At 36.8% G+C, this 52747-nt stretch overlaps 1 protein-coding gene across 2 annotated transcripts; it reads left to right on the forward strand.

Annotated features, from left to right (window-relative positions):
• Positions 1–6230: 6230 nt before the first annotated feature.
• Zc2hc1a (zinc finger C2HC-type containing 1A) lies at positions 6231–47268 on the forward strand. Of its 2 annotated transcripts, XM_057790947.1 has the most exons (10): positions 6231–6316; positions 15696–15772; positions 18026–18142; positions 24621–24762; positions 26329–26477; positions 28074–28167; positions 28591–28690; positions 37136–37252; positions 40186–40293; positions 44794–47268. In XM_057790947.1, the coding sequence occupies exons 1-10, from the start codon at positions 6301–6303 to the stop codon at positions 44957–44959; spliced, it is 1086 nt and encodes a 361-aa protein (XP_057646930.1). In that variant the 5' UTR covers positions 6231–6300; the 3' UTR covers positions 44960–47268. The 2 variants fall into 2 exon arrangements, with proteins under 2 accessions (XP_057646930.1, XP_057646929.1); XM_057790946.1 differs by lacking the exon at positions 37136–37252.
• The last annotated feature ends 5479 nt before the right edge of the window (positions 47269–52747 follow it).

A 52747-nucleotide genomic window follows, 5' to 3' on the forward strand; every position in this document is an offset into this window, starting at 1 on the left:
TGCTCAAGGATAGCATCAGCCATCGTAATTGCAGGCTAGACTGGGCTTCAACAAGACACTGTCTCAAAAGAAAATTTAAAAATAAAAAATTATAAGTGAACAGGAATCTATAGTAAATGTCACATACATCAAAATCTTAAACACATGAAAGAGCACCATTTTTTTTAAATATTTATTTATTATGTATACAATATTCTGTCTGCATGTATGCCTGCAGGCCAGAAGAGGGCATCAGATCTCATTACAGATGGTTGTGGGCCACCATATGGTTGCTGGGAATTGAACTCAGGACCTTTGGAAGAGCAGGCAGTGCTCTTAACCACTGAGCCATCTCTCCAGCCCAAGAGCACCATTTTTGATTGATGAGATCACTCATACCCACAGGTTTCTATGACTTAAGAGCAGTGGCTCTCAACTACACACATTTACTAATGGTGTGACTCTTTAAAACACTTCCTCATGTTGTGGTGACCCTCAGACATAAAATTATTTTCATTACTACTTCACAACTGTAATTTTGCTACTATTATGAACTGAAATGTAAATATTTGTGTTTTCTTTTTTTTGGATTTTTCGAGACAGGGTTTCTCCATAGCTTTTGGCTCCTGTCCTGGAACTAGCTCTTGTAGACTAAGACCAGGCTGGTCTCGAACTCACAGAGATCCGCCTGTCTCTGCCTCCCGAGTGCTGGGATTAAAGGCGTGCACCACCACCGTCCGGCAATATTTGTGTTTTCTGATGGTATTTGGCGGGGGGGGGGGGCGGGTGTCACAAGTCACTGGTTGAGAACCACTGCTTTAGAGCATTGAAGCAGTATAATTGTGTCCATAGTGGGGTAGGGCTTTACACAGAGTTAAAATGAGAATGAATGACAAAATGACAAAAGTTTTAGGAAGATAGATTAGAATGTAGAATCAATTCAACTCTTGTATCTGACATTAAAACATACAAATTCTATTACCTAACCTACTGGAAAAACATTACACAATAATAAACATGAACAAAAATCTTTGTTTCTTTACTTTACTTCTCAGAATATGTCAGGCTGACATTTTTCTAACAAGGCTTATATCATTGTATTGTTAATGGTCCCTATCTCTCCAATGATACTTTTCACAATACAATTTAACTTCTGCCTCTTTTAAATCTTCCAAATATTTCCATTCATAAAAATATCTAGAACAAATTGCTTTCAGAAGTTGTTTCATGCAATCCAAGACTTAGTTCCGCATCATGTCTTATGCAGGACTCCCTCTACTTGGTATGAACTTCCTAGAGATCAGAGACACATATTTGAAACTTCCTGCCACATAGACAGAAGTTTATGTCCCACCTAGTCACATAGCCATTTGATCACAAAGAAATACACAGAGGCTTATAACAATTATAAACTGTTTGGACTATTAGCTCAGGCTTTTTATTGACTAGTTTGACAACTTAAATTAACCCATAATTCTTGTCTATGTTAGCCATGTGGCCTGGTACCTTACTCAGTGAGGCATTCTCATCTTGCTTCCTCTGCATCTGGGTGGCTACTTCAGACTGAGCCTTTCCTCTTCCCAAAATTCTCCTAGTCTGGTTACCCTGTCTATACTTCCTGCCTGGTTACTAGCCAATCGGTGGTTTTATTAAAACAATACAAGTGACAAATCTTTATAGAGTATAAGACCATTGTCCCACAGCACTTCCCTCTTTTTTTTCTTTTTTTTTCAAAAGAAGAACTCTGATTCTAACCTCCTTTGTTTAATTTTTTCCTGACCATTATCCAAAACAACTTGTAACAAAGACTCTAAACAAAAACAAATATCCATAATACAATTTTTGGGAATGTGGGCATAATTTTCTAGGCTACTTTCTGCTGATCAGGGTGCTGATAATCTTATGGGTATCTAATGAAAATTTAGGATTATGGTCAAGTCATGGCTGGAGTATTCTGTGAGCCTAGATCATCTCAGTCAGCAGTCTTGAGCCTGTTTCTGGATGTAGAACTCAGAGGAAACTCCAACAGAGGTCCTCTGAGACGTTGGTGAGACGTTGGATCATCTGGGCCCTCTGTTCCTATTGGAGATTTGTCAGGAGGTCTTAATTGAACAAACCTGATTTTTCTTAACCAGAATGAATCAATAGCCATTCATTTCCTGTGGAAACTAAAGCAATACCTCTTCTCCAAAGTAATATATATTTTTGGCTTAAATTTCGAAGTTAAGGCATTTTCAAAATATATAGGTTGAATTATTCCTGTGACACTTATAATCAAATGTATTTTAGCAGCTGTTGTTCCTTCCTCAGCAGTCAAACAATTCAGAGACACCACAGTAACGTACAGTATCCAGACTTTCTGTATATTTTCCATCTTTATTTGGCTTTTTAAAAATTCTATTTCTTTTATTTTTAATTTTTTTTGAGACAGGGTTTCTCTGTATATCTTTGGCTATCTTGGAACTCACTCTGTAGACTAGGCTGGCCTCTAACTCACAGAGATCCACCTGCTTCTGCCTCCTAAATGCTGAGATTAAAGAAGTGTGAAAACACACCTGATTATATTTCTTTTTCAAAGGACTTTCTCTATCATCTTCCTTTTCTTTCTCAAGCTTACGCATATTTTTAAACACACTGTAAACTGTTTATAGTTTTTTTTTCCTAATCTGGATCTCTGTTTATTGCATATTTGTAGTCATTTTCTGACAAGGAGAGTTTTTAATCTGTTAAGTAATATGGATAAAATTAAAGCTGTGGCTTTGGTGACAGGCTCTACCACATTTCTTAGCTTTTTGAGAGTCTAGCTTCACCTAAGACTTAGCTCTGCATCATGTCTTATTCAGGACTCCCTTTACTTGGTATGAACTTCCTAGAGATCAGAGACAAATATTTGAAACTTTCTGCCATGCCAAGACTACTAATGTCCACACAGGGAGATCTCAGCGAACACCTAGTAGATTTGCAGTACCAAATTTAAAATCTATTTGAAGTTTCTGATGGCAAGAGATGGATAGGTGGGATCCTAACGGGAGGTTTTGTGTGTAGAAATAAATTAGACAAAAATGGACGATCCTTTCCTAACTGCCAAAGAAAGGCATGGATCTCTAGCCTACTGAAGATGATGTAGAGCATGTCAGCAGAAAGAAAGGAAGTTGGCTTTAGATTGCTCTTTATCAAAATTTCTTTCATCTTTGGTGTTTTCTTGCCTAGGACACCCTTTCCCTCAATAAATCTCCAGCTCTTACAACATACATTTTATTCCTGATTGTCCAAAGAAATATTAGCCATTCCTACTTTTTCCCTGAACATTTAATGGATTTTCCCTTTTACTTCAATCCAAAAAGAAAAAAGAAAACTTTACCTAGTTCAAAATTTGCATCTTCAGTCTACAACAGATCCTTCCCCTCACTTAAAAGTACCCAGTGTCTTTGATTTAGCACTAAAATGTATCATTTGCTTGTAATTGCCATATATATATATATATATATATATATATATATATATATAGAGAGAGAGAGAGAGAGAGAGAGAGAACCAAATGCAGATCATTCACCACGTTGCCACGGATGGGAGAGATGCCCTCCATAGTAAAGCTGATTAAATTGAGCTGTGTTTCCTCACTGAGATAAGAATCTCATTCAGCTGCCCTATGCAAGTGATCTGAATGAGAACCAAAGACTGGATTTCGAAAGCGAACTTGAACTTTGTGTGAGATCCAACAGAAACCTGGAGCTTCCAAACACAAAGCTATGTGTAGCTGATTTAGTCCCATGGAAGCTGAAGAAGGCAGTGGAGGAGCTCCAGTGAATGGTGACCAAAGGGAACAGAATACAAAGTGGACAAATTAGAGATGGAATATCTGTTTCATCTACTTTTTACAATGGGGGTCTGGATCAGTCTAGACAAACATTTTTCTAACTTAGTTTTCCCTTTTGTATGGTAAGAAAATGAGAAAAAATCTCATTATCAACTACTTGCTAATGTCATTTGGTAGTTAAATTGCACACAAATAACAGCTTGGGAACATAAGAGAAAAAAAAATAAAGCATTCACTTTTGTGTCTGGCTAATAGTAAAGTGGCCTGGGAGACTAAGAGTAATCAATAAATCTTTCTAAATGAATGCACGAGGAAAAAGCAATGGACTATAGAGATGTTACATCAGAGATACGCGCCAAGAAGAAACATACTCACAATACAGGCTCTTAGTGGGCAGGCAAAGGGATATAGGCAATCATAGAGGAATGGGTCTTCTTTATGTTGGAGCTGGTACCAGGGCCTAGCTGGAGGAGGGAAGATGGCTGGAACATAAAAGTTCTGGGATTCCAGAACCTCGGAGAAGACTAGCAAGCATGATTTTAGAGTTAAGATGCACTATAGAAATGTCTACACAAATTCATATTAAGCAACATGTCTGAATGCATGAGTTCTTATTTGTTGCAGGAAGGAGAAGAGGCAGGAGAGAGAGAGAAACATAAGAATGTCATGGTAGACTTCAGTGTTATTCTTCAGCGTTTCACACAGCAGAGCATAAATCCAAGCTCTATCATTCTGACACTCCTGATAAAACGTTAATCACTGAAGCACCCAGATGAAGATTTTAATTTTGAAAACTGGAGATTGAAAGATCTACTCTGTAGAAACTGTTCTGCAGATTGAATATAGGATATGACATATGGGGCATAAAACATATTTCACATGATATGTTTTCCCCTTTTTCTTATTAATGTGGTGTATGACGACGTGTGTAAGTACACGTGTGCATGTGCCATGGGTGTGCATGTGCCATGGGTTCAAGTGTGGAGGTCTGCGGACAATCTAGGAGTCGATTCTCTCTTTCCACTGTGGGTTCCGGAGAGCAGACTCTCCATGACAGGTTTGCACACTAAGTGCTTTTATCAAAGTCGACTGGCCTGCCTCATAACATATGCACTTCTTTTGTTGTTGTTGCTATTTTCATTATTGTTATTGATGTTACTATAGATTTTGTGGCTAATAAGGTTTGTATCCATCACCTAAATATCTGTCTTAACTAAACTTGCAATTTATAAAGTAAATGACTTCTTTATTTTTACATTTTCTTTATGCATAGTTTTCCCCTTTGGCATTCTTGTAAAAGTTACCCCAACCCGTTTTTGTTTTAGAGGGAAAAAAGCCACTCCATAGCAAGTATAGGGTAGCCAAGTTTCCTGTGACTCAGGAGACAATTCCCATATGGGCGGTTTCCTGCATAATCCTATGCAAGAGACGGACTCTACCACATTCAGATGCACCTAAAGACTCCTTGGGGTTCAGTTCTTTAAACATAACCTGAGAGTTCTTGGTTTTTTGAATGCATATAGAATTAGGATAGAATAAGTTTTGAATTAGACAGATCAATAAGATAATAAAATTTGTAATGGATAAAATAATACAGGTAACTTACCAACACATACCTTGGAATCAGCTAACAATAGGGTTTATTACTGCTAAGTCAAATTTTAAAGAGCTTTAATCTGTTATACTGTGAAGCAAAACCATTAAAATGATTGGAGTTCCTTTTGAGTGTTCTTCACTCCCACGTTTTGATTCTAACAGAAACAGGCCTCCGTGTGCCTCTCTGGTAGGCTGACTTCCCAGTTTAAAGTCTTCAGTAAAGCGTAGTTTTGATGAGAAGTCGAACTCTATTGGTTCTATGTAGGGCAGACTGAGTGCAAACATAGTGCCGGGGCAGGGGAAGATTGCATAAGTGCAAAAGTTTCACTTCTAATTTTGAGCTCAACTTTTTAGGCTGAGGAAATTGTTTACAAACGTTTAGCGCAATCTCAGTTCCACAGTCTCAGACAGAAAATATAAACCATGTAGGAAACATTGTTCTATGTCTGGAAAAAACAAGGGGAGAGACCTGTGTCTGCAGAGCATGTCTGCAGGACGTTTAACTAAACAGGCGACCCCCGCAGGATGTGGGACCTAGGCGCCTTTACATTGCCACAAGAGCCACTCCACTTCTAGGGACCTGCAAAAGGCATTCTTATCCTGACTGGAGATGAGGAGCTCCTGAGGTGCCCAGGAAAACAAGGTGGGAGGTTAAAAGCCGCTGGAGTGGAACAAAGGATCTCAGGACGCCTTCTGAAGTGGCTGCAGCTCCCAGGGAGGGGTGCTGGTAAACCCTTGGCGTAGGGAGCCTTCACCCTGGAGACCGCAGGAGGCGCGGCCCCGCCCTCCGTAGCCCCGCCCCAGCCAATGGGAGAGCAGGATGTTAGCGTGTGGGAGGTGCGGCTGGGTTGCTACAGCGGGAGCTGGGCGGCGGCGGGCGCTGCCGGAGGAGCCTCAAGCGGTTCGCCATGGACGGGCTGGAAGGTGAGACGCGGGCGTGTGGCTGCGGGCCTCGAGCGGCCGGGTCTGGGGCCCGGGCTCCCGGGGCAAGTGTGGCCGGCCGACCGGCGGCGAGGTCCCCGCCGGGCCCGGAGCTGGTCGGCCCCGCACCGGAGCGTGACCGCGGGCTGCCTGCCGCGCACGGTCCTGGGCTTTCTCGCGGGCTCGGAGCACCTCGTCCTCCCTCCTGTAAGGCCTTCCCACCATTTTCTGGTCCTTCTTGATCCAGGAGTTTCCTTTGGGTCGTCAGCGTCTCTGGTCAGGTTTTATTTTCTTTGCAAACTGTATTCTCGGTTGAGGTCCGCGAAGTCCCTTGCTGGTCCCTCAGGACTCGCCCCGCCTCCCGAGAGCCCGGGGCACACACCTTGGGCACTCCCTGGTAGCCTTCCTTCCATTCCTACCTCATCTTGGTTGGACAGATGCCAGAGCATCTCCAAGGAAGTGTCCCTGGCCAGCTCTACTCCAGGAACAATAGCTCCAGCTTGATGGTTTATTCACGAGGACTGACTAGGGAAGAGCCAGCGTTGGTTCCTATCTTCGCTTTTTTCCTGGTGCTGCTGTAACCATGGCTTCAGATTTTGCTTTGTTCCCAGTTCTTTCACTTTTTCTCCCTTTTCGTCCATTTAAATCCCGTGTAAGGACAACGTTCGTTGAAAAACAAAGGGAGGGAAAACCAAAATCATCATCATCAACAACAAAAACCCTAGCATTGGTAACAACAGCTTTAAGATTTAAAAAAAGACAGTAAACCGTTCGATAAACAAGCTTTCAGATTTTTTTCTTCGTTTCCTTATTAAAAAAAATTACACCACTTAACGTACTTGGAATGAGCAGGGACACTGAACCCTTCATTTTATGTATTATGGGTAGTTAAATATTTCAGGGTGTGTTATGAAGTGAAAAGTAGTAACTGATAACTTTTTTTCAGTGCTTTAAGTTCACCGGAAAGAAAATGCAATAATATGATTATGAATTTTATTTCATAGTTTTACAGTTAAACCCTCACCAAACACCTTGTAGGCTATTAAGAATTCCAGTTGACCATATCCGGGCAGCTACAGTTCACTATTACCTGTGAAAGTCTTGGCGTACCTACCGTTCAACTTTACAGGGAATGAGAAATTGTACTGACAGCATGCCTTCTTAATCTCTTAATTAGGGAGACTCCTGCAGGCAGCTTCTTTTAATTATTTAAAAAGCAGGGTGGAGGCGTGGGTTCCAGAGTTCTTATGCTATCATAGTGCATGAAGAGTGCTCTGGATCACTTCCCAGGTTTTTACTGATCAACATCTACAGTGATAGGAATATTCACCCAGTGTTTCCCTTCTTCATCCCGTGCATACAAAGAATAAGAGTTGTCAGAGATCTATCCATTCTAAGAATCTTTACATTTTAAGCTGTGCTCATGTTGCTGTTACAATATGAGTCAGAAATTTGGGAATATAACTGAAAACTATTATAATATTCATCCAGTGTATGTGTGTGTGTGTAAAATATACGGATCTGGGTGTAATATGGAATGAGCATGATTTATGAGTCTGGTTTTTGTTAAACAGTACCAACCCTTTAACTCTTTGATTTTTTTTTTTCTAAAAAAATAAGATACCATCATTAAATGTTAGTTATGATTAATTAGGTTGAAATATGAGAAAATAGTTTTTTGTCTGGTAGAACAGCTGAATATTGGTGATTTCAAGTAGTTCAACGTAATAAAAGCTCAGAGTGTTCTGTTGAGTAGAAAACTGGGCTTTTTTTTGGCTTCAAACCAATCCCCCACCCTCACCTTCCTTAAAACAAAAAAAGGTCAGTTCCTTTTACATCACCTTTTGCAGAGTTTTAAATTTTTGACTCATTAATTTATTCACCCATACTTTCACTTAAGTTATTTGATAGCTTTTCTCTAGAGTGAAACTTATAGGACAGTATTATTATAAAATCTTCACGTTTACTTGCTCTGTTTTTGTTATTAAGCAAAAATAATCTTTGACATTTGACTTACATTTTTAGTTGAAAGTAGTTACTGGTCTGAAAAAATTCTTTCCAAGCCATTTTTACTCTTTTAAAGTAAATTTTAGCTGCTTACATATAAATCATACCATGTATGTTGTTTTTGATTTTCTGGAACTTTTATGTCTCTGGAATTGTCACAAACTAAATTATTAAGTTGCACACTGTGTTGGAAAACAATGTTGTTATAATTTTGTATGATCCATAGCAGAACTTTTGCATGGCTTGAGTAATTAGAGCAAAACCTTTGATCTCTTTTCATGTGAAAGCTGTACCCTGGATGTATCTAAAGAGCACAGAGGTAATTTTAGAGTTGGGGAGTTCTAATCTCTTGAAAGTTTTATCAACTATAAGAGGGAGGTGATAAAATCTAAGGTTTTGGCTTCTTAATGCAGTATGGTCATTGCCTCCCTAATATCCTCAGACATGGTTGTAGCAGTTAGGGCAGGCATTAGCAGGCCATTCCTTCTCTGAACTGCTGCATTTATTACCTTAGTGTTGCCTTTGAAACGTAATTATAAGTCCCTTTGCTCCTCGCTACTCTAACACCTACTGTAATGTCTACCACTATGCTTTGTTAATGCTTCTCTTTTATTGTATCTTAGCAAGATGTTTCTGTTAATTCAGGGGTTTTGGAAGTTGCTTAAAATGCACTTCCTGTTTACTTAGGTAATATTATATCCTTCTGGGATCTTTGATGGAGTTGAAAGCTAAATAGTTATAGTTTTCCTTAGTTATGATAAAAGATAAATTATGTAAAACTTTAGACTCACAAAAAATGTCGTAGCTATAATTATTGCTTGATACCTGTTTCATTATATGTAATTTTACTCTGTTTAAGTGAAAACCTTTTTTATTTAGACATAAAGGGGGAGATGATATGGAATTCCCCTCTGAGTCTTGTGCATATGTTTTATTACCATTGGTTAATAAAGAGTCTGCTTTGGCCTATGGCAGGACAGAATATAGCCAGGATGGAAGAGATAGATAGATAGATAGATAGATAGATAGATAGATAGATAGATAGATAGATAGATAGAAAGAAGGTGGAGTCAGACACCGTGTAGCTGCTGAAGGAGAAAGATGCTGAAATCTTACTGATAGGCCAAATCCTCATGGTGATACATAGATTAATAGAAATGGGATAATTTAAGATATAAACACTAGGTAGGAATACGCCTAAGACGTTGACCAAGCAGTGTTGTAATTAATCTAGTTTCTCTGTGATTATTTGGGTCTGGTCTGTCAGGAAACCAGCACATAATCACCTTTTGCTTATGTTGTATCCTGGTTTAATGAATACTCCTCATCTTTGTGTGGCTCTTGATTGAGGCTGAGTTGGAATTCAGGTATTTTGATAGCCTGAGGGTTTAAGGAAGCTTTTATTTAAACTTTTGTTTTATCTTTCTTGTTTTTTTTTTTTTTTAAATTTCTTCTCTGTGATTTGAAAATGTGTATTTTTTGAAAATTTACTTTTGTGTATTGGTGTTTGGCTTACATGTATATATGTGCACTGTGCCTATGCCTAGTGCTGATGGAGGTCAAAAGGAAGTCTCTGATCTCCTGGGACTATAGTTACAGTTGTGCCGCTATATGGGTATTGGGACCTGAAGCCCAGGTCCTTTGCAAGAGCAGTAACTACTCTTAGCCATTTGGCCATCCCTCTAATCCAGAATTTGGGCATATTATTCAAATCAGTATCCCCGTTAGCTATATAAAACAAAACTATTAAATATTAAACCGTGTTGACTATATTAGGTATTAAACGTACACAGAAAAAAAATAGTAGGTTAGGAAGAACAGGAAATTGGGTATTAAAACTTGCCACACTCACACACACAAAAAGGAATGTGGAGAAGAAACTATTACTTATGAAGAAACAAATGAGCTTGAAGAAGCTTATATTATCTGCATGTAGGTAAGAAATCTAGTACTAACCTGCCAAATCTTGCTTAGGTGGAGAAACCTTGGAAATTCAGGATTGGGAAGAAATACAGAAGCCTAAAGAGGAAGAACACTAAAGGTCAAAAGATTTATGAATAGTACCTCGTGCTATGGAAAAGCCTAGTCAGTGAGGGTGCAGAAGAGGCAATTAAAATGACAGTTGGTAGATTGATAGAGTCGTTGCCTCCCATATCTTAGTCACCCTTATTAGCATTCCCTGATCTTGTCTGCTTCCCAAGATAGCCTTGGCTATCTTCTTTCCCATATTCTTTTTTCTTCTTTTTTATGTGGTTAATTCCTTGACATTCAAACATGAATATTTGTTTCTACTTACTTTTCTCCTATTTAGAGAAAATTTTATTTTCTACTATTTAGAGAGAAAGGTCTCTATAAGATCAGGGTTTTTGTTTTTATTTCATTTTTTCTTTTGCCTTTAGCTCCATATGTCTTAGAACATTTTATCTAATGCCAAAAAAAAAAAATCAATTAGTATTTGTTGAATTAAGTAAGAGGCTTGTAGTATATAGATAGGCTTAGAAAGTGTGTCTAATCACGTAGGGAGTGGAGGGGGCTAACTAGTCAGTATTTGAAAATATGCTATCCAGGAATCGATCTGAAGTATTCCCTGAGTGAAAAATAATTTCTGATGAAATGAGTAGTAGAAAATACCAGCTCTTTTTTTCTTAATTGAAGTAAGAAAATTCATTTAACTTTGTTTAATATAACATTTCATAAGCATTTGCCCATGTAACAAAGCATTTGACAACGATTTATGAAAGGGGAAACAACTAGGGAGGAACTCAGAGCAGTGTCTCATCCCTTTTCACCCTTATTAGCATCCCGCATCCCGGTGGATGCCTGGAACCAGCTGTCCGGCCTATAGGTGCCATGGTTTTCCATGTATGCACTTAATGGAAAAATTTAGCTTGTATATTAGAAATACTAAGAGATTGACAATAGCTGATAATACACTGAATAATTGCACTCTGACATTAATTATGAAAATATGGCCTGAGAGAGTGCATCAAGATAAACGTTAGTTTCTTAGATTGTAGTTGACTAGGTCAGTGAAACTGCAGTAAAAGAAATCCTGGATTAAAAATTCTTCTGAGATACGATATTGTGATAAAGTTGGAAATCTAGAGAAAGCTTGAATGTTTTAAGAAAATTTAAATCATTTAAGTTCTATTTGTTAATTCAAAGTCAGATAATTCAAGTGACGTGGAGGGGTATGTATAGAATATAGTAAGTGTATATGCGGAAGTCTAAAATGATTTGAACAGGGAAATTTTAGGACATTTTGGAGATGGTAGGTATGAAAGAAGAGCCATCTGTAAATGACCTTGGGAAAAAAGTGGCAAAACAAATTCCCGAGTTATATTGCATGTGAAAAGTTGAATTCAGATGAGCTGTGGTTCTTTATAATGTATAAGACTACCTGTAAGCACATTCACATACAGTAATGAATGCTGGAATTGTTCTATTATCCAAAATTTCTTTTGAAAATGTTTTCTCCTATTCTATACATCTTAGAGTATTTATAACTATTTTAGATAATAGTATATTATTTCACCTCACCAATATTATATACTAGTGTTACATAAAAGTATAATTTCAAACCTTATAGAAGTTTTGAAACCAATGAATATTAGAACTCTTAAGAGAATCAAGTTTGTATTAGGTAAGTTTTACAGGGATAAGATTTGTTTTCTGAGTTTTATAATACTAAAGTATTTTAAACAAAATATTTTTATTTTTGATACAGACACACACAATGTATCATGATCATATCCACTCCAACTCATTTTTCCTACTTCCCAGAGACACTTGCCAATACATCCCCATGTCCTCATATTTTTTCTTACTATTTTTATAACCATTGAGTCCAGGCTCAGTCTCATGCCTGTAACATGCCTTCAGGGAGTTCTCAGTGCAGTGGCCTGTCCTGTCCAGACAGAAGCATTCCCCTTGTCACATTCTTTGAGGGCCCTCCTCTGAAATGTTTTCTGAGTCCTGGCTGAGCCCTCAGCAGTCACTTAACCTCAGCACTTTGTTTTTGAGTCTCTACATTAACTGCTGCCCACATCAGAAGAAGCTTCTCTAGCCAAGCTAGGCAGCACTAATTATATGAGTCTAAATGTAAATATTTGGAACACTGTTTGACAATATGTCTGTTAGTAAAACAACAGTTACAGGCTCCTCCTAGAGCTCATGGCCCCTTGAAAACCATGGCCCCTTGAGCCAGGGACTTTTTTTTTAATTGATGTTTTTATTGAGCTCTATATTTTTCTCTGCTCCCCTCCCTGACTCTCCCCTCCCTCCTTCAACCCTCCCCCAAGGTCCCTGTGCTCCCAATTTACTCAGGAGATCTTGTCTTTTTCTACTTTCTACTTCCCATATAGATTCGATCTATATAAGTCTGTCTTAGTGTCTTCATTGTTGTCTAAATTCTCTGGGATTGTGGTTTGTAGGCTGGTTATATTTGCTTTATGTTTAAAAACCACCTATGAGTGAGTACATGTGATAATTGTCTTTCTGTGTCTGGGTTACCTCACTCAAAATAATGTTTTCTAGGTCCATATATGTAGAAGAATGAAAATAGATCCATATCTATAAACCATGCACAAAACTCAAGTCCAAATGGATCAAAGACCTCAACATAAAGCCAGCCACACTGAACATTATAGAAGAGAAGTGGGAAGTATAACCCCAGCAGCGCAGACACAGAGAAACAATTAATAAATGGGACCTCCTGAAACTGAAAAGCTTCTGTAAAGCAAAGGACACAGTCAACAAGAAAAAAACAGCAGCCTACAGAATGGGAAAAGATCTTCACTAACCCCACATCAGACAGAGGTCTGATCTCCAAAATATCTTAAGAGCGAGGGACTTTATACCAGAGTTGCAGTACCAGTCATAAATTCCATCCTGTGGATGAGGCCTCAACCCAGTTAAAAAGTAGTTGGTTTCTATATATCCTTCATGCAGCTATTACCAGGCAGTTGTTAATATAACATCTAAGTCCAGCACTGGATAAGACTATGCATTTATTTTTTTTTGTCCCCCAGTGACCTCCTGTTTGAATGAAATTGGCCACCATAGACTCATAAGGATAGGCACGTTAGGTTATATGGCCTTGTTGAAGGGAATGTGTCACTGGGGTGGGCTTTGAGGTTTCAGAAGCTCAAGCCAGGACCAATGGCACTGTCTTTTCCTTCTGCTTGCTGACCCAGATGCAGAACTCTCAGCTCTTGTGTTCAGCACCATGTCTGCCTGTGTGCCACCATGGTTTTCACAGTGATGGTAATGGACTAAACTTCTGAACCTGCAACCCAGCCCCAGTTGAATGGTTGGTTGGCTTTGTAAGAGTAGCCATGGTCATAGTGTCTCTTCACAACAATAAAACCCTAAGATACCTACACACAGAGACACACACACACACTTTATTTAGTGGCACTGATTTTTTTTTTTTTTTTTTTTTTTTGCTTTAAAGACATTTGAACATGTTTGATGACTTGTGAGAATTAATTCCAAAAATTAGATTTTATCACATGGTAAACCTATGGCAGATATTAAGTTTTAAAGTTTTTAGTGAAAACGTGAGAGACAATTTCATTTTGCTGACTTGACTAGATAAGTAAATAAGTAGGCTATACTGGCTTTAGAGAGCAATGGTTGCGTTGCTCACCGTGTGCTCCAGTATGTGTCTGCTAACAAGTAGGTACTCAGGTCGCCATTCAGAGCTTATCAGTGAATGGAATTCTTTTTTTTTCTGGATAGTTAACTGGGAAAATGTGTCTGTGTGTGTGTGTGTGTGTGTGTGTGTGTGTGTGTATGTGTGTGTAAAATTAAACCTATGACTTTAGGCATGCTAACCACCTACCACTAATTAGAAATCAATTATCATTAGGTTTTGCTTTGTAATGGGCCTAACAAGTAGATATCTAAAGAAATATTCTTTTAAGCATGTGAACTGTATAAATTTTTTTATCATTTGTACTGTTTAATTTTTAAATTGATTTTTATTTAAGAGTTTATGTAAACATAGGAAACTTAATAGATTATTAAGCACATTCTGTTTGACTTAAAGACTTTTTTATCTTAATGAACCTAATTAGGTTCTGTATGGAAGCTACTTCAGCTTTCATAGTCCAGGTCAGGGAGGTCTCTCCATTCTTATGCCTGTATCAGAGGAGGAAAACGTCAGGTGAATCTTGATTTGCTTTTCTAATGTTCAGCTTAAGGACTGCTATCCAGACATCTCACCTCCATCTAAGTCTCAAATAGTCGCTGTTCACCAGTGAAATAGTGCAGTGGGGTACTAGGAGAGTGGGAGAACAACCCTCCTTGTGTGGCGGCACTTGAGGGCCTTCTTCCTGGTCTGTCTGGGATTGCTGTATTGTTTTTCTGTGGATTCTCACCTAGTGACCAAAGTACATATTTTATGGAGTCAAATTATGCATTTTTTTCAGGAGTTTGTTATTTTGAGCAGAAAATATTTTTCTAATTTCTTTTTATATAAAAAGAGAATTCCATAGTCAGTTTGATTTCAGTAGATGATAGGTGGGTAATTTTACAGGTTTGTAATTCACTTTTAGAAAATTATAGGTATAAGAATAAGTTTAATACTTTGATATAAAATGTTTAATTAAATCAGTTGTATAGTGTCTCAAAGAACATAGTTTTGTTTTTCTTTTGAATCATTTCAGTTATAAAGTTTGTTGTGTCATGGTAGGCTTCTTTAATGACATACAGATTGTAGCTAGCTATTTCTGAATTAATTAATTGTGCCTGTGAGTTTAGAATACTTCAGTGCAAAAGTCTAATGAGTGACTTTAATGTTAAGCATTATATGTGTAATAAATAAAATGAGTAATTTAGAGGATATGTGATGTACAACTTATTTAAATAGAGGATCTTTTTTAATTGATTGATTTATTAATTTTTTTTCCAGCCTGATCATAGTATAACTAGATGATCTCCACTTTGGATACTTAAATTTTCTATTATCTGTTGATAATAAAACAAGATTCCTTTCATTCTAGACACCCATATAAACTTAGGGTGGTTAACTATCACGAGTGATAGTGATAGCTTTTCATGCCTTAGACCTAATAAGATAGATCTGATTCTGATTTTTTGGTATTTACAGAACGTATAAATAATTAAAAGTAAATATTTCCAACAATATCAATTTGGTTTTTCTTGGATTGTCACTGTTTTATGTGTACTATTGTTTTTTATGTCACTGATAACTCAAGCCATTTACATTGATAATTTGCTCATTTTTGAATTGCAACTTTTACCTAAGAGCTCCCAACTCACCTATAAGATCTAACAGGAAACATTAAAAGCTTAAAGTTTTGAAATTTTTGTTGTGAAAACATTTTAACTGGATTGTTTTATGTTTTAGAAAATGGAAGTGTTGTCCAAGTTGGAGAATTGTTGCCCTGCAAGATTTGTGGAAGGACATTCTTTCCATTAGCGCTGGTGAGTAGGCGGACTCTAACCTGTTTGTGTTGGAAGCTGGTAGATCTGGGATTGTTTGGTACTTGAGAACAGTTGTTGTGGCTGAACGTTATGGGGGAGTTCACAGAGGATAATCTTTAAAGATTAGTTTCATCTGTAAATGACTGAACTTCTGAACTTTACTTTCATATGTTAAATATTCCAGCTTTGTAGAAGTAGTAGGAATACTACGAGATAGAAACACAGAACACAAATTTAAGAGGCATAGCACCTCATAAATGTAAATGAGAGTGTATTAACAAAATGTTATAATCTCAAGAATTTGCTTTAAAATTTCTGCAGGAACAGGATTATTTGCTAAAATATAATTGCTGAGCGATATGATGAATAAATAGGGTCACTCTTTCTATTTTCTTTCTGTGTTTGAAATCCTCCAAAGCAACGATTTTGTTGTTTTACAATATAAAAGTACAGCTAAAAATTTCTTAATTTTGTCTTCTTATCATACAGAAATTGAATAGAAGCATGTTTAATTAATCCTGATAAAGTTACCCAGGTATATATAAAATAATAATTATGCCTTTGTATCTTTTTAAATCTCAGATATAAATGTGCAGTTATTAGTAAGTTGATATTAATGTTTTAAAGTTTCAGTCTGCTAACTGAAGTTCTTGCACATTCCACTGTGCATCTTTCAGGCTATTTCTTTTAAGGAAAGTGAACAATTAATGCTTGAAAATCTTCTGATTGTAGATTCCTTCTAAATAATGATGACTTTTTTGTAATCATTTAGAAATACCATCATATATCTTCAGCAATTTCTTCTCTTAACTATTTTCAAATATACTGCTTAGCTTCTATAGAAAACAAAAAAAATATTCCTTCCTATTTAAATATTTAATTAAATGATGTCAAAGTTTAAAACAACTATACTTTATATAATAAAATTTTTGAGTAGGCACCACATACCCTTGACATATACTGCAAACTTTCCAAGGACAGACATACGTGAGAATTCTAGAAAGTTGCCTGCTGCCACTATTTTTATTAAGAAATAGAGCCATTCATTACTGGTTAATACCTATAATACTAACACATGGAAGTCCAAGAAAGGAAGACAGCTGCAAGTTTTTGAGGCCAGCCTGATCCTTAGTGTAAGATCCTGTGTCACGAGAGAAAAAGAAAAAAAATAGACATCTAAAAAGTTTATTCTAGGGAATGGAGAGATGATTAAGCAGTTAAGAGCACTTGTTGCCCTTGAAGAGGACCCAGGTCCTGCTTCCAGGACCCATGATATCGTACAACCCTCCATAGCTCTAATTCCCGGGGATCCTACAAACTCTTCTGGCCTCTGTAGGTAGCCATGCATGCATGTGGTACATATACATACTTACAAGTACATGCTCATACACATAAAAGTACATCTTCAAACCTTTTATTTCAGAGCATTTATTGTCCAATGTTCTTCGAAATAAAGCTAAAAATACGAATAGTCAGTGTGGGATAGCATCAGGACTCAGTAAGTCAGTTCTTTTTTTTTTTCAGACAGACTTCACAGTGCCAGTTTCACGAGCATATTCTCAAATATAAAAGGAACAAAGATGCTTTTAGTACACTATCATCGGTCAACAAGCTGTTTATAATGGAGGGAGAATTCTTTTTTCTAGAGAACTGGTTATTTGGAGATTAGCTAAGATAATTTTAACTCTGTGTGATAACAACTTAGATATAGACGATTGCACACCATAAGAAGGTCTTTGTGAAGAAAGCAAGTTTCAGTTCTAGATGGAGGAGAAGGTTTTGAGTTCTAGGAGAAAAGAGGACACAAATTAGAACACTTGGTTTGTTATTTTGGGTTAGTGTTGTATTAATCCATTTTTATGTTACCATATGCAATCCAACTACCAATGGTGTAACTTTTGTAACCTTAAGACTGAGTCATTCTTCCCTTGCATGATGTTTCTCATATCTGTGTTTTGTATTTACTATTTAAACTGAAGTAGTTTTGAATTGTTTCATTATTGCTTATTCTTTGCCCCAGTGAGAACTAGAATATTAAATGACTTCTGATAAAATTTTAGGATAGCATTTCTATATAATTTCCTTAAAGGTGTGTGTATGTGTGTGTGTGTGTGTGTTAAAGCTTAATTAAGGGAAGATATAACTTTGTCCCTTGATTTTTTAATATAGTGTGTAAAATAAACTCAGTTTAGTTTGGTGGTCTTCTCTTCTGTAGAAAATAAAGTATTATGCTGCATATCTTTATTTTAACAGAAAAAACATGGACCCATTTGCCAGAAAACTGCCACTAAAAAGAGGAAGACTTTTGATTCAAGCAGGCAAAGAGCTGAAGGCACTGATATTCCCACAGTCAAACCTCTTAAACCCAGGGTAACTATAAACTTTGGAACAGTATAAATCTTATTACACTTCTTGAAAAAAATCATAGTGAGTGTTATTCTAGGTAGAATAAACAAAATTCAATGCTATGTATTCAGAATAAATATCAGAAACCTAAATCTTATTTTAACTAATGAGAGAATAAAAATGTCACTGATAATGGTTAAAAAACTATATGGGAAACTGTGGTTTCAGGTGGCCATTCTAGTTGTGTAGAACTTCACTGTGAGCTAGTTTGAAAATGGACAAGTATTTGAGTGACTTCCTCAAACTAGCTATGTGATGCTTTTTATTGTGTGTTGATTTGAATAACAGACAAAACAAACTTAATAATGTGATTTTCTTAAAGTTACATTAGGATTAAAAAAATAACTTAGCAGTTAAGAGTACTTGGTACTCTCCCTGAGGAACCACGGTCAGTTCCCAGCTGCTGTGTCCAGTAGCACATTTTTTTAGAAAATGTTACTTGAAGTTAAGCTAATGAAACATTTATCTTTGCTTTGCTGTCTCTGAATATTTCCAGGGAAGATGTAAGACTTGATTAAGAAGTATAAACCAGCCGGGCGGTGGTGGCGCACGCCTTTAATCCCAGCACTTGGGAGGCAGAGGCAGGCGGATCTCTATGAGTTCGAGACCAGCCTGGTCTACAGGAGCTAGTTCTGGGACAGGCTCCAAAACCACAGAGAAACCCTGTCTTGAAAAACCAAAAAAAAAAAAAAAAAAAAAAAAGTATAAACCAATATTTGAAGTTTTTCATACAAGGTGCTGTTTACATGATTACATTAGCTACCATAGGTGAATTAGCCATATATTTGAGACAGCGTATCTCATAGATACAGAGGCTGGGGAAAAGAGTGAGAATCTCTGTCAATGTCTGGTGTGTTGGGGTCCCTGGGTAAAGGTCTCATGTAAATCAGGTCACGGGATTCAGAGTATGAACAACTGCATAACAAGCTTTATTTTGTATGGCTTTTTATACAGACTAAAAAGCATTAATCTCAGCTCTGGAAATCCCCCTTTACCCATGAACATGATCATGAGAGACTCTTACCTCACCTTGCAAGAAACAATATCTCAATAAATAACGGTAATAAAAATGAAAAGAAGTACATTGAAACAAAGCAAAAATTTTACAGAAGCAAGGCACTTCCTTAATCTATATCTGGTGGAGCTTGAAGAACTGAGCTCTAAGGCCACTTCCCTATCCAGGGTACAGATTCTGACAGAACATTGAGAAATGGGCAGAGAAAGTTTGCTTTCATCTATGCTTGGTTTGCCAAGCAAGCATTTCCCAACTTCATTTCATCTATCCCAGGAGGAGCCTGCACTCTGAGCAGTTCTGTGTCCACAAATCCTGGACATTGATCTGGTTATGTGCCACAGTATGCTTATTAGACTTATGTATGCTTCTCTTTCCCTGTACCAGTTGTATAATGTTGATAGAGGTAGTGTCTTAGGGATTACTGTGGAGATTACACAAGATCATAATATTCAGATGGTACTTTGCTCTTTAAAAAGCTTCATTGAACCACTTTAAGAATAAAAGCAAAGTAAAACCTTTACTGAGTAGTTTGTTGCCTGGCTCCTCCGTGAGTATGATCCATAGTGTGTTAGCAGCATTATCTGAGAGCATGTTAGAAATGCAGTCTTGTGCCTCACATATATACATTGAATTAAAATCTGCTGTTTACAAGACTCTTGGGTGAGTCACATATTAAGCTTTAAAAGCAATTCGATGTTATCATTGTAGTATATTCTTACTGTGTTTGTGCCGAGGAACTCCTACAAAAATCACAAACACCTAAATGATAGAACACACTCGAGTTTGGGTAAAATTAAGAACAAGACATCATGCATAGACTGAATAAGAATGGCCTACAGCAATTGCAGTCCAGCCTAAATTACCCCAAAAAGCTTATGTAGAAAATTTATGGGATTCTGTGACTAAGAATATGATACCATATACATGAGAGGGTCTTTTATCTTAAAGGTAGTTTCTCTAAGCTGAGTTCTTTAAGAATGTATAACTTTCCCAGCACTTGGGAGGCAGAGGCAGGCGGATCTCTGTGAGTTCGAGACCAGCCTGGTCTACAGAGCTAGTTCCAGGACAGGCTCCAAAACCACAGAGAAACCTTGTCTCGAAAAACCAAAAAAAAAAAAAAAAAAAAAAAAAAAAGAATGTATAACTTTTTAACAACTACACCACGTTAGACAGAAGATAAAGTATGCAGACTTGTATTGCTAAAGCCAGAAAGGAGAAAGTGGGGAGGTGGGGAATGCAGAGTTGAGCAGGCCCTGTGCTAGATGTTTTCAGGACCCTTCCTGAAGATAAAAGGCCCAGTTATAAGATGGGTCTCTCTCTAAAAGTGGTTGCCTGAACAGGAAGGGAGAAAGGGTCGCAGCAATAGTTTTCTATTTTCCATAGACATGTAAAAGGCAAGCACTTGCAGTCATGAGCCTTATTTAGAAGTAGTATGTTCTTTCCCAAAGAGAATTGCCTTTCCCTGTAGCCTAGCATTTGCCTTTTGTTTTTCTTCTTCCAAATCTCTTCCGAGTAGCTGCACCAGCATTGCTGCTCTAGTTGGCAGTGGGAACCTAGAGAACAGAGCCTAAAAATGAGGCTAAAATCTCATACAATAGCTTAAAGTTTATTTAGGGATTCATATGGTTTATATTTTGAGGGTTAAGCAAGGTCAGATCATGTGAGCAAAGTTCACTTGAGTTCAAATTGTATGCAGACAGAAGGATAAGGTCCAGGAGTTTAGACTGAATATAGTCAGGAAGGCAATCTGTACTTGCAAACATCATCTAAAGAATAATGGGTAAGATAGGTAATCCAAAGTAAAGCCCACTCCTATTATTATAATACCTGGGAGGAGCGTGGAAACATTCCAAGAATGTTCTGGAGGAACAAAGGTTTATAAGACTCTTGTCTTTTTTACTTGGAATATTCTCAGAAGCTTTCAGAATTCTCTTCACATGGACCTGTGAAGCTGTATTTGTGGACGTGGTTACGAAACCTGAAAAACCAAATACATTCAGGGATGAATAATAAGAAGGCTGTTAGTCACATTGGCACAGGAGAGAAACAATAAATGGGACCTTCTGAAACTGAGAAGCTTCTGTAAAGCAAAGGACGTGATCAATAATAATACATAGCAGCAGAATACAGAATGGAAAAAGATCTTCGCCAACCCCACATTGGGCAGAGAAGTTGATCTCCAAAATATACAAAGAACTCGAGAAATTGGTCATCAAAATAATAAATAATCCAATAAAAAATAATGGGGTACAGACTTAAACAGAATTCTCAACAGATGAATCTAAAAATTACTGAAAGACACTTAAGGAATTGCTTAACATCCTTAGCCATCAGAGAAATGCAAATCAAAAGAACTTGTGAGATTCCATCTTACACCTGTAAGAATGGCCAAGATCAAAAATGCTGATGACACTTTATGCTGGAGAGGATGTGTGGTAAACGGAACACTCCTCTATTGCTGGTAGCAATGCAAAATCATACAGCCTCTTTGGATATGAGTATGGCAATTTATTAGGTAATTAGTAAACAACCTACCTCAAGACCCAACAATACAACTTTTGGGTATACCCAAAGGATGCTCAATCATACCACAAGGACATGTGCTCAACTATGTTCATAGCATTATTTGTAATAGGCAAAACCTGGAAACAACCTAAATGCCCCTAGACTGAAGATTGGATAAGGAAAATGTGGTACATTTACACAGTGAAGTACTACATACACAGTGGAAAAAAATGACATCTTGAAATTTGCAGACAAATGGATAGATCTAGAAAACTTCATATTGAGTGAGGTAACCCAAGCTCAGAAAGACAATTATAACAGGTACTCACTCATAAGTGGCTTTTAGACATAAAGCAAAGAAAAACCAGCCTACAATTCACAATCTCAGAGAGCATAGACAACAAAGATGACCCTAAAAGAGACATACATGCATCTGCATAGGAAGGAGAAAAAGACAAGATATTTGAGTATATTGGGAGCATGGAGTTTGAGACGGTAGAAGGGAAGGGGGAAGGAAGGAGGGGAACGGGAAAAATATATAGCTCAATATAAACAATAAAAAAATCCAAAACCAACTAAACAAACAAGCAGAAGGCTTTTAGCTTGCTTTGGTAGAAAGATCTGTCTGTGAGGAAAACATGTAGAAAAGACCAGTGCACCTTGCCATTAGATGCCTGGTTCTGTGGAGCAGATAAATGTCACCATTTAACTGGAAAATAAACTTTTAATTTTACATTTTTGCATATTAATCCATGAGTGAAAGTAGGTTTTCTAACTCAACAAAGTTTTTGATACTCTCATAGGATTTTGGGGAATATTGCTTTGTTGTGCTTTAAAAGACGTCAGATAGCATGTGGGCCTGGGAAATTTTGGTGGGAGTTTTAAAATAATATTTTACTTTTAAAAAACAAATATAAGTTTTGTGACTTTTTGCTTGTTCCTTTTTTTGTAAAATTATTTTCCATTTTATCTTATGAGATTTCTTGACAAACTTTTTCTTTTTCGTATCTTATTGTGTAAGAACTGTGCATCATATGCTATTTTTAATTTGTAGGTGAATTTGGAAACTTCATACATTGGCACTATATATACAGTACTACTGCTCACCTTTAATTCCTCCCATGTACTGCTCTCCAAATGCATATCTTATTTGATTATTGTATGCACACTACATGCACACACCTACATTTATGTCCAACCTACTGAGTCTATTGGCATTGCTCAGATTTGGATGTGTTCAGGGTTGACATCTTGGAATTAGACAACCTATGTAGATGCTCATCCTGGAAGTACATATATTATTCCTCTCCTGGCAGCCACATACTATCTGTAGCTCTTCATTTACATGTCAGCTGGTGTTGTCATTATGCTAGTCGTCTTTTTTCTTTTTTTTTTTTTTTTTGGTTTTTTGAGACAGGGTTTCTCTGTGGCTTTGGAGCCTGTCCTGGAACTAGCTCTGTAGACCAGGCTGGTCTCGAACTCACAGAGATCCGCCTGCCTCTGCCTCCCGAGTGCTGGGATTAAAGGCGTGCGCCACCACGCCCGGCATGCTAGTCGTCTTTAGGCAAACGTAGGGTTTCGTTTTCTATGGATGCAGATTTCGTGGTATGATTGGTGGACACTATCTTGCAGCAGGTGTCCTGTCTTCTGACTCTTATAATCTTTCTGTCCCCCCGCCTTTTTTTTTACTTTGAGCCTCAGATAACAGTGGCTTGCTTCATGGCTGTATCTGTTGGGGTTGGCTACCACAGTCACCTAGTCTCTGCCTCCTCTTGGATGAGGCGTGAGAACTACACTGTCACTGTAGTCCTGTACATATGTGCATGACCAGAGCTAGGCCTATGAGTTAGGGGTTTACTTTTGCATTTGTATTTTTAAATAACTTTTTTTTTACTTTGATTGAATGCATATTCATTTTTGATTTTAAAAATAAAGACATTGCCGGGCGGTGGTGGCGCACGCCTTTAATCCCAGCACTCGGGAGGCAGAGGCAGGTGGATCTCTGTGAGTTCGAGACCAGCCTGGTCTACAAGAGCTAGTTCCAGGACAGGTTCCAAAACCACAGAGAAACCCTGTCTCGAAAAACCAAAAAAAAAAAATAAAAAAAAAATAAAGACATTAAGAATAGTTAGATTATCAGGTATGTATCTACAGTCATGTATTTAGTTTGTGGTGAATGTTTTATCTCAATGTTGGGGTAGTCTGGAATAAGGAGTTGAAGAATACAGAAATTACTGCATGATTATCTTTAAATAAACAGTTGAACTCTTTATGTCACATTATATGCCAGAATGAATAAAATATACAGTGAATAAAATAAAAATGAAATTAAACAAAGCAAAAAAAACCTTCAACAGTAAGTAGTGAATTAACTAACAGTGTTGGAATAATTCTGCATATCAAATCATCTATAGGTCCTCAGGAATTGGAGAGAAAACAAGTAATTTCTTCTATACATGGAAGTTATTTCAAAAAGCCTAAAAGCCAAGGAAAGAAGTTGCCTAGGAATATGACCCATTCACAGAATAAATACAGATGACTTGGTGATCTGATGAGAGCATCTTCAGTCTCTCTCAAAAGAAGATCCAGTGAAATCCACATGGGACTGTTTTCTACCTACCCCTAATGTCAGTTTAAACCCCTTGGTTTTGGGAAATTTTGTTGTAGAGAGGCTGAGAAAGGAGAAGTCAAAGCAGGAGAACAAATACGACTATTATGTCTGTAGAGGACACTTTAACACTGTCTGCCTTAAGAAGAATTGTGTTTAAAAGCTGCACAGTGTGATTGCAGATTTTTAATTTGGGAAAGATCACTGATGAATTCTTGCTAAGAGATTACTTAAAATAATATGGCTTGATCTGAAATTTTTATTTCAGTATATTAGAAAATATATTTTTGATTCTGTTTTTTCCTTATTTTTAGCCAGAACCACCAAAGAAGCCATCTAATTGGAGAAGAAAGCATGAGGAATTCATTGCCACCATAAGAGCAGCAAAAGGCCTTGATCAGGCCCTTAAAGAGGGCGGCAAGCTTCCTCCTCCTCCGCCGCCTTCCTACGACCCTGGTATGTGGGGTGTTGCTGACAGGGATGTTCATGTGGGCACTGAATGGTAGAATTTGTATTTCCAGTTGATATAAAATAACTTTTATGTTGAAACCAAATGACATAGAATATATCCAAGCATCTAGATATAAAGATATATCCTTACAGTGCAGTAAATACAAACATTACTTTTTATCACAATGCTTTTGTTTAAACATAGCTTTATGTCTTAAAACTTTGGTATCTTGCCTGAAAAGAAAGTTATATTTTTAAAATATATAATTAATCCAGAACCTGTGGTATAGACCAATTACCTAAATTATATTTTAAAAATAATATATTGATACAGTTTCTACTGGGAAACTATCAGTTGTACTGTTAATTATTATCAAGGTAAAGATTGTAAGAAATACTGTGAGATATTGAGATAGACTTAAAGTAGTAGAATTTACATTTTATTGCTGGGTATTATAGCATTGTCAACAGGATGTCATTTTAACGTAAACAGCCATATTAAAATTGACTTGGTTGTCTGGACTGGAGTTTACTTCCTAGCAAAGAGGATGTTCTTCAGCAAACCTGGATTTTATTCTAGAGGAGACATTTGCCAGTTATTTCAGTAAAAGGCTAAGTTGTAGTTACGTATGGAATATCGCTAAGGCTACTGAGAACTACTTAGCTTTTTCTTGTTATAAGCCATGGATAATATGTAAATGAATCAGTAGAGTTATATTTACAAAAGATCAAACTTTTTTTTTTTCAAAAGCAGGCAATAGGCAGGCCAGATTAAGCTTACATGCTGTAACCTGCCAACTCCAGAAGTATTAATGATGCTGTGCATTTCTGGAATAATCCATCTGGGCTACCTGGAACCCTTCCTAATTGACATTTATTTTCTGTAACGTTGAGCTCCCTGCTTTAGAGACATTTCCGTACTACATCTTAGCTTCTGAGTCTTTTCCAGTCCATGTAAGTAAGGCAGCAGTGGCATTCTTCAGAGTCGTCCGTCTGGAGGAATGCTCCCAGTGTTTGAGCCCGACATTCGGATTGTTGCTAATATTTTAGACTGTTCCACTAATAACTGGGAAAAATTTCTAAAGTTTGAATTATGCCATTGAAACTCTGATTTTTTAATTACCTCTTTCTTGAGACCTCTTTTTAGAAAATACATTTCTTGGCAGTATTTTACCTATTTTTGATTTTTTGAAAAAGATATTTTAGTTTAATCTGTACATGAATTTATATTCCAATGTGTTTTTATTTAGGTGCCGTATAAAATTCATGTCCATGATCAAAGAAAACAATGTTTTTCTCTTAGTGTTTTTTTCCATTGATACTTTATTTTTCCCTTCAGTTTAACTTAAATTGATTCAAATGCAGGAGATAGAAAAGGCTTTTAAACTTTTTCTTAAGTATCTTTACTAAGTTTAGGGTCAGCCACATTGAATGTTGCATGGGAATGGGAACTGTGCTTATCAGATGGCATTGTTTATATTGTTTATTCATCTTGAACTACTGGTCATAAAAGCTTTTACTGTCCACTGCGGTGTTGCGTCACTAACCTCTTTGTCCTTTGATGTGCTTTAGATTACATTCAGTGTCCATATTGCCAGAGGAGGTTCAATGAAAATGCAGCGGACAGGCATATCAACTTCTGTAAAGAACAGGCAGCACGTATTAGTAATAAGGGCAAATTTTCTGCTGAAGCCAAAGGAAAGCCAGCTTCTCGGCCACAGGTAAATGCATGAGTTCAGTTATTTTTAAAACTAGTGAGAATGTGCCTCTTTGAGATTCATAGTTTTATGTTATAATGTGTAACACTAAACTGTAGTTTTCCCATCAGCTAAAATGGATGTTGCTAAGGGCTTTGATATATAATTTGAATTACTTGGGAGAAAAATTAGCACAGATTAGTTTATTAAAATATTTCATTTAGTAGGGGCTTCATTCCTTTCTCTAGTATTGCTGTAATTGCATTTTATTGGTCTTTTTTATTCAATTTAAAATATATTCTAATTTTTAATCTTTTTAATCATAGTTCATTTTAAGTGAATCATTTTTTGGCAAATAACTATAGTATTCTAGATATATTTTGTTTTGGTTCAAGAATGTATTTGCCGAAGTTTTTAGGCTATTAAATGTGTTCTGTTGTCCTGCATGTGGTCTTATGGTATTTGCTGCCTGGCATCTGGAGTGAAGTGTTTGTTGTATATTGTGTGTTGGGATTTATAAATGCCAGGCCAACTGACTGATTCCTATTGGCATTTCTTTTGGTTCTCACACCAATGATAGGAGATTTGCTAAAATATTTATCTTTGATTATAGTATTTTCTATTTTTCATGTTAATTTTACCACTTGTATATCACATATATGGAAATTTTTTAGATTGTGGTAATGTCTGCAGTTGTAATCCATGATATCTAGTGCTCTACTTATTGGTCCTTTAAAGTATATTTTTTCTGGTGATTTTTTTGAAGTATATTATTTTATGTGGTAAAAAATTAGTTATTTCTACTTACGATTCTTGGTCTTGCTCACATGTTTTCTTTCTTTTCTCTATCTTAAAAATGTTTTTCTAGTCTTTATACTAAACTACAAATAGTTCTTTGTTTGGTTTTGTTTTTTTGTTTTAAATTGTCTGGCAAGCACCCTGGGTCGTTTGTTTGGACATTACTTGAAATGAAATGTAATTATTCTTATACATTGTTTGAGGTCTTTCATACTTCTGCCTTCAGTTTTCTTTGTATATACAAACACATGTACATTATTCCTCTGCGCTATTCTCTTTACTAAATGAAAAGCCAGGCTTTGTTTTTGTCGCTTTTCTAACTCTTTGACACTGCTGTCTGGAAACATTTTGAATTAAATTAAGTGGTGTCAGCTCGGCTGAATAACTTTCCTTTATTCGTCTGATTGGTGCTGGCAAGTATTTGCTGCCATCTCAAATGGGGTTGAAATGGCGTTTTTTTCCTCACGTAACCTAAAATTTATAGCTTTTAAAATAGTTTTCAAATAATTGTGAATTTTTTGTAGTTTCCCGAAACATTTACAGTTTTTATATAGAGTTACTTTACTCAAACATTTTTGTAAAAGTAATCTTGTTTTGATTTCTGTATTAGAAGACTTTATTTTATAAATGTGAACATGTGACTCGGTATTACTAAATTGATGCAGAATGCTGCATAAATGTCATCACCATCTATCTCTAGCCTTTTCTTATAAAACAAAAATTTTGTCATTAGGTCTTCTGTGATGTTGAATTTCTTGCTAAGTTTGCATTCCCTGATAACAAAATGATGTTGATAATTTTTTTTAATTTTCATTATTTTAGTATAAACCATCTCCACTTAAAAAATCAAATTCTCCTGGAACTGCAGCATCTTCCCGACTCCCACAGCCAAGTACTGCTAGCAAAGCTGTTGTAGGTAATGAGCTCCGCACGGGAACTAAACAAACAGAAGGAACGCATGTTAGCTGATGAGGAAATGTCAGTAGTGGCCTTTTCTAGATCATTAGTTCTTTCTGAGTAAAACTGAAAAGTGTTGACTAACTTCTACAGCCCAGTTCTTCTCTTGATTACTTGAAAGGACACAGTGTTTTTGTGCATTTCTTATACCTGAACTTGGCAGCTGTTCTGAGAAGGCAAGTCCTAACAGCTTGAAGAAGATAACCCTGAAGTGGGATGTTGTTTGTGTGCCAATGATGAGATAACATACTCCTCATTAGTAGTTGTAAATTATGTAGAACTAGGGAGAGTGTTGATAAAGAACTGCTTTCCTTGTTAGAGGCTCTGTTTTGTATGACTTTGCCTTGAGACTTGTTAAAACTATTGCCTTTTTTATTATAAGGTGTGCCTTCGGGTAAAGCATCTTCAGTTAACATTTCTTTGGGAAACAAACTCCAGACCTTATCTCCTTCTCATAAAGCAATATCAGCCCCTCAGGCAGGGTAAGTCCATGCTGAGTGTGTTATTGGTGTATATATTTCAATTACATCACTGTTCTGTTTGTCCTTATTTTTTCTAAGTGTGTGTGTTTCCTTCAGTGCATTGCTGGAAAGGAGATAATCAGTGATGCTATGGAGCAATCTCAGTTTACTGTTTCAGAGAATATAGTATGTTTTCATTAAGACGCTTAAAGTGCGTGTGTGTGTGTGTCTGTGTATGTGTGTTCATGTATGTGTCTGTGTTCATGTGTATGTGTGTGTGCATGTGTGAGTGTGAGTGTGTGTCTGTGTGTTTGTGTGTGTGTCTCATGTGTGTTCATGTGTGTGTATTTCCGTGTGTGTGTGTGTTTGAGTGAACAGCTTTATTTTGTGGCATCTAAGAAGCAATGTAGAGTGTAAAGGTTTAGAAGCAGCTGTAATGTGTCGAGCACTATTTATCAGCCATTGTGCTGCACAATGTGCATAGGATTTAGTTAAATCTCCTTTGTCATGGAGAATCAGATTTGTTTAAAACTATTTAGGAAAAGCCAGGATCTGACTGAAATCTCTTTAACTAGAAAACAGTTGAGTGTTTTTATTATATTGTATGAAAATCAATGAAATGTATAGTTTTGATAGAATAATATGTATAGAAATATGATATTTGGCAACTATATATATATATAAATTCATTTTAATGATTTTGCTATGAGAAAATATAGGATATAGTATTCAAAATGGAATTTTCTGTTGTATACTTACATTGTATGAAGTGTAATGGAACTAAAAATATGTTACACAAAGTGGAAGAATACACTGAATTATCACTCTTAGGTGAGACTATTCACTAATAATTTTATTCTTCCTATATGTCTATCATTTTATACATATGGCTTTTAGTAAAATAGCTTTTGCCTTCATTGTAATGTTGGAAACTTTGTAGATAACATTAGTTTATTATCTAAACACTTACTTTCATGGCTTTCCTTTCCTCAGTTAATAAATCACACGGCTAAGGGATTACCACAAAATACAGTTCTTGTCTTTCTTTACATGTGTGGTTGCTTACAGAAACATAACTCACTTTATTTTCAAATATACTTTACTTCTGACTCAAAGTCACATATTATCATGAAGAAAATTTACAGAGAAATAATTGTCAATTGTCATTACCTATTTTTTTCTCACTCAGTTCAGACAGCATAGGAAATCCAAGATATACAAAGACTTCGAGTTTAGGGAGATGAGTCAGTGGGTAAAGCATTTGCCATGTTAGTATGAGTATCTGAATTCCAATCCCAGAACCCATGTAAGACACAGACATTGTGATGCCCATTACTATAACAATCATTCTGCCAGGGATATGGGGGGCAGAGACAGACAATCCCTGGATGCTCATGGACAAGCTAGCCTGATATACATAGCAGCAAACAAGAGACTTGGGGCAAAAAGCAGAGGTGAGGACCAGTTCCTGATGTCGTCCTCTTACCTTTACATGTGCAGCATGGCACATGTGTGCTTACACTTAGACACACCAGTATGTATACATATACACACAAAGATCACATACCCACATACATTTAACTCACTGGTGGGACAGTTGCCTAGCATGTGCAAAGCATTGAGTTCAATTCCCAACGTGATCAAGAAGAATACAGATAATGAAGACTACATAATAGAAAACAAAAACCAGCTAACAAAATACTAACAACGTACAATAAATTGTCTTCTTATTTCATCTTCTGTTGGTTAAAAAAGCAAAACAATACTAATTTCTTTTTGTCTTCTCAATTGGTGAACTTATTAAATAGTAATATATAGACATTTACCATAGCAAAGAGAATTATTTTTATTTGGGCTGTAGTCTTTTTAGTGTTTTGGTTACAGCTTAGAAAGCAATATTTTTCAATACTTCTGTTATATTGTTGGTTTTCTCTTTGGTCATATTAAGTTATATTACAAATGTTTTAAGTAGGCTGTGGGCATGAAGCTGGCTGGTAGAGTTTTTCAGAAACAATTTTGGGACTGGGAAACTGGTTCAGTGGTTAAAAAACATGCTATACAAGCATGAGGTCTAGAGTTCTGATCCCCAGAAGCCATACAGCACTGAGTGGGCATAGCAGTCTGCTGTGATGCTAGCCCTGGGGGTGACTTCTCAGTTCCCAGATTAAGCTGACAGGACTAACCTTACTAGCTCTGGGATTGATTTTGAGTCCCTGCATCAATGAATATGATGGAAGAACAGTTAAGGATGATTCCTGATACCAACTTCAATCCTCCATGTACTTGTTCACACCATACACACCCACAGACAGACACATACACACCCACACATGCTGTACACACACATGCATATATCATTTATACCCACAGACAGACACATACACACCCACACATGCTGTAGACACACATGCATATATCATTTATACCTACAGACAGACACATACACACCCACACATGCTGTACACACACCATCACATACACCCACAGACAAACAGACACAAATGCACCCATACATTTGTACACACATGCATGGATACTGTACACACCCACAGACAGACATACACACACCCACACAACACCCACACATGCTGTACACACACATGCATATATCATTTACACCCACAGACAGACACATACACACCCACACATGCTGTACACACATGCATACATCATATACACCCACCCACAGACAGACACACATGTACCAATACATCCTGTACACACATGCATACAACATATACACCCACAGACAGACACATCCACATCCACACATGCTGTACACACACATATGCATACATCATATACACCCACAGACAGACACATGTTGTAGGAGGCTGCTAGTTAATTTCCCTACTGCCATCAGCTCAGACCCAAAGTAACCACAAGATGCTGTATTAATTAAATCATTGCTTAACCCATTAGCTGTAGATTCTTACTGGCTAACTCTTACATCTGAATTTAACCCACTTCTATTAATCTGTGTATCGCCACGAGGCTGTGGCTTACTGGCAAATGTCTGTCTCTGGTGACTCCATGGCTTCTCTCTGCTTCCGCCTCCTTTCTCCCAGCATTCAGTTTAGATTTCCCCGCCTAGCTCTGTTCTACCCTATCACAGACACAAAACAGCTTCTTTTTTAAGCAGTGGTATTCACAGCATACAGAGGGGAATCCCACATTATGCACCCACACACATTGAAAAATAATCAGACAAAAGCTTGTACATACACATGCAAACAGCACACACAAAAGAGAGAAAGAAGAGTCAGCAACAGAAAGCGCACAAGAGTGGGTGAGTGAGCACACTGCTCATGGAGTCAGAAAACCAGGCTCTTGCATTCTACTGTGCCACTAGGTAGGTATGTAGCAATATCTCTCTAACACTGCTTTGTGACTGTGAATAGACTTTGATTCCTGTTGTAAAAAAACCTGACCAACGTTTATATGAACCTAAGAGAAAAATGGTTTTACCAATAGGCAGAGATTTTGAACAAATACTTTTATATGTATTGTATTGCTTATTGTGCCATGAAAATTGAACACCTTGGTTGTCCCATATCTTATTAAATTGGCAGTCATGTGTGTTCAGATTCTAATTATTTATATAGAAGTTCTTTCTACTTGAAGAGAAATTACTGTTTACTTCAGGTCAATAAATTTACTGTAATAGTTTGAGTATTATTTTTATTGAGCATATTCCTTTTATGTATCAGAACCACTTAACAGCTGTCTATTTAGCACCAGCCACCATTTCTGTTTTAGAATCTTTGAAGCAGTGATTCATTTGTTTCCTTTGCTAAATTGTAAACACCATGATGGCAGAATCAACAACATGAAAAAAACCCATCCTAACTAAATTCCTGATATTTTTAGGGGTTAACTGATAAAAAATAATGGATTGATAACTATAAACTTGTTGGCTTATTCTAGAGTAGTGGTCCTGGTGAAGAATACTGTAAAGTTTTCATAGCAACGATCTTTTCCAGTTACCCATTAATTCAGGATTGAGTGACGATGGGATTAAGACTAGTCAGTTGTAACATTGAAGGTATTAAACATCATATGAGACTGATAAACACTTGATGATCCTACAGCTGTTTCAAGCATGCTGTTTATAATCTTTAGTATAGTTAACTTTATTCATGTATGCTAGTCTATCATAGTCTATCATATATTGGAATCATGACATTTTAGTATTTGTAGTTGGAAAAATTCTTATGTTTCTTCATTCTAGATAACCTGTAGTGAATATCTACAGTTTTTTTTAATAAAGCACTCAAATATACTTTTTCACCTGAATTCTAACTGATAATTTTATGTAACCTCAGGAAAGTTCAGAAATTTGACATAATATTGTCACTTTTGAGTAAGATCACAAAACTGACATATATTAAGCTATGTTTTCTCCCCCCCCCCCCATCTTGGTTTCTTGACACAAGCTTTCTCTGTGTAACAGCCCTAGTTGTCTTCCTACTCACTCTGTAGACCAAGCTGTCCTTGAACTCAGAGATCTACCTGTCTCTGCCTCCTGAGTGCTGGGATTAAAGGTGTATACCACCCCTGTCCCGCATACATATCATTTTTAATAGCTAAATTACTCTTTCAACAATTTCCTTCAGTTACTATGGGAAAAGTGTTTAGAGATTGACCATAGTAGATGGGGTAAAATGTAGCTACAGAGTACATGTAAGTAATATTTGTGAGTGCAGGTGGGCGTGTGTACACAGATGTGTGTGCATGATTGTGTGTAGCCCTGAGGTCAGTATTGATTGCTATTATCTCATTTTTTGAAACAGGGATTGATGTGGGATTTCCCTCTGTATGCTGCGATTACTGTTGATTTAATAAAGAAACTGTCTTATGCTTGTGATATGGTAGAATAGAGCTAGGCAGGGAAAACTAAACTGACTGCTGGGAGAAAGAAGGTGGAGTCAGAAGCCATGGAGCTGCCACCAGACACAGACATGCTAAAACTTCGCCAGTAAGCCACTGCCTCATGGTGATACACAGATTAATAGAAATGGGTTAAATTCAGATATAAAAGTTAGCCAATAAGAAGCTAGAGCTAATGGGCCAAGCAGTGATTTAATTAATAAAATTTCTGCGTGGTTATTTTGGGAGTCTGGGAAGCTTGGAAACAAACAAGCGGTTTCCCACTACAAGGGTCTGTCACTGAATTCTGCCAGCATGCTGGCCTGAGCCAGAGGGATTCTCCCCTCATCACCCAGTACAGGTGCGCACAATGATGCTGAGCATTTTATAGGGTGTCTGGGAATTCGAACCCATGTTCTCTTGCTTGTTCAGCAAGCAGTTTATTGACTGAGCCATCTCCCTAGCTCTAGAGAACACCATTTAATAAAAAATTGAATTTGATTTTAATACTTTGTTAAATTAGTAAGAAATAAATGCATCTAGTTTTTATAATCATAGTGTGTTCCTATAATGATGGAGGTGGGTCATCTTTCTATCTGTTGTTTCATTGGTTAAGTAATAAAGAAACTGCCTTGGCCCCTTTAATAGGACAGAAAATTAGGTAGGCGGAGTAAACAGAAGAGAATGCTGGGAGAAAGAAGCCGAGTCAGGAGTTGCCATGATTCTCTCTCTCCAGACAGATGCAGGTTAAGATCTTTCCTGGTAAGGCAGCTCGTGGGCTACACAGAATATTAGAAATGGGTTAGATCAATATGTAAGAGCTAGCCAATAAGAGGCTGGAACTAATGGGCCAGGCAGGGTTCAAAAGAATACAGTTTCCGTGTAATTATTTCGGGGCATAAGCCATGCGGGCGGCCGGGTGCCAGAGACGCAGCCCCGCCGCTCCTATTACAACACTATAAAAATTTTTCTTTTGCATTTATTCACTTTGTATGTGCATGTGCATTCAGAGGCACGCGTGTTAGTGGGAAATAGGTGTTACTTTTTTTCCACCATGTGCATCCTGGGGATTGAACTCAGGTCATCAGGCTTATCAAGAAATACCTTTATTTGCTGAGCCTTCTTGCCAACCCAGAAACCTCTTTCTTCTGGTGTATGAACAAACCTAGCTTGTTATGTGGATTAGAAATGATTAATGATTGCGGCTATTGTATTAGGGTGATTTCTGTAATGTGGAATTGGCATATGACATTATCTGTGATTGATTAGAATTTAGATCAATGTATATATACATACATACATCATTCTAGAGCATTGAATGTCACAGAATATCCCAACTGCAGAGATCCACAAAATAACAAATGCGACTTGGTAAATTTTTCCAGTATGATTCCTGAGACCGTCTCTTGATTATGCAATAATTGGTGCCATTTTCTGCAGCCAAGGACTCATCAGAAGCAGGGAGGATTATTTCTCAGTGGACTTACTTTTATATCAGCAGGAAGCAAGGAACTTTTTTGAAGTTGAAATTTGCTTCATCAGTAATAGGTTGAGATCATTGCCAAATATTTCCTCAAGTGACCATTCCGTTATGAATCCTTTAAAAATTCAAAAAACCCTGTATGAGATCCTGATAAACTATTCACATTTATATATTTTAGTTTGTCAGTAGGAGATTGTAGCAGAACATAGGCTTGATTTTAGCCCCAACCACATTTACTAATACTTAGTCTAAGAAGTATTTGAATTTTGTGTCTATCTAAAACAATCAGTTTTATAGCCACCATATAAATTTTTATGTAGTGGGTTGAATTTGTAGCTGACATGCAGAAGTCATCTCTGGGGCCCTCCTTTCAGTTAGGTTTTCACATTGGAAGCATTCTCAGCAATCCTGTGCATAACCAACAGGAAACAGTTACCTTAGATCACTGCCTTAGGCTTCTATTCAATTCTATGTATCTCTTTTTTCTCTGTTGATTTACATGCAAGATTTAAATACTTGTTACCATAATTAAAGAATCTGTTTTTATTTAAAATATACTTAAGTTTGTGTGTTTTGTATGTAGTACAGAGGGTTAAATCCAGGACCTTCAGTGTGCTAAGCTAAAGTTTTCTACAAATCTAAATTTAGTAACTCTTTCTCTGTGACAGATTTCAGTCCTTATTCACAAGTCAGACACCTTCTTAAAGGCAGTGTCTGTGACAGTATTGCTTTGATAATTCTTAACATTTACCAATTCAGAGCACAAACATGACCAGTTAGAATTTGAAGTCATCGAACTTCAAATTGGATTGTTTCATAATCCTATAAATTAATGATAAATTTTAATCTCAAAGATTTGCAGAAATTATGTTTAAGACATCTGCTGCAGGTTGTTTGAAATGTACGTACCACTACGTGCATTTACCATCGACTTTGCTGCGTAGACAGAGACCATCAAATGACTTTAATGTTGCTCCTGAGAGATCCTTAGGTTCTAGAAAGATGAGCATATCCTTCCTGGATCCTAACCTCTTTAAGAACACACATCAGCTCTTTGGTTTTCTACTCTGTTCTCTCAGATTAGCAGTGTCTGACAATATCATGTGTCTTTAGGGCTTACTGCGTAAAATGAGTTAAAAACATTAGTGAGAGCAGATATCTCTTTAAGGAATATATGTGAGGCAGAATCTCTCTGTTGTTTTGACTGGCTTAGAATTTACAGTGAAGACTAGGCTGGGCTGGAACTCACAGTTATCCTCCTGCCTCTGCTTCTGGAGCACTGGAATTAAAGGCTTGCACTTCTACACCTAGTTCAAGAATATCTTTAATATTAAATATGGCATGTTTCTTACCACCAATTTGAGATAATTTTTCTAATTTGCAAATTTTCCTGTTCTCTCCCATGAATGGTTGTTTAGTGGTGATAGTATATGATTTGACCACATAGAGCTAATGTAAGACAATGAAGTGTCATACAAACCTGCAGTTAGCACTAGCATCCGCTAGATGGAGGTATTGTACACTTTAGGTTTAAAAAGGTTCACAATGGTGCGATTGCATGTTTTACCTGTGATATTTAGATTGACCATGTCTTTTAAAATATAGATCGTGTTTTGCATTTTCACTACATATATTCCAGAATATACTTATTCCTTATTGGAAAGTGAGATAAGAAATATACAATTCCATCTTTCAAATAGAAGGGCAATCATAAAGTAAAATAATAGAGAAGAAAGGTTCTTCCATTTCAGGGAAAATGGAAATTTTGTTATTTTTGAATAACTAGCCCCTACTTCACTTCTAGCTTCACATATTCCGTTGCTTCCTAATTTATTCCTTTTTCTTGATAAATGTGGAACTAACGCCACATGGAAACTGGCAAGGTGGCCTAAATGGTCAAGCCACACTGGTCTAGTGATGGGCACTTTATGAATGAGAAGTTTAGGACATGTGCTTTTGTCCTGGCAGTTAGTTGTTTAAGAAAAGTGTGTGGATTTCTAGTGAACAAGAATGTCTTTATCTGAAGAAAAGTAATCCTTATGTCTACATAATTCTTTAGAGGCAAACAACCAGTAGCAATCTCCTTATGGGTACACCTTTATATATTTTAATAGTAAGATGGACAAGTTAGGCCCTCCTCTTCGAACTGGAAGACATGTGAAAAGGTTGTATGACAGTGACACAAAGTCAGACAGTGCCTTCAAAAGACATGAGTTATTACCCGTTTACAAGTAAGTATTTATAATGCAGTCGGTTGGTCTTTATCGGATATTTCTTACAGGCTCTTTATTATAGACTATTGTAATTTTTAACCTGTGTGAAAGTAATCTTAATCATTTAAAGCCATTTTAGTGCTAAATTTCTTTACAAGTCATAAAATGGTTTTGGTTTTCTATTCAAATGATATCAATCGTGCCTTTTATTCTACTTAATGTTAATTTTAGAAGATGTAGCAGTCACCTTCAACAATTATTTTTGTGAATGTTAAATATTTTAGGAGTAGTAGCCTTATAAAGAAATACATAGGGCAAGTTACATAGTTGAGCAGATGATGAGCTATAGCCAGAGGAACAAAGATTCTAGGCCAACAATCTTCTCTTAGTTCTTTACAAATGGCGCATGAGGAGGCATGACAGTGCTGGATACTCACCTATCTCTCTGGCCTGCTCGCCATGCAGGCTGACAGTCACAGTCACTCAGGAAATGCTAGGGCATGAGATTTCAGGATTCACACATCTGGGTTTCAATATCTATTCATTTTAGTCCTCATTCTTAAATGAGAAATTAGTGTTAACAAATGGATATCTGTTTAAAAATTTAAAATATTAATGAAGTTAACAGTATATCCCACTTACTGTTCACCATGAATACAGCGATAGATTCCAGCTAAGCATGCAATGAGACAGTTACAGGAGAACATTCTAACATAGCATGGTTGCTTTTAAGTAGTTAGTGATCATTTGTAGAAGACATTGTGTTCTGAGCTTTGAGTTGATGCAGAGATCAGGGGAAATTGTCTAGGAAAAAAATGAAGTGTAATTTTATAATTAGTCTGTTTTTTATATGCTTGAACTATATATAGAACATTAAGTTCACATATAGACTTAGGGTAAATACTTACCAGATTGTGTCCAGGAAGAAAATGTTTTGAATATATGAGCAACATGTTAAGAATTGATCAGCATAGATCTTTTCAGTCATTTCAGAATGGCTCTTGAGAGTCAGATTTCCTCTCTTAGAAGATATTAGAAAAACAATAGGTGTATAATATCATAGCGATTTAAGTTGATAATCTTATATTTTCCTTTAATTTAATCTTTTAAAGTTTGGTCTATTTGCACATGATATTCAAGGTATTTTTAGCTGTGTATCTTAGACGCATTATGTGAGGGTAATAATATGAAAAAGAAACTATACTTTTGAATGACGCTCTGGCAATTTTTTTTTAATGTAGAGATCAACATAGAAAGGCACAATTCCAGCTCTACTTTATAAAAGTGGAATAGAATAAGCCTCACAGATAGACTTAGGGAAATCGTTCGGTTATCTCATCAGTGCAACAAAGCCTTTCTTTGCTTCTTGGAGAAGTAGCTACTCAGAACAACCATTCTGAACTGAGCATTCTGTGTGGAATATAGGATCTGTAGTATTATTCACCAAATTTAAGTACTGATCTTCCCACATAATAACATTTCAGCTTATACAGTCTCTAAACACGGGATCTCCAAGCCGGGCATGTCGTACAATGTTTAAACCAAAATGTCCACATGGAATGGAATGATACCTTCATACTTAGTATACTAAGTATTTGGAGAATAGTTAATAGTTAATACATGCATGTATTCTGGAAGTAGTTGTTCAATCTATTAGGGAAATTCCCACCTTACCATATACATAAGTAGAGTAGGGAGAATTTCAGCCAAAAATTAAGAACTGCTAAAGAATTTTTCAAGTTTTTTTCCCATTTATATTACAAGATTGCTTGTTTGCAAAATAAACTTAGTCCTTAGAAAGGAGGAGGGGACTGATGCCTTATTGACTCTCTGAATATTGACTTTGCAGTGTACTGCTAGAGTCCCTTTGGTTAAGTTATTCAAGGGCTTTTGCCTCTATTAGCCCATTTATAGCATGAAGTTATTTATTAGAATTAAATAAACTTACTTATGTGAAACAGAAATGTATTTAGTATGTAATAGTTACTATTAAAAGGGAACATGTGGGGCTGGAGAGATGGTTAGCAGGTTAAGTGCACTGAGTGTTCTTTCAGAGGACCTGGGTTCCATTCCCAGCACCCACATAGCAGGTCACAACTGACTATAGCTCCAGTTCCAGAGCTGACATCCTTACACAGACACACATGCAGGCAAAACACCATGTGCACAAAATAAAAATAAATTATTAAAATGTTTTTCAAAAGTTAACATACAGTGGCAGTATCAATAGTAGTAATAAATTCAACATGCTGGATTTTTATGTGAATTTATATATTAAAACCTTTCTGTAATGTTAAATGATATATTTACCAATAAGGAATGTCAAGTTATCATTATCATTACTATCATTAAAAAAGTTGTTTGGTAACAGTGGAGTTTTAACCTAAAATTATGTAAACTCCACATAGCCTCTCTTGTTAATAGTATATAATAATTCAGATGTCAAAAGTTTGAAAATGGAAACACCTATACTGTTTCCATCTGTGCAGTTGGTGAAATTGAATCTTTATTTTTAATCATTCTAAGAACATTCATAAAAATGAATATTATCATTTAAAGTAGCTAGCAACTTTTCTTATTTTAGTATATCCTATATTTCTAGCTATAGGCTAGCAATAATACTTGTTTAATGTTTGCTTAGGAGTTGTCTGTAAACAGTGTCCATGTTGTGAGCAATTATAAATGAGGCTTTTAAACTGTAGTTTTAAAATGAAATTTTCTATGGGGCATAAGTAGTATTTTATCTGTGTTGTATTTTATGAAGATAATATTACCCAGTGTATCATATCATTAATACTGACTAATACTACTTGTTTTCAGATTAAAGATACTACTTGGAATTTATTCTTTTGTACTTCTCTGCAGCCTGCTTTTCTACTGATAGAAAAAGAAAAATCAAGAAACATTAATTTTAATACTTTTTCAGTGTATCCTCGCTTTCTCTCTTCCAGAGCTAACATCAAATCTCGAAATACTACACCTCCTAGCTTGGCAAGAAATTCTGTGGCAAGTGTGCTTACCAACAAAAGAAAAACTTATACTGACAGTTTTGTAGCCAGGTACGTTTAGCTTGTTCATCTCATAATTAGAGTGCAGATTAATGTATGCCGTCAAATTCTATACACAAAATAGGTAGTATGCCATGTCTGCGCTAGATTTTGCTTTGTTGTAGAGCTCAATATGGACAAGAAACAATTGAAGCAGAAACACTGTTTTTTTATAGCTTTTCATTGTAAATTCTCAAATACTTCTTGTTCAGTTTTACTGGGTTTATTTACCTTTTAGGTTTTATTTTTCTTGCATGTTTAAATCAAGTTCAGTATGAACTGTAGATAGATAGACCTTGTAAAAATTGCTATTGTAATTTCCCAAATTTTTTTTATTTTGTTTTGTTTTTTTGGTTTTTTGTTTTGTTTTTTCGAGACAGGGTTTCTCTGTGGCTTTGGAGCCTGTCCTGGAACTAGCTCTTGTAGACCATGCTGGTCTCGAACTCACAGAGATCCGCCTGCCTCTGCCTCCCGAGTGCTGGGATTAAAGGCGTGCACCACCACCGCCTGGCCTGCAATTTCCCATATTTTGATATTTAGTCCTATCCTGAAAAGACTTTATACACACACACACACACACACACACACGCATGCACACATAGAGAGACAGAGAGATTAACATTTTTGAATGAAAAGATAGAGAATGGAAAAATAAGAATTTAAAGATAAGTTGAAAATTAGCAAGAGGTTTGTCCATAGGGGATGTGTGAGCAGTTATGAGCTACACACTGTGTTTTGAAATTTTTAGTAGTACGTTGCCAGAGGCTATAGAAATATAGCTCATAGTGTCTATAAAGTAAAAGCTAGATGGTCTCTGAAAAAGAGTACTTAGTCTAAAGGTCTTAATACCTTCCTTAGGGCTTCATGAGAAAGGGACTAGATGACTTCATGAATAATTTGAGTAATATTCTTACTGTAAACGTGGGACGAGTTTATAGTGTGATTCACTGAAGGCCAAGGACATGGGATGTGTATGTTGTAAAGTGTGTTACCTGCTTTATCTCAAGTGTTTAACATACCAGTTCTCCAGAATTCTGATTTCACGCAGGGATAGGTTCTAATCTTTGATCTTGGGATGATTCCTGAAGCTGAAGTGTAGTGAGGTTTTTGAGGTCTTTGATTTAGAAAGTGGGCATTTGTGCATCTGCTATGGAAAGAACTTTAAGAGTGATGCTTTGCATAACAGGTGTGAATAACAGTGAAACAAATGAACAATATGTCCCAGCTAGAATAAATGCTGTTTGTCTCTGCTGGGGTTTTGATGCATATCAGATATCAAAGACATGAGCCTCTGTTTCTCAGAGATCTGAAATTCTGAAGTGTGCCTTTACTATGACATATATATTTGCAGATGTATATCTCCATGTATTTTGGATCAAGGTTGAAAGTAAGATTATCATTCTCTTATACTTAATAAATTAAAAAAATGTGTATATCTGCACTACAGACTTTAATATTATAAAATGTCATATACAGAGAAATGATCAAAAGAAAAAAATTACTAACAAGCTGGAACAGAAACTTTACAGTAAGAAATGTGAAATGAGTTTTTCCTAAATGATTGATACCTGAGAAGAAGCCAGAACCTTTCTCCTTGACTTTTTAACACTTTTACGTCTCAGGTGGTAACAATTTTGGTTGTAACAGACCTAGATTTCTGAGATATTTCTTTCCTTAGAAAAATAACAGACTGCACAGTCTTAAAATTGTTGGTGAAGCACCCAGAAATGTAAGATGAAAAATATATATATACTGAAAATACCAATTATTAAGTAAATTACAATTACTACTTATTATATTTTTTGAATAGAGATTGGTATATTGTTATTACAGCCTTTTCTGCAATAATAAACAGGAAATATGGTTTTCATAAAAATTCCTCTTGAACACATGAGTATAAATTGCATGGGAATCAGTTTAAAGACCATGAAAATTTTTGACATAGAAAATTTAACACTTTCAATGATATTGAAGAATATGTAAGAAGATATCTTTCTTTATTTTTTTCTTTTTTCTTTTTTTTTTTCTTTTTTTTTATTTTTTTTATTTTTCGAGACAGGGTTTCTCTGTAGCTTTGGTGCCTGTCCTGGAACTAGCTCTTGTAGACCAGGCTGGCCTCGAACTCCCAGAGATCCGCCTGCCTCTGCCTCCCGAGTGCTGGGATTAAAGATGTGCGCCACCACCGCCCGGCTAAGAAGATATCTTTCTACAAAATAGAATTTTGTACCAAAAATCTATATTGAAAAGCTTCTGTACCAATGACTAATTTATACATTTTAATATCATTTTCAAATAATTCATGAATCTTGATTAATCATTTTGAAAATATGTGTGAAGAACAAAAGCCTAAAATTAACCAGGACAAGGCAAAAAAAAAAAGAAAAAAGAAAAAGAAAAAAAAAGAAACCAGTATCGTGAATGATGTTTAAGGTTACAGTGGATCAGACAGCTTGATGTTGACTCCCAGATAAACAAGGAGAGTGAAACAATGAGAGGGAGACCTAAGTGACATGAATGACTGGAAATCCGTCCCACTTTAGAGGAGGCAATGCAGAGTATTCTGCAACTATTGAACTTGCCCACATGGGGAAAAATCAGTTATGATGCTAGGCATGTAGACCCGTGATTAGAGCCTTGCTGAACATATGTGTGCTTTAACATTCTCTCTCTCTCTCTCTCTCTCTCTCTCTCTCTCTCTCTCTCTCTCTCTCTCCCTCTCTCTCTCTCTCACACACACACACACACACCAGTAAATTAATTGCTAGTAAAGTAAATGCCTAAATATGGAAAGTGAAGCCATTAAGATTTCATTCATTCGTTCGTTTGTTTGTTTGTTTGTTTATTTATTTATTTATTTATTTATTTATTTATTTATTTATTTATTTATTTATGTATGTATGTATGTACACAGTATTCTTCCTGCAGGCCAGAAGAGGGCACCAGACCTCATTACAGATGGTTGTGAGCCACCATGTGGTTGCTGGGAATTGAACTCAGGACCTTTGGAAGAGCAGGCAATGCTCTTAATCACTGAGCCATTTCTCCAGCCCAGCCATTAAGATTTTAGAAAAACAGGAAGTCATTATCTGATAAGAGAAGGGATTTCTTGAGTAATTTAGTAAATACTGGTTTACAGCAAAGGACGCATTTGATCATACTAAAATGAAAAAAAAAATACAGTACTGCAAAAGCCCAAGGTAAATTGAATCACACAACATAATGTGTAAGAGGAGGTTACTATGTCCAGGCAAATGGGTCAGGCCTTTGACTTTGTGACACTGTGTTGTCATCTACAAAGTTCATTTTTGAGATCAGTACAGTTGACTTATCAAAAAAGTGAAAAACAAATCTTACGATATTTTAATAAGCTTGTGATTTTGTGTTGAGTCCCATTAACTGTGTTTGTCCACATGAGGCCCATGGACACTGAGTTGGACTTGCCTGACAGTGGTATGTGGGAATTTTCTAAAAACACAATAGTAAGGGTGAAGCCAGAGAATGAACAACTCTTGGGCTTGGTAGGAGTAGAAGACAGGAACTAGCATATGATCTGTACTGGAAATACCAGTGCCAGAGAAATGCAAAAGGATATTTAGCCTCACAAACAGGAATGTGTATATATTAAAGCTATATAGGTGACCATGTCATACTTACTAAAGGCAAACACATGAAAACCTCGGCACAAACACATTATTACAGAATGTGAGGATGAAGACCCTTATGTGTTCCAGCTGGAGCATACCTTGGTCAGCAATTATGGACACAATTTAGTAACGCCTAGTGAAGTTGAAAGTTTAATATTATATTGAGATGGGTTTTTTTTGTTTTTTTGTTTTTCGAAACAGGGTTTCTCTGTAGTTTTGGACCCTATCCTGGAACTAGCTCTTGTAGACCAGGCTGGCCTCGAACTCACAGAGACCCACCTGCTTCTGCCTCCCTCCCGAGTGCTGGTATTAAAGGAGTGTGCCACCAACACCTGGCTTATATGAGATATTTACTAATGGGTGTTCGTGTTGAATAGTTACATGCTTTTTTTTTTTTTTACAGTTTGAATTAATTCTTAATATAGTTCACTGACAGAAAGCTGGTTTATTTTTCCTTTGGTACTCTCCTTAATTTGTGTGTATGTGTGTGTGTTTGTGTGTGTGTTTGTGTGTGTGTCCCTTCAGAGAACTTCAATGATTGTACAAACTATTCCTTCTGGGACTACATTCAGGTGAGATTACGGAGCATTAAAACCCACGAGATGCTGATGCTTGCTTCATTTTCATCTCGGAGTTTTAAGTCCAGAATAGTTTGTATCCTTTTGCCTTTACCTTTCCACATCTGGAATTACAGGGATGTTAGCATGACCCAGAGTTTTTTTATATATATATAATTTTAGCTAGAGTAATATTCACATTAAGATTTTAGTTCCTGTGTGTTAATTATTCGCTGTTCTTCACTGAGTCATGTTAATAACTAGTTATGTGAGTGAAATTGATTCCTGCACTTCTTTTTCTACTTCTGTAGGCCAGATGGAGACTGTACATCTTCAGTTAATGGTGGAAACATTAAAGGCATTGAGGGAAATTCATCTGCACATTTACCAAAATTCTGCCATGAGTGTGGGACAAAATACCCTGTTGAGTGGGCAAAGTTCTGCTGTGAATGTGGCATTCGAAGAATGATTCTGTGAACAGAATCTCAGAAGCTAAGGGGCCAGGCTAAGAATTTGATGATTATTGCTGCTTTGACACCCAGGGCACTTATAGTTACATTGCGCTAAAGCTATTTACAGTGCCCTTTCCCCTTCTCTTTGGAACATAAGACTTTGGCTGTATAATGTGTCTGTATGTATTTATAATTATATATGTATGTATATATATTCTGTATATAATAAATCTGATTCCTCCAGCCTGTGCCATTCAAAGAAATACTTAAGTACATGTCAGAAAGTAAGCTGACATGAGACCAGTGTCTTTGGTATTGCTCTTCAGTTGTTTAAGTCATTAGTATACTTGCACAGGCAACTCCACTCCAGTGGTGAGCTTTGCATGCTTTCGGAGAGCAAGAAGCCAGAATAGATGCCGTTGTTGGTGCCCATCTCCAGTAGCATCATAGGGGATGGGATACTGGAGATTCTGTTATTAAAGAGAATGTTGTGAGGTCATTTGCCCAGCTGTACTCTTCAGCAACTAGTGTTAAATTCCTTAAAAAAAATGATGAAAAGGAAAATCTGAGGTCCATGTTGCTGGTAAGTTCATGGATTATTGGTTACATAACCCAATTAAATTATTAAACATATAATCCTCCTTCTGTGAACATGGAATAATGCAATCTCTTTTTCAGGAATGGCTGACCTTATAAATGTAATTTACTCTGCTTAGAACTGAATGATTTATCTCCATATGATTTGGACACATTTTCTCTCCACTTCCAATTGTGTTCTGAGATTTTATTTGCCCTTCTTATGGCATAAATCCTTTGAAAAGTAGTTTTCGTTTACTACTACAGTCTTTGCAGTATTACACGTAATTATATTACATATAATTATTTAAGGTACAGTTTTTTCTGTAAAATTTTGTTTGAAAATTTTATTTCTGTGTATGTGTGTTTATAGGAAATTAATACATTTTGAAACAAAGCACCCTGCCCAACAAATAATAATTGTGGTTCTCATTAATTCTGAGCATGCAGGCGAAGCAGTTTTTTAGTTTTTTAGTCCCTCATGGTTCATATAGTTCCAAGTATTGAAAGAATACCTAGCTTTTCCTCTTCACATGTTCTTTAGTGCTTACTTTTGAAATACCGTATATATTACAGAGAAAAGGCACTGAAGTGTTTTAAACAGTTTTACACAAGCACAGCTCAGTGTAGACGGTAGCAGTACTGACTGGCAGACCCCTTTGGCAGTGTGTTTCCGGAGTCCTGCAGAATGGCTGTGCAGTCTGAACTTTGCCCTACAAAGGGACCCGTAACATTTTACATTGATGGACTTCTACTTTCTTGTTTGTTGTTTCTGATAAGGATGGATGTACAAATTCATTGCTTCGGATTTCATTTGTGAAATTTATTTACTTCTTGTTTTCTATTTTATTTTAATTTCTGAAGGGATTTTAAACTTGTAATGAGTTGTCATTTCATTCACCTTATTCCTTCATGTTATTAGATTTTCCCTCTTGTTTGTTCCTTTTGGTCATATTGATAAATTCAAAACTAAGTAGCTTGAATTAATAGTAATAGAAGATTAAGACAATCTGGATTTCATTTTAGTAATTCCTTTTTGTGAAATCGGTTGCAAATATATGAAAAACTTTTAATTTGTTAATTCATCTTTATCTAGGAATGAGCACTGTTTCTTTCAGGTATGTTTTTAATTCATGTATTCTTTTATTCTACTTAAAGAATGGATGGATAAATCTTTTTGTTTGTTTCTTTGTTTTTGTTTTTCAAGACGGGGTTTCTCTGTCTAACAGCCCTGGCTGTCCAGGAATTCTAGGCCAGGCTGACCTCGAACTCACTGAGATCCACCTGCCTCTGCCTCCGGATGCATAACCACCTCCCAGCAATCATTTTTAAATAAGCAGACAAGTTTGTTTGTCATTGACTGCTACAGTAGCAAGTGTTAAAAGCATGCTACCTAGAAATGAGTTCCAGAGCCCAGAGATCACTACAGACAGTACGTTACTGAAGTACGCATTTGAAACACGGTGCAATGTTTACACGTTTGTGCGGTCCATTCTTACTCTCATGCTGGTGTGTTGTGCAATAGTTTTTACAGTCTTCCTATGCACCGTTCATTTTTATTTATTTGCACAATTGTTTGCGAGTATGATAGAATGAAAAGTAATTGTAAGGTTAAATTAAAATGGAATATTGCTTATAGATTATTTTGAAAGTTATTCACTTAAAAAAAGACCTTTGTAACTGCTGTTGTCTGTTATTCACAGTTTTTTAAATAATAAGTGATATATTCATTTTAAATCAATAAAGACACAAACAAATTATTGGTTGTTATATTTATTGATATCTTTTAGAATGATAGGAACAAACTAGACTATAAATAAAATATTAAAAATTTCTTTTGTTTTTTATTTTGCCATTTTTATGGCTTTAAAAAACATTTGTTACAACTTTTTTCCTATCCTTTTACTGATTCTCTGTGGATTTCACATCATTCATCCCAGTCCCCTTCATCTACCTGTCCCCTCGCTTCTACCTTCTTCCCTTGCAACTTCCCCACAAACACAAAATAAAAGTAAAAACCAAACACAAAACCAAATCTCAGCATGGAAGCTGTAGTGTGTCCAAGTGAGTCACACAGTATATGCTTTAGTCTGTACATCTGTACTTGTGTTCATTGCAGTGAGTCATTGGTCTGGTTTGAGGCCTCTGGCTTCCGCTACACCCTCAATTCTGGGGCCTCAGTGGTACTCCTCTGGGATATCTCATTACTGTCTTGTGTCCCAGGGGTCCTGTAGCTTTGGAGCTACACCTTCACACGCTCCAGCAGTTATTAGAAGAGGTGGGTGTTGGAGTGGGCTGCCTTGTCCTGGTCGGGCCTGCGTGGTAGCTGGAATGGTCAGTGTGCCAGCTCTCCCCCATTGTCACCACCCAGCTGAGCTTTACAGCACTGCTCCTGCTCGCTGAAGGACTGTAGCAGACAGAGAGGAGCAGGCCAGTCCTGCTCTTCACACCCTCAGGTTTCAGGGCCCACTCTCTGGATTGCTTCTGTTGGTGAGGGTCAGGGCCAGCTCTTCCATTCTCGTGCCCCAAGGTCGGCTCTCCCTCCTGTTCCAGGTAGCAGATGGTAAGAGGGAGGGGCACTCTGCTGCTCTTAGGCCAGCAGGCCCGGCTCAACTACGCCTGTCATGCCAGCTCTCGGTGCTGCCCAGTCAAGGTATCCTACTGTAGCAGTGCTTTTCTTTGGTCTGCCAGCTCAGACATAATGACAGGAAGACTTATTAATTATGAAAGCTCAGCATGTAGCTTAGACACGTTCCTAACCAGCTCTTATAACTTAAATTAACCTATTTATATTAATCTGCGTCCTATCGTGTGGCGTTACTTCTCTCCTGTCCTGGGCCTCCTGTTTCATCCTGGTGTCTCCTGGCATCTCCTGTATATCCAGATTCCTCCTCTTCCTTTCCATCCTTGCAAGTCCCGCCTATACCTCCCGCCTGGCTATTGACGGTTCAGCTTTTTAAAACACCATGATAGCAGTACACCTTCACACGGTGCACAGATATCCCACAACATGCTGCCGCTGGCCTGTGCTGTAGCTGGCGAGGGGCGGGGACATTTCCACTCTTGTGGCCCAGGGCCAGCTCTCTGACCTGCCGCAGGTGGCAGGGCACGAGGGGAGGGAGAGCATTTTTCTTCTTACACGATTTTAAGGTGTAGAAAAACTGTATCCAACAAAACTTTATAACTGAATGCAGTAATATTTATAGATGAATACTATATAGTTTAATGGAAAATATTTATAATGAATACTTTGTTCACATTCTAAATTTTAGGAAAAGTGCCTCATCTAATGAAAATATGGCTATTAGACACATCTCGTTTTTATTCGGTTTTTCTCCTGAGTAGAAGCTCAAGCAGTAAAATTCTAATAGAAAAAAAATACAGACTTTGTCACACTTGGGTATTTACATAGATTGAACGTACAGGTATTTTATATGGTAAGTATATTTTCAGGACTGAAGTCATCTGATTTTTTTTTATTGATTTATTGATTTCTTAAAGATTTCTGCCTCTTCCCCTCCACCGCCTCCCATTTCCCTCCCCCTCCCCCGATCAAGTCTCCCTCCCTTGTCAGCCCAAAGAGCAATCAGGGTTCCCTGTCCTGTGGGAAGTCCAAGGACCACCCACCTCCATCCAGGTCTAGTAAGGTGAGCATCCAAACTGTCTAGGCTCCCACAAAGCCAGTACGTGCAGTAGGATCAAAAACCCATTGCCATTGTTCTTGAGTTCTCAGTAGTCCTCATTGTCCGCTATGTTCTGCAAGTCCAGTTTTATCCCATGCTTTTTCAGACCCAGGCCAGCTGGCCTTGGTGAGTTCCTGATAGAACATCCCCATTGCCTCAGTGTGTGCATGCACCCCTCGCAGTCCTGAGTTCCTTGCTCATGCTCTCTCTCCTTCTGCTCCTGATTTGGACCTTGAGATTTCAGTCCGGTGCTCTAATGTGGGTCTCTGTCTCTGTCTCCTTTCATCGCCCGATGAAGTTTAATATTCAGGAGGATGCTTATATGTTTTTCTTTGGGTTCACCTTCTTATGTAGCTTCTCTAGGATCACGAATTATAGGCTCAATGTCCTTTTTTTATTTTTTTTATTTATTTTATTATTATTATTATTATTTGTTTGTTTGTTTTTTTCGAGACAGGTTTTCTCTGTGGCTTTGAAGCCTGTCCTGGAACTAGCTCTGTAGACCAGGCTGGTCTCGAACTCAGAGATCCGCCTGCCTCTGCCTCCCGAGTGCTGGGATTAAAGGCGTATGCCACCATCGCCCGGCTCAATGTCCTTTATTTATGGCTGGAAACCAAATATGAGTGAGTACATCCCATGTTCCTCTTTTTGAGTCTGGCTTACCTCACTCAGGATAGTGTTTTCTATTTCCATCCATTTGTATGCAAAATTCAAGAAGTCATTGTTTTTTACTGCTGAGTAGTACTCTAATATGTATATATTCCATACTTTCTTCATCCATTCTTCCATTGAAGGACATCTAAGTTGTTTCCAGGTTCTGGCTATTATAAACAATGCTGCTATGAACATAGTTGAGCATATACTTTTGTTGTATGATAGGGCATCTCTTGGGTATATTCCCAAGAGTGGTATTGCTGGGTCCAGGGGTAGGTTGATCCCGAATTTCCTGAGAAACCGCCATACTGCTTTCCAAAGTCATCTGATTTTTGAAGTGGATTGTGTTATTGAGTTTATCTGAAAAAACATTAAAATTAGAAGTAGCACCCTTATTTTTACTTAGGAACATTTTGATTAAATATTGAAATGCTCATTATTGAAATACTCTTACATGTGAATTGCTCTTGATACCACTAGAGGGTGCTTTTGTATAATTTAATCTTCCTAGCCCCAATTATCAAGGTTTCTCAGTTTTGATTTTGAAAGGTGAAATTTCAGAGATTTATGAGCTATTTTTTGGTGTTTCTGTTAGTTTTAGAGATCCCTATATTGATATCTTTAAAAGCTAGGCTTACCATTTAGAGCACCATCATGGGAGTAAATTAAAGCAATAATAGTATCTCTTGCCTTTCAGTGATTTTTTTAGCAAAATACCATTCTAGAATATCGCCTGCTGACTATTGCTTTAATGTTTCACCATAGTTATATGAACATGATGGCTAAAGGTAACAAATTTATATTCAGTTGCTAAGAAAAATTCTTTTAAATTGTGCACAAAATATTCCAATTTTGTTAAAAGTACAAATAAAAGGTGTGAAACTTTTTTCTATATTTTGCCTGCTTCTACTACAAGACTATTTGATGAATTTTATTTAAATTTCATTTAAATTGTGAACTTTCTAAATGAATGTAGTATGTGTATACTCTATGAAGCAAATAAAGAGGAAATAAGAGGAAAACTGCAGTTTTTAGAATTAGCCCCTCAGATGTGACAATATCTTTATCTAAAACTCCTTCCATTGAATTCAAGCTTCGGTAGGTATAAGTGATACCGTTGTGATCTGGTTAAGCTACTTAATTTTTGCAGTGACTTACTGTGAAAAAATGCAATTAAACCTAAGTCAGATTTTAATGGAATAAAGAAATTTTCCTGATTTTGACTCAGATTTCTAAGCGGTTTGTTTCATTTTTGGTGCACCTCTTTTTTCCAGTGACTTTTACTTTACTTGAAAAAGAGTTGAACTTAGCTCCAGCAGGTAGTAGGTGTTGCTCTCGCTCCTCTTGACTAGAGTGCTGTGCAGCCTTGAAATAGTTCACAAGTTTTTCTACTATGTTTTGTCTCCCAATTATTTGAGTCAAGAAATGTACTTTAGAAAGTAGGAAGTTATTTTGTTTAGTAGTCTCCCCAAATTTACACTGCCTTTGGGGAAATGTCATGTAGACCTCACAAGAAAGGAGATTTAAATTTCATTTTAAACGCTAATTTCTCAAGTCTTAGTAAAGATGCCATCTAAATTAGTTTTTCAAAATAATAAAGCAATTTTAGGATACATTGTACTGTAAGGTAAAACAAAGATGCCTCTGAAGTGAGCATGACAGTTCTGCCATTCTGATACTCTGTGCATTCTGTAAGCCCTGCCATAGTTCCCTGTGTCTGTAGAATAACGGACTGTCCCTGATACCGTCACCAGGGAGCTCTTTCCCATGGATAAAAACTTAGACTCACTTCACCAGTGTTCAGTAGAAGACAAGAAGCAATATAAGAAATTAAGCACTGCCTAAGTGATATTTAAAAGTGAAAAAGTTTGAGGTAGGTGGTGGTGGCGCATGCTTTTAATCTCAGTACTTGGGAGGCAGAGGCAAGTGGATCACTGTGAGTTCGAGGTCAGCCTGGTCTACAAGAGCTAGTTTCACAACAGGCTCCATGGGACCACCTAATCCAACTAGCCTGCCTAGTCAGTGTGAAAAATACTGTGACACCTAAATTTGCTGTGTTTCTGAATGGACAACTTCCAAACATGTCTGTCTGGCTTTCCTAAAGATTCTTTTAATTTATCAATATCTTTTAATAAATGATTGTGTTTAACTAGACTGGTGTCTGCTCTTTTGTATGTAAAAACTTCAGCCAATGTGGTCTTAGTTCACAGTTGCCTTCTGCAATGTGTGTGGTTCTGAAACTAGTACTTAAGTCCATATTGTTTAGTAGGAACTCTAAAATACACTGAATTTAGATACCTTCCCCAACTTAAGTCTGGTTGTTTGATAATCACAAATTGAATCTTAAAAACTGCACCTTGACTATACTTCTATTGATAGCATGGGAATAATTTATAAATGATTATTAGTATTACATATAAAAGTGTTGCCAAGATGGATGATGCTAAACAAGCTCTCTGGTGTAGGAGGTTCTTCTGTCTATGTGTTGCTTTCATTGGTTGAATAAAGAAACTGCCTTGGCCTTTTGATAGGGCAGCCTTTAGGTGGCAGAGTGGACAACTGAATGCTGGAAAGAAGGGCAGATGGAGAGCCACTATGAAGCTGACAGGTCAGACATGCTGAATCTTTCCCAGTAAGCCACGACCTCTTGGTAAAACAAAGATTAATAAAAATGGGTTAAATCAAGATGTAAGAGTTAGTCCAAAAGAACAGATAATGGGCCAGGCAGTGTTTAAATGAATACAGTTTCTGTGTGATTATTTCGGGTGTAAGCTAGCCGGGCAGGAGGGAACAAAGGGCCCCCCTCCTCTCAACACTCTTGGTACATTATATAATTGATTATATATGTACATTATATATTATATATTTAAATACCTTAGGTGCAATGAACAAGGAAGTAA

The sequence above is a fragment of the Chionomys nivalis genome, chromosome 16 (genome assembly GCF_950005125.1).
Source record: "Chionomys nivalis chromosome 16, mChiNiv1.1, whole genome shotgun sequence".
In the NCBI taxonomy this organism is placed as follows: Eukaryota; Metazoa; Chordata; class Mammalia; order Rodentia; family Cricetidae; genus Chionomys; species Chionomys nivalis.

Bases quoted from the DNA above. Each gene is read 5' to 3' on its own strand.
- Zc2hc1a (XM_057790947.1), top strand. The intron at 24,763-26,328 runs GTATGTGGGGTG...GATGTGCTTTAG, and splicing joins GCCGCCTTCCTACGACCCTG to ATTACATTCAGTGTCCATAT. The intron at 26,478-28,073 runs GTAAATGCATGA...TCATTATTTTAG, and splicing joins AGCCAGCTTCTCGGCCACAG to TATAAACCATCTCCACTTAA.